Below are 60,948 nucleotides of genomic sequence, written 5' to 3' on the forward strand. Positions count from 1 at the left end.
AAAGTATTTTTCAGGTATCGGTATTGTAAACCAAGTAGTGGTATCGATAAACACATAATGGTACAGCCTAGTGGCATATTGTGTTGTTTTGAGTGATACCATAAAATATTTATAATATTACAACATCATATAACTTGTTTTGATAAGATTAGGGGTAATGATGATTTACATTTACTCAGTTGCATTACTCAACTATTTTGTTCTACTGACTGATTTTTAAGTGACAATACTGAATCAAAAACAATTATTACTTTCAGACACTCTCACTTTTTCACAAATTGAACAATGTATTTATGAATGAATTAATTGTTTGTTTTATGCATGGTTACTGTTTTATTTGTCTGTTAAAATTCACACTGGCTCTTAAAGCAGAACTAAGTAAGTTGTTTACCTTAATAAATCCTTTTCGTAGTCCCTCTGGGGGTAATACAAGTGTTGATGGGATGATTGGGGGGTCTTTCATCTCCCCCGGTGTCTCTGGCCAGTAAACCACACTTGCAACTTTCTATGCTCCAGCTCGGAGGCCCCACAACACACCAATAGAATCACAAAGAAGAAGCAAGCAGGCTAACGGGCAGAGCTAACTGTGGGCTAGTGCAACATAAACAGTATTTACAGCCAAGTTTGAGTAAAAAAAATATCCCCATTGTGGTATTGGATGTACAATATCCCTCTCTCCCTTTGTCTTTTCTGTCAGCGTAGTATTTACTCTCACAGCAATTACTGAGTAAAAAAACGTAACATGTTAGTGGTGCTTATGGCCTCTAGGGGCCTGTGTTACTTAGTACTGCTTTAATGGTCGGTGTCCGACTCGGCATAAAACAGATGCTACTGAGGCTAAGGACAATGACTACAACTTTAAGTTTAGATTTCTTAAACCATTTCCTTACTTATCGTGCAAAATTTCAATCGCCACAAATAACTTTTAAATGGAACCAAGCAAAAACTTGATGAAGTGGAGTCAAGTGGTACCATTGTTCATCATGCTGCCCGCGCTGTCCTGCTGCCTTCATAAATTTTGAGGTGTTCCAGACCTCTCTAATATCCTGCCCTAAGGAGGCACTGGGCACTGAGCCACACACACTATTCTTGTTAGCCCCACACTCTTTCTCCACACACATACACTCACAGTGTGTTTTATTACTGGCCTGTCAGGCAGATAAGACGTCCCAGGCTGAGGAGCAGGAGAGGTGAGTCAAGGGGGAGAGTGCAGCACATTAGGATGTATGCTAATAAAGATGTTTATGAGCGGCCGGGCTGCGTGTCCGGTGATGGATTATGCAGGAATGTTCAGTCGTTTGACTAAAAAAAGCAAATAGTGGATGAATAATCAACAAAAAAGACATTGGCTTTCCCTTCAAAACACCTCTGCTATGTTTCAGCTGGACCCCAACAAAGGCCTGTTGTAAATGAGGTTCATCGGCTCTCCAGTAGGAACGTACTTCATAAAGACACAACCTTTTATTATTAAACGCAAATTTAACCTTTCAAAAATTTACTTTCATGCCGTTCTAACGGTAAAACGGTATGTCAGTTGGGACCAGAAGAGTAGATAATTGCATTGAATTCATTATATATTACACATATATATATTATGTGCATTATGTGCATTGGGATCAAGTCTTACATTCCCGCAAATGAACTAGAAAATTCAGCACATCCACTTATTAGCGCCACTGCTGACTGGCACCAGGCGACGGGAGCACATCATGCCTGTGTTCGCCCGTCTGCTCTGGCTCCCTGTCTGCCGCAGAATCGACTTGAAGATTCTTTTTTATTGTTTTAAATGTTTAAATGACATGACACCTTTGTATCTGTCTGAGCTCCATGTCTGTGCTCCATTCCCTGTCCAGAGAACTTTGCTGGATGTGTCCAAAACGTACATGAAAACCAGAGACAGAGCCTTTGCTGCTGCTGCTCCCCGGCTGTGGAACGGACTGCCCCTAAGAACAAATTCCTCACTTAAAACCTGTTTGCACGTTCTTTTCGCTGCCTCTGCATGTATTCTCTAGATTTTTGTTGTTGTTGTCATCTATGCAGCTGTGGTTGGTAAATGTGCTATGGAAATAAACCTTAAGTTGACCTTAGACCTTGGTTACTTCGAGTTAGTGGCTATCTGTATAGGTACCCAGAAACACAAGCCCATGAGTTTACACACATGCCAATTAGACGGACACTTGATCTTTCTCGATTGAAGAAGCAGAACCGATTAAGTAGAGCTCTTTTTAGTGGACACTCTAACTACTACATTTGCAGATTGTGATAACTTTTGAGTCAATTGTAAACATGCGTGTCAGCTACTTCCCTGGAGAAAAGGGAACGGACTGAAAATGTCAACTAATTCCTTTCTGTTTGACGCAAAACAAATGCGGTGCGTGTGACTGTCCACTTTTGGTGCATGTGTGTGCCATTCAAATCCCATAAAGCGTGTCACTGTGTCCCAGTCATCCGTCTGCATCCTCTCTGCAGCCTGACCTCCTTCAATGCGAGGAGACAGCAGGAAGCTCTCGGAGTGATCGTCGGCGCTGCAGCGTTCATGAGAGCGAGTGAACTTAAGGGTGGTGTCGTGAGATGGCTAAACCCTCATTGGCACTGTGCTCTCTTCTGCTCAGTGTTCTCCGTTAGGCGGTGTGATTGTTATTCATCCAGGGCTTGGCCACCGCAGTGATGACAGCAGAAGCCACAAAATGGATAAGTAATCCCAGGCCACTTGAACCATGCACACACAGACATATTAGCGTGTTACGGTACCCGAAAAACACCCCAAAGTCCAACGCACAAACACAAGTACAACCAACGCCAACCATTTTTGACCATCATCCCTAATCAGCAACACTCAAGTCCATACGCCCAGAGCTCTTCAGATTCTCCTACAACACTACAGCAAAAATCTATTGACTCCAAGCATCAAATTTCACAATAACAGGGACATTGGACACATCGCACTCTTCATAGAACAGAAATCCAACCCCAACCCACCCCTCTTCCCTCAGGACAGAGGTCCAGTGCTCTCAGATCCAGGAGGGCTCGTTTTGGAAGAAGCCTGATCCCTTCAGACATCACATTTTAACTCAGGCCCTGTTGTTCTGTCTGTTAAGTCAAACATTCACTGTGTACGTGAAAATGAATTTCCCATTGGGGACAGTAACGTCTAAAGTTGAAAAGTCTCAACAGCTTCTCACAGAGGGTTGCCTGTCAAAGCTCTCCATTGTTACAAACAGTCAAATGTGCTAAATGTCCTGCAGCCAATTGAATGACATTGGCTGCAGGAACGGTGGCCACCATTTTTCCGTACTGAGATATGTTCTTACCTGAGCTTAGACGAGTTGATGCGTACCTGTCTGGGCTTTGTGCGTGCGCTCAGTTACGCAAAAAGACCATAGATGTTTTTAGCATTTAGGCTCTCCCAGCATTCCTATGGACCAGGGGTGAAGTTAGAAGCGACCAAGCTCTTCCACGTTTTTCCAATTTAAATACGGTTACGTGTGTAGTTACACGATCCAAGTATAGTTTCACGGCGGATAAAAAGGGGCACTATATTGTAAGGCGCAATAACACTGCATGGGCGTCAAAGTGCTCCAAAGGTGTTATTAGGCCTTAAAATATAGAAGCTTGGTCGCTTCAAACTTCACCCCCGTTTTGCCCCATAGAGGAAGAAGAGGCTAAATGCTAACAACATCTTTGGTCTTTTTTTCCAACTCGTCTAAGCTCAGGTAAGAACATCATCTCAGTATGGCCTGTTCTTTTTTTGCTGCACATATGGACAAACACTGTTCTGTCTTTGGCATTGTAAGAGTCCCGCCTCCAAGAATTTACTGAATGTCTTTCCCCATTTTTCACCACCTTTCACCCTGAATGTCTAAAAAAGCCACCAGACCAACAAACTATTCAAATCACGTTTCAGCGGTCTGAAGTTTATCCATTTTGTCCCGCTGTTTTTAATGTATTTATTCATCAACTTCTGTGTTACTTTCGTGTTATGTTGTGTGGCCCACCGAGCATGTCTGCTACGCCACGTTTCTGTGTTTGTGACAAAAGCTGTTCTACTCACTCAGTGTGAAAGCTAGATCTTGCCTTAATATGATAGGCCCTATTCATTTATTCTGTATTTTCAACATACTTCAGATATTATAAAGTGTAGATATCCTCCAGCAGAGGCAGCGAATACTACGTACAGCCGCTCCGATTGATAGTGAAATCAAACAACAGTAGAGGAGGGTTTGACCACAAACTGAATTAAAACAACTTTGGTGAGGGTGTCTAGAAAACTCAGAGAAACTTCATAGAAATCTCGCAAATGACGCTCGACAGTACCTCGTGACATGACTAATTCGTCCACAAAATTGCCATCCATCCATATTCGGGGCCAGGTCACAGAGGCAGCAGTCCCAGCAGGGATGCTCAGACTTCCCGATCCACACACATGAGGCCTCCTCACAATAGGACATGCCCGGAACACCTCCCAAGGGAGACGACCAGGAGACATCTGGAACAGATGCCCAAGCCACCTCACTCGACGTGAAGGAGCAGCGACTCTACTCCGAACTCCCAGGTAACTGAGCTCCTCACCCGATCTCTAAGGGTGTGCTCAACCACAAACTCATTTCAGCCACTTGTATCCGTGATCTCGTCCTTTCAGCCATTACCCAAAGCTCATGACCATAGATGAGGGTGGGAACATAGATTGATAGGTAAATCGAGAGCTTTGCCCCCTGACTCAGCTCCCTCTTCACCACGTCAGACTGGGGACCGCTGAGGCCGCACTGATCCGTCTGTCAATCTCACGCTCCAGCCGTCCCTAACTCGTGAACACAACCCCAAGACACTTGAACTCTTCCACTTGAGGCAAGGACTCTCCACCGACCTGAAGAGGGGAAGCCACCTTTTTCCGATGGAGAACCATGGCCTCGGATTTGGAGGTGCTGATCCTCAAAAATGCAAGTTAAATAACAGGAAATGCAGAAGCCAGATTGTCCCTGATCCTGAGAGTTTTTCAAAGACCACTAGCACTTCCTGTGGAGCTCTACTCCCATGTGACTCAGCTGCAGACCATTCTCGGTGTTAGGTTCTTGGCCCTCCATGATGACTACTGATACCGCTCCAGATGGTGGGTGAAATGTTTAATAAACTATAATGCACTTATCTGGGTCATCTGCTGTTCTGCTGCTGGTTTCATGCAACAGTTCCTCTGGCTGCACACGCTATGCCACCTGTGGGCCACGCTTCAGCACCTGCCTTATCACTGATGCACTTTCACTGCCACCCCTCTCTCCTGGTGGGACAGAATAAATGGGCTCAAGACAAGCTAGTGACTTAAAGTCTTTTTCTTTTTTTTCAGATACACTGCATGTAAGGAGGATTTTCATGTTTGTTTTTTTTAGCTTGCTTTTACTAATGAGAAAGTGGATCCATGCTGTATGCAAAGAAATGATTTATTCTTTGGCTCTTATGGTCGGATTGAAAAGTATAGTTATGAGAGCAGTGACTGCATGATTACACCTATCAGATCTCGATGATTTGTAGAGATGAAGCAGAGGGTTCACACTGCCCTCATGGTGAATATCACCTTACTGTAAACTAAGTGATAAGTGCCCCAAAAAGTCCAGAGAGCAGATGTCCATGCAGACAAATGACAAGCAAATCAAATCATCAGCCTAATATTTTTGCTTAAGTAAGTGATTTCTTCACATAATGAATCTGTTTGCCTTCACAGCAGTTATTCAGACTATTTTATGTGCTAATTCTGCTATGTCACTGTTAAAGGAATAGGCCACCGTTTTTATATACTAAGATATGTTCTTACCTCACTTTAGTCGAGTTAATATATCCCCGTCTGGTCATTGTCCGCGCGCTCTGTCACGCAAACGGAGCACATACGCAGCCTCTCCCATATGTGACATAGCTCCGAAAAAGCTCACGATAGAAGCTACCAAGCTCTTCCACGTGTTCCCTATTTAAATAAAGTTACGTGAAGTGTTTTCATGCGAAGTATATTTACACAGAAATGTAACGTGTCGATTTTATAAGCAAATAAAAAGGGGGACTATATTGTGAGGCGTAATGATACGAGGAGCACAGCGTCCGCGTAGTAACTCCTAAAGACTTCCCCCGCTCACTTCCGTCAATAACCTTTAGGAGTTACTGCGCGGACGTTTTACTCCTCGTATCATTACGCCTCACAATATAGTCCCCCTTTTTATTTGCTTATAAAATCGACACGTTACATTTCTGTGTAAATATACTTCGCATGAAAACACTTCACGTAACTTTATTTAAATAGGGAACACGTGGAAGAGCTTGGTAGCTTCTATCGTGAGCTTTTTCGGAGCTATGTCACATATGGGAGAGGCTGCGTATGTGCTCCGTTTGCGTGACAGAGCGCGCGGACAATGACCAGACGGGGATATATTAACTCGACTAAAGTGAGGTAAGAACATATCTTAGTATATAAAAACGGTGGCCTATTCCTTTAATACTGTTCACACAGAGTGCATATAGAGAACCACCTTTATATCAACATAATTATGTCTTTAAGTGAACCGCTGAGCTGTATGCAACACTTTTTCTCTCACAAACCCAGTAATCTGCTTTTACAGGTGAACATGGTAATTTGCGAATGCTGATAGACACAGACATCTAGCCCTGAAGTCCAGCTGCATCACTCTGGGGCACAAACATAAGTGCTCGGTGCAGATCTAATAAAAATATTATCTTTAGCAGCCAGAGCATAGAACTAGGGGCTAAGGGCACATTTGTGCCATCTTTCAAATGTAGTCTGCATGTGAGGCTTGGCAGTCTCACCTGCAGGACTCCTGAGGGCCTGGTTTACTCCTGAGGCCTGATTTACACCAGTCCCTTTGCTAACAGACATAAGTCAATATATATAGTCCCATATATAGTCCATTCAACTAGGCTTCCTGGTGTCTCCCATCCAAGTACCAGCCAGACCCTTCCCTGCTTAGCTTCTGAGGTCTGACAGGATGGGGCAGGGCAAAGGCAGTATGGCCAAGTATGCTTGTGTGGCAGTGAAAGCATATGTTGAGTTCATGTATAAGTTGAGTCCAGAACTGACTGCTGCAGTGAAGAAGCCGTGACTAACACAAACCATCATCAGCTGCACTTCCAGACTTCACTGCAGCAGGAAATCACCACAGCTGGACCAGACCTGAACATCCCAGCTCCCAGGTCAACCTCCACAGACCATCTGTAAACCCACCATCAGGACTCAGCAGGGGCGTCAGTAAAAATGACAATGCATACTCATATGACAGAGCATAAACACTTCTCCATTCATATATGATATGAATGGAGAAGTGCAATGAACCCCTTGTTCAAAAGCCGAATGTCTTGGGTTTAGCATTTGGCACATTTATTGTCAGGATATGACCACAGGGGAATGTACAGAATCTGTATATTGTTAATAAAATAAATAATAAAGCTGGAAGAATGAGTGACACCTTCAGACTGGCAGGTCCTCATGTTGTCATCAATTCACAGCACACATTTTTCCAACACACAAGTGCAAATCTATGACAGGTCATATGCAGTGAGAGCTTGTGGTGGATCATATCTTGTAATGCATGGCTCATTTGCACTGCTGTATGCATGTGCAGCCTGGGCCTGTGGAGCTGAGGGCCAGGTACAACCCCATGTGCCATCCTCTAGAAGCGTTCCAGCAGCTGTCACACTGCCATCTCTAAGTAAACGCTGCAATCCATAGACAGCAGCAGCAGACCGGTAGAAACGCTGGAATCATGCTCTCACTCCACAGAGCCCGCATTGAGAGGATGCAGCACCTGCACCAGGCTCCCCGGTCTGCAGCAGCGCGTTCATGCTAGGAGCGACACGGCTGAGCACAGAGAAAACATGAACTCACTCCTCAGGTCGTCACCTCTGAACAAGTTTTATTTGGCGATGCACCACGACCTTGCTGACATGTGGTACATCAATAAGGAAATGGATGCTGTTTGAATGGTTAAATTGACTGTACTCTTTGAGCAAACAGAGATTTAGCACCTGGGTTATTTCTCTAATATCGTCAAATATCATCTTGTTTACCAGTTTGGTCATGAGGCCATGAGGATTTTTGTAAGGAAGTAAGACCAAAGATCAAATGTTACACATGTTTCGATCATTTGTTAAAAGAGTTTAACACTTTTATTGCAGTAGGTTCACATACTTACCTAAACAAAGTTGATAAGTAAGTGTGGATTCTTTCACAACCTACTTAACTAAGTTTTTCAAAGCTTTCAATTTTTCAGCCTCTTTTTTGCCCAAAAAGAGGCTGGAGCCAATGCTCACTTGATATTGATGAATGTCAAAGTATTTGACTGTCTTTGTCTGTTTCTAAACCGTCTATATCAATGCTGTGCATATATTAATGATATATTTATTAATAATTTCATTTCAGAGTAATTTGGAGTGGCAGCAAAGAGGATACATTCATGTTTTTCAATTACTCTTAGATGATTTTACATTGTTTAAACTCTCCACCCTGCTCTCTCCCCCTTTCCCTCGCTCCCTTTCTCTCCCTCCCTTGCTCCCTCTCTCTCTCCACCTTTCTCTCTCACATTCTCTCACTTTCTCTCTCTCCCTCTCCCTCCCTCTCTCTCTCTCTCTCTCTCTCACTCTGTCTCCCCCTCTCTCTCTCTCTCTCCCTCTCCCTCTCTCTCTCTCTCTCCCTCTCCCTCTCTCTCTCTCTCTCTCTCTCTCTCTCTCTCTCTCTCTCTCTCTCTCTCTCTCCCCCCTCTCTCTCTCACACACACACACACACACACACAGACAGAGGCGGCCCTGTGTGCGTCCTGCTCAATTAGCCATGTTTAGTTTTAACAGTGCGCCGGCGTCTGCTAAACCACAGCTCTCCAGAGACCCAGCTGCCAATCTTGCAAAGTCAACACATGCATACAGTAGGGCTATCCTGAATGCACCACAAAATCACAGTGTATATGAGGTAGACATGCAAATGCTAAACTCTGACCTATTTTACTGCCATCTCACCAACAGCACCATTACAGTTCATGTTTACAATCATAATATGGTAATAGAACAATCTAGGTTCATATTTGACTATATTCTCCCATGCAATATTAAAAAAAGAAAAGTAATTTACCCTGATAAAAGGCTGATCAACCAGAGCGAAACATGCAGTGCCTAAACAAGTGGCATCATGGTCCTGGTGCACACAAGGTTTCTTCATTTAGGGAGAATAGTTTCCGTAAATAAGAAAGGCACAGAGTACACCGGATCAAAAAAGAGTAAGAGATGCGATCTGTACAAACACAGGTTGACTCAGCTCTGATGAAGACTCTTTGAGTCGAAATGCACTGGCCTACAATAAAAGTTATTTCAAATACAGTGTTACTGCTCCTGTCTCACAGCAGCGAATCCTGGATTTGACTATGGGTTAGTATATATTTTTCATCAACCTAAAACATGACATGTATAATAGGCCAAATCTACTGCTGGGCAGTCCTGTCCAAACCTATAGGGCTCAGCAGCAGTCGCCCACTGTTTGTGGCAGTTTGGCTCAGTTCTAACTGAAGGATGGGTCAATTGCAGAGGACAAATTTAACTAAAAATCAACAAACCAAAATATGGCGTATGTGAATAGCAGAGGTGGGCATATGAGTCTATATGCAGTATATATGGTTGAAAAAGCATGGATATGTCCATCAGTTTATGCCTTGTATGTGTAAGAAGTATACAGGAGAATTTGCAGACCTAGGTTAGTGTCTTGGCTCCCTCTCGTGCTCCTATGAAGATCGTGAACAGGTGTTCACTTCACACTGCAGTCATTCATACAAACACATCTGGTTAAGTATGCGTTTGGACAGCTGAGTCTGGCTGAAACGTCTATGTCCTCAGACGTCCCATACAAGCTTTGACCCTCTGACCTAGCACCTCACCGCTCAACGCTACCAGGAGCTTACCACACCAATCAATGCAGTGATTCAACCACAGTCGTTGTCACAAGCAGCCTTCCCAAAAAACAACAACAGTTTCAGTCTTTGCCATTGGCTAAGGTAAATGTGCTAATTATACATAAAGGCAGAGACCCTGTTGATGCAGCATTGTTGTGATTTCTTATTAGTCAGTTAGTGTTATGCTTGATAAGATGAAAACAAATGCATAAACCATTGCTGGAAAAGGCTCCATTGGTGTGCCCTTGCAACACAGTGTTCGATTGAGGATTCCCTCACTTTACTTATTTATCAATGGCACCAATCATTTCTGTTCAGTTTCAATCCCAGTTGCAGGTGTGAGGCTGAATGCAGAACACATTTGGAAAGCAAATTCACTTTTACGTTACATGCAAAAATATAAAAATGTCTGTGTTGCTTCTACATGTCTTTCCTAGTCAAACCTTGCCTTACCACAGCCCATTTCATACATCACGTTTTATTAAATATTATCTGTCAAAACTGTGTCTGTAAATGTAAATGTTTATGATGTTGACAGGTTTACTGTCACAGAGGCAAACTGTTTCACCTCTGAATGTCTGTCCATTATTTTTCATATAGGATTAATGTCAGGCTGTAAATGTTCCTATGTGCCCCACTGCCCTGTAATTTGGAAGGTTTTGGCCTATGGGGTGTTTTGAGGCAGTAATGTTGCTTAAGAGTTCCACATTTTTCCAAAGAAAAGAGTAACTGTTGGACATAATCCCAGATGGTTAGCGTTCTGACCACAGGGCTGCAGTGTGCGCGGACCCTCTGTGGTCTGCCTGTGTTACTATAGACCCATTAACTCGTGTACAACAGTTTTTATGACCACTGGAGACTGCACCTATCTGCACTGTGGAGGTGTGTGTGCCTGCCAGAGCCGAAGCGTATACAATTTTGTTTATCACATTCTTGTTCTATGTATGTAGTAAATCCTAAATCTACACTTGATGCACTGCTCTGAACTCTGCTCTTCTCCTTCACACACTCCAAAAGACAAAAGACAAAGACAACTTCATTGTTTAATAATATACGTAATTAAAATCACATAATGAAGCTAAATATGAACCTGTGTTGCCTGCTAATAAGTGAGGTAAATGTCTCCAATCGGTCAAATGAAACCACGTGATTAAGTGACCATTGTATCTGCAGTCACTTCACGCTGATCTTAGCCTATCAATGCACACGATTGATCCAGCTTGGCGTTTTTTACCGATTGCAAGTGAATGTTGAGCTAAAATGTTTAGCAAACAAAGCTATCTTATTAGCTAACTACCAACCATAGCACGGTTATCTTATAAGAAAGAAAACATTGAATACCAAGAGTTTGCACATCGCTGATTAGCCAGAGTCGTGCTTTTAAACAAAATATTTTAATTGTTCAAAATTTCACTGCTTGAAATGAAAGAGATATTTTTTTCTTTCACGCACCACATGACCTGAAGTGGTCAGGACCACTGAGCTCTATTCAACAAAGCTCTGAAACTAATTTGCAGGGGAAGCTCCCAATAACTTAAACATGTAAATGTAAAGAATGTTGTGCTCATCACATAGTCAAGAAAGCTGCAAAAAGCCAACAAGAAGGAAGAGTTTGTTCATCGGTTAAACATCATTCTGGGATTTTGTGTGTTTTATGTTTATACCAAATTGCATTTCCTTTAAACCAATTCCCATATTGCATGTTCACATTCATGTTAATTTCCTTGTCCTTTAATAGACACCGGTCACTGACAGAGAAGTTAGAGCACGATCTTATGCTACTTTAGGTGGTGTGATGATTGATGAAAGTTCGTTATATATATAAGTGTGTATGAAAATGGACAATGATGTGCTTCTGAAATTCCTTCTATGGGGTGAGAGTTCATTACAAACACATTCTGTAAAGAAATATATCCTGACAAGATTATGATTGCTCTTTTGTTCAGAGCTTCGTTTGTTTCAGAGGTAAGCTCTCATAGCTCCAACTGTAGTGAATTCAGTCCTTTTTTGTCCAACTTCAGCATGGAGATCTCCCTATAATAGATTTCACCATGGGGACAATAAAGTACACCTCACACCATAACGCTTTATAACAATGCCTCATGTTATCCTTTTATTCAGTTTCTTCACACTCCCCTTTACATGGATGACAGTACAACATATTTTTTGTCTGTAGCATGATCACAAGTGCAAGTAAAACTGAGTTTCCAAATCAGTGATTTTCAATTTCAAATTGTCACATGACCGGAGCCCAAATAAAAATATTTGTTTCTACCTAATTATGATTATTTTGGAATTCATTACAAAATAATCCGGTCTTTTTATCCGCTTAGAAAATCAACATGTTTAATTTTGTGTAACTATTATTACTATTGTAACTTAAATAGGGAAAACGTGGAAGAGCTTGGTCGCTTCAAACTTAACCACCGTTTTTCCATACTGTTATATGTTCTACCTGAGCTTAGACGAGTTGATACGTACCTGTCTGTTTTTTGTGCGTGCCCATGGAAGAGCGTGGTAGCTTCCAACTTCACCCCCGTTTGAAGCTATAGGAATATGCTGGGAGAGGCCAAATGCTAACAAGGTCTGAGGTACGCATCAACTCGTCTAAGCTCAGGTAAGAACCTGTCTCAGTATGCAAAAAATGATGGCCTATTCCTTTAACATTAACTATAGCAGTGAAAAAAAAACCTTTCCCTTAGATCCCCCAAAGAAGTACAGTGTGGTGTCTTTCCGCTCTGATTTAGACATGTCTGACCCAAGGAACTACAGAATGCTATTTCAAAAGGTATGTATCTATTATTGACCTTGCCAATCCTTGTTCTTGTAATGGTCTATTCGACTCTGGGCAACAGATGGAAGAGAAGATCAACCAAACAGGCATCATGACGGTGACATGGAAGACTTCACCCAAAAAGAAAGACGAAAAACAATGTTGCAAACTGTCCCAAAGCCATTAGTTTATTTCAATTGAAAATGTATTGTAGTTGTAGTTATCACTGCTTGTACTTGTACTATATTATAATCAGAAAATAATCAGTGAATATGTGCATAAGACTGAGTGTTTCTATTGCCATTGTGCTTATGCAGAGCAACTGAGCAAATCAAACGGACTCATATCTCAGCTTACAAAAAAAAAGGACAGAAGATGTGAGTTAGTAGTGCTATACCTCTGACTCGCTGCCACCTCTGTACCACATGTTGCAGTGTTTACAATCACATGAAAGAAAGGCCCATCTCTCAGTCACAGTATTGTGCTGCAGAGCTAAGAGGCAGAAAATCTCCAAACCGCTCTTGGCTTGAGGAAAGGAAGCTCAAACACGGGTTGACAGAGTGGAGAGTGTGTGTGCATCTCTCACTCTGACCCTCACTTGTCAGGTCACTTCCTGCATATCTGCTGTTTTCTGCTGCCCGCTGCGCGCTGTTTACGTTGGAGGCTGCAAGTCTTCCGGGAAATGGGTGTGAAATAAGCAACACACCAAGTCCACATGTGTGCATCTGAAGTGTGCACATGCGTATAGGAGTAGACTACTAATGTGTTTAGTTATTTCAGGCAGCGTCACTATGGTTGTTCATTTTTAGTCCTGAATGGGCCGGTGTGTATGCGCAGTTGTGTGATGCGCACGTGTGTGTCTTGGCAGTGGTCTGGAAGACGGGTTGCAAGGTTGTGGTAAGTTTGTGTGTTCAGGGCCGCCAGTGCGAGGAGAGCAGTCAGAGAGAGGGAGAGAGAGTGTGTCATCCAGGCACACCTCATCCTTCTCTCTGCAGTCAGCTCTGTAAAGATAGGCCTATGGTCATAATCACCTGGCTGGAGGATTCTCCTCCTGTACATGTTTTTGATGGATAGGGGAAACTGGAGCACCCGGCGGAAACCCATCCAAGCGCGGAAAGCACAGAAAGACCCACACTTCCCAGGAATCGAACTCGGGACCCTCTTGCTAGGAGGCAAGAGCACTAACCGCTCAGCACCACACACAGAAGCGAAAGTTAAACATACATTCTATCCAGTGTTGGGCAAGTTACTTAAAAAATGTAATATATTCTATATGTGATTCCAGCTCTAAACATTTTATATGTTTGGATTACATATTACTGTTTCAAAAATGTAGCTGAGTTACACTACTTTGAATTACTTTTGAGTTACTTCTGGCAAAATCTAAACTGAAAATAGTAATAATGCCACTGAGCAAAGTGCAGTCAAAGATTTCCTTTTCCTTCACTTTCCCCACACTCTTGTGTTTTGTTTAGTGGACATAACGGCACGTAAACTGCAGATCTTATACACCAGTGTCCAACTTGATCTGGCATGCTGCATTTTATTTGGGAGGAGTTTGTCAGTTTTTTGTTCATGCATTTAAATTGTAACTCTAGTTGCAATGTAATGATGAATATATTTCCAAATTTTGTGTAAGTAATGTGTTATATTCCTTCCTTACTAAAAAAAAGTAATATATTTTTGTAACTCGTTTACCCCCAACACTGATTCTATCAATAACACTGATATTTGGATTCTTTCAAGCTCCTCAAGTTTCATTTCTTTTCAGAAAACAGAGCAATTTTTGGCAACATCAACAAAATTGTTGCCATTGTTGTTTGCACAGTTTGCCAATATTAGTTGTTATGAACTTGAATTGGGCATATTTACCATAATTATAGATCCAGTGATGTGTTCTGATAAATGTGTGTTACTTGGTTGCAGTGAAGGAGGGAAGTAGCTCTTGGAGAGTCTTGCTGAAGCTCATATCCAGGTGTTTTGCTTTATGCTGTTGTGCTGCATATGGAGCAGGCCAGTGTGGACGCAGTGCTGTGCAGGAGTGCTTCTTGGCAGGATATTATTCTGAGAGAGAGCTCTCTGCAGTAGTTGCAGGATAAATCCAGGTAAACCATTGGTATGCTGTGATAAAGCTCTGGGTAGCACAGCCAGAGGGCACACATGAACACAACTGAAGTTCACAACACCAATAGCAGCGCTATCAGGCTGACAATTTCAATATATTTGATAGATTCATGATGAAGATACATAAACAAATACTTTAAGTGTAATTTCTATTTCAGTATTTGTTCCTGCCAACTCATTTAAGCACTTAAAGTATTTAAGCACTTAAAGTATTATTAATACTTCAATTTTAATAATGTTAATATTATTACTATTAGAACTTAATAATACTGAAGTTATAAGTTAAAATACAGGTAAACTAAAGCAGGGTAAGTATTCACTTTCAAAATGCACTTTAAGTGAGAGTGCATTTTCAGACAGAATTCCTATATTAGACTTAAACGTGCATTTGGCTGTTATCAGGCCAGGCAGAAGACACCAAATATGCCATGTGTTTTGTCTTTAATAGTCATTGTTTACAACATGGGTTATGTTGACATGTAGGTAATTATATCTTTACAACTGGTTTAAAAAAAAAAAAAAAAAGTAAAAAGTAGGCTATTGCATTTTGTGATATTGGGCCATTATTCATCTGTTCTCTGTGTAAGAATAGGCCAATAGCCAGAGCTGCCCTAGGGCTGTTCAAAAGAAACATCTGAGACAAGGGTCTCCACCAGCAAAGTTTACGAAGATTTCTAGTAAAGTATAGCCCAGTACTATAGTACAATGGCGCCATCTTGTGGTCAAATGTGGCCAACCTCTATTAAGAAGTTGAGTTCCTAAAAAAAACAAAAAACACACAAACAAACCCTGATAATTATTTTTTTTCAAACAGCATACATTTGTGTAACATCGTTTTTTGTGTATTTGAATAATAATATAGTAATAATAATGCAATTCATATGGTAATAAAAATGCTAGAAACAACTCGCAGCGGAACTACTTTGCACTGACAACGTTTCAGGTCGGATTTGTTTACGATGAGCGCCGGGCTGACCGCCTCTGGAAGCGTTTAGTGATTTTGACGTTTCCCAAGAATTACTTTCATACCGCGTTTCTGGTAAACTCTAGGATATATTTTGATATTGACACTGTAAGTGAATCGTGTAATTACTTTTAGAATACATTTTGTTTTTGTTTATAGCTTAAAACAGTGGTGTCTTACGAGGTGTACAGTAGGAGGTCTTGCTAACATTTTTAACCTGCTCACTGCTCACTGTGGACACAGCATGTTGTGAAAATAGTAAATTGAATATAGGTGTAGAGTTTTAGATATGGAAGAATAATATTTGTTTCGTTACTTGTCTGTTGTGTAGTTTGGTATGGAGCCTGCTTGTCGAAAAGACAAACCTAAGCTGAACACCACACCCACCAGAGGAGACAGAGCCAGACAGAAATCAGCTCAGCAGGAGCTCAAACAGCGCCAGAGAGCTGAGGTAATGTCAGTCTGTGCAACCTTGAACACGACGACTATAGATTGTAAACTAATCTGATTTTCTCTGTCATTCTACAGATTTATGCCCTGAATAAAGTGATGACAGAGCTGGAGCAGCAGCAGTTTGAGGCGTTTTGTAAACAGATGCAATCGCAAGGAGAATGAGATAATATATTTTATTATTTCTACTTTCTACACCTTGTACGCAGCCATCGCCACCGTGATGACACGCATCCTGTGTGTCTGGTCCATCCATCCAACTCTGACTGAACTGAAAATTGTTATTTTTAGACCAACGTGTTGACTGTTATGAAACAATAAGATTTAAATTAACCCATCCATGGGATTAATGGATCGGACCTGCTTGTTTGTTAAATGCTGATATGAGGTCATATCTGTGCTGGCATGATTAAACGTGTGTTTGATTTCAGCAGCAAAAATATACTTATTGGTAAAAAAAAAAAAATAAAGTCATTGACCTGGCTTATATGTATAATATACTTATTGGTAAAAATAAGTCATAGGAGGTCAATGGTAGGAGTGAAGCCCTTACTTATAATGGTCAAATAAAATTATGTTGTGTATTGATTAAGTTTTTTTTTTTAAATATCAAGCACATTCAGTAATAATGAAAAATATATTTTTGGGATAATTTCTGTTAGTCCAGAAACTGAAAAGTAGCACAATAGTATTCAGCTCATTTACTTCCAAATACAAGATTTAGTTACTTTTTCAGATTTGCATAGTGTAGGCCTTAATAGTATTTGTAGCAATATTCCTAATGTAAGGCAAACTGTTTGTGGCATTAACTAGACATTTCAGTGGTGTTACTACATTTAGCTAGTTCTCAATGCTAACGCAGCTGGCAGTGACTCGAACCCCAAACCAGCCATCCCAGTAGTTGGTGTCCTGTCCACCATGTTCAAAGGTGATAAAGCGCAGACCAGGTCCATAATCAGTAAAACTATGGGTGATCTACGGAGAAAACAAACATTGAGAATCAAATCGTTTCTGTGAGACTTTTTGTCTTGTTTACCTCTTTCCAGGTGCAATCGTCATTTTCTGGATCAAGGGTCACAGATTCTGGTTTATACTCTTGGATCACCTCTTGATTTTCATCCAGTAGACACACTGTCATTTGGTAGGTGCAGCCACAGTCAGTCCTTGCACAGTACCTGCACAGCACTGGTTATTGTTATTATTGTATCCCAATCCACTTGAAATTTGGCATGAGTAAAGGGTGTGCTAAAATATACCAGTCAGTAATTTTGACTAGAGGCTGATCATCCAGAACTTCAGCAGGGTACCCTTCATCCAGCAGGTTTATGACCTGTCTCTTCAGACACAGTCTAGGACACAATAAAAACATATCACATGTACACCTAATATTGGCAATGAAATAGGAATTTATTAAAATGTAATTTGCGTCAACATGATGATACCACACCAGCTTAGTTGAATGCATGGAAAATATTGTACATGGGAAAGTATAAATTTGATGAATAAATGTATCAAATTGTATGCAAGATGTGTGTTTATGGAGCAGCTTTCGTTTGTTTGCTTGTTCAAAGATGCCTTTTGTGTAAGCTCATGCTTATGTGATAAAACATACTCAAAAGATGTTGCAAAGTATTTGCTAACTCCATCTTGGCCGGTAAAGTCATGGCCACAGTCTCCAGGCAGGTCCTCCACCTTCCACTGGCTTCCACCATTTTCTGTCAGCTCCCAGAACTCCAGGTCCTCTGTGAGACAAGAACCATAGTGGCATCAATAAAAGGATATTTAGTTTTCACAACTGATGTCAAGTGGTGGGATGGACATTCATGTTTTGACATGTGATTGCAACTTACCATCCCCATTTGGATTCTTCAACAGGTTTCTGCTCATGTTAGCCTTTTGTTGGTATGTGGGCTGCACAAATACAAAAAGCCATGGTTGTAAGCTTACTAATGAACTGTCATGGACAATGTGGGCATAGATTAAACACAAGATGTTTGGAAACATGCCCAGTAGTCCCAAAGCTTTCACTAGTCTCCTGTGTGCTGACTCATGGTCCAGTTTGGTCTTTGCACTTTGAAAGGGAATATTATCAAGCCAGCCACAACACCACACTGCAGTAAGACAGTTAAACCGATGTTGTCCAATAAGGGTCACCTTCACGTGAGAATACATTTAGATTGCTACAGTGCAACGCATGCCTCCATTTTTTAATTGCACTGCATCTGCACATTATATTAAACCTTGACCACAAGTCAGATACCACATCAACAAACAAGAGTACAGCTACAATAACAAAGTCATGCTCTCTTCCCAGTCAGTTCTTGTAGCTATACATAAAAGTAGCCGGCATAAAGATATAGATTTTTGACCAAAGGTGTTACTCACAGTTTGGACAGGGACTGCAGTTCACACTAGAGCTCCACTGCAGAGACACTGAATGACTGTGTGAGCCAGCTCTGAGCCCACAGAGGCAGCACACTGGGGGCGGGGTTCTGTAGATGCTCATTACAGTCAGCAAAATAACATGCACAAACTCAGCACAGGAGTCAGTTACGTCAATACAGGACACAAGTACAGTATACTGTCGCTGCGCTATCACATCCAGTGTAAGCATTAGTTGATTTTGCAACTCCGACTCTGTCCTGCATGTTTCCGGACTAGCAATTAACCAGACATAGGTGAGTTAAGTCAAAACAACAACAAAAAAAGCAGGTTTACAGTTATTTTGATGCTTGGCTAACTCAGGGTCAGTGTTGAGAGCCACCAAGGGAAACACTGAAGCGCACAATAAATAGATATATGAAGCTGTAACTTTTGCCACCAAACCTTAAATTGGAAATTATAGGCTTACCGAGGCAGAGCTAGAGGTTCAATACTGAGCTTTCTTCATTGTCCCTCATTAGGATTGTTGATTGCCAATCAGTATTTCCTCTTTTCACTTGTGTGGAAAAAAACAACAAAAACAGCCACCTCAGGCTGTTCCAGCAGCTCTTCTGAGGGGATCCATTCTCAGCCTGCCAGGAAATCCATGCTCCAAGGCCTCCACCCAGTTGAATACATTTTCCAGGTCCCTTCATAGCTGAACACCTTCCTGATCTTGAAAAGGGAGAGGCATGTCTTGTAGTTGCAGGAAAGCAAACCTCTGTCTACTTCGGTGGACAGCAGAAGGGCTGAGCATGGGAACTACAAGTGACCCACTGTCTCTGTGTACAGCCCTTCTCAAGGACTTTGATTTTAATACAGGCTGTCAAAGGAGGCTAGCCAAACTATTTTTAGCTGCAACCTCTCATCCTCTCCTTCATAGAGGGTCAAATTTCGTCTGTAAAAATGTCCCATCATACCACTGCATTATATTCACAGGTTTCCATTTATTTAATGTTTACTCAATTACCTAAAAACATCGAAATAAGTTTTTACAAAAGAATAGTTTAATCTGGGTCATACCACCAATTAGTCATAACAAATGAATACAATACATCACAATGCAGAAAATACAGACCTCCCAATATGGGAGAAGATTCAAGTTAAACATTGCATTTTTTTGGTCAGGATTGTCCTGCAAAGCAGCACAGTAACATTCAAGGCATCCACACAAGACACTGCCATAAATAAGGAGTACAGTCAAAATGACTGAGGAATTATTTTCATGTAACACAGAGGCAATGGCTTACAATACACAGGTCCAAATCAGTGCCTTTGGTTGGAAAGCAAAAGTTTGTTGAAGATTTATAGTCCGACTATGACAGTTAGTAGTGCAGCACCAGATTATAAATATTCCAGTGATTGAGCACCGATTTTATCCATCAATACGATCGCCAATCATTAACCACGTCAGACATGATGAAGGAATTCCAGTTTTGATCAAGTTAGGGGCTCTTTTTCCTGCAGACCTAGGCTTCAGATGATGCTTGTGGTTTGAGATGGGCTTTTTCCATTGTTGTACCATATGGATCAGACCTCTTAAAGAAGCCCATCTGCAACAAAAAAACAAAACAAAAATGACTTTTGTTTTAAATTTTAGACAGTAATTTAAAGCAGCATTTTTGGCTGATTTTTTCCCCTTTTTACAACAACGATACACCATTTCATCGGCCTGGGATGTCAGTCACTTTAGCGTGAAAAGGTTTTTGATCAGGAAGAAAAACTGACAAATGTTTAGTAAATGTGTGTAAATGTTACCTTGTACAGCAGATATATGAGCAGACTGAGTAACAACAGCCCCGCCAGCACTGACAAAATGATGATCCACACAGGGACAAAGTATAGACTGTCTGGTTTGTTCCACAAAACTACAGCAACCACCTAATGAACGAGAAACACACAGCAGAATATTAGAGACATTTTGTTATCTAAATGCTTGTCGTTTTTTAACACTGGGCAAGAAATAGGTAGCGTTCACGATTTAGAATGTGATGATGTCATAATGTCAGATGGAGGGCAGGGCCAATACAACTCTATGGGAGAAATGCAGTTTTTGGAAGAAATCTCTAAAACGAAAATTGACAAATGTTTTTCCTCGTCAGTATTTGATCGGGATTGGATTCACAAACTGTGATATTATTTTTATGTCTGAAAGTCTTTTCTATTGGACAATATCATGGTCATGTTTTCGCATATTGTCACCACTTTTTGACATTTTTCAGAGATAATAACTGGACATTAGCTCATATGTGCCGACAGAGGAGACGATGAACTTTGTGACAGTTTTTGTTTCATGTGGATTCCTCAAGTAATGACTGAGATATGAGCCAAAAAACAAAGACATAAAAATATGCATTTTGTCAGTTACCACCGTTACCATAGTTACCGTCAGTTGACCTCCACCTCAATGTTAAACTATAGGCTCTTTAGAATGTTGTGATGTCACGTGAACGCCACCTATTGTTGTAATGTTTTGTATCCCATTCCCTGTCCCTTTAAGTGCACTTCAAGCACTTGCAGAGGAGGAAGTATTTGCTAAGTACTGTATCATTCGATGGACTAACATGTAAGAGGAACAACACAACAGGTCATTTTATGTACTGACATAAAAAGCATGGCATAATAATCAAATAAAAATGGTGGAATATGAAGTTACCTTTTTTGAGGCAGATGCTGTGAATAGTGGGGGAATGGAGTAAGGCATCTTGTCTGCCTTATAATGAACTGAGCACTCAAGAAGGTACTGTTTGTAGATCCTCTATGAGAGACAAGACCAACATTAATCACTCTGGCTCAGCTGAAAGTGTTGGTTGTTGCATGATACATAGACATGTGGCTCTGATTCAGTGTGAGAAGACAATTACATTATTACATATATTATGTCACATTCCCGTAAATTAGTGTATAAATGCTGATACTGACACATGTACCACTAGAGCATAAAATAAAATGTGTTCTATCAGTGAACTGCACTTGGTACCCTGTTGCCAGCAGAGGGCAGCATTTTATCACACTCATATAACTGCATTTACTAGAAACCTAACGTTGGCGGTAGATTCCAGACAGATGTGGATTTATGTTTGTGTTGAGTCTTACATCTTGTTGGTTAAATTTAGTCAACAAATTCATTCTATGAAAGCAAAATCCTTGTAGTTAAATTAATAAAATGATGAGACATAAAATAGAATTGCAATGCACTCTTTGACCTTCCCGTTGAACCTGCCTACCCCATAAATCTCACCTCGATAAAGGTTTCGGCCCACAGTCTGGAGCGGACGGTGAGGATAACGCTGTCCCCTCGCCCCAGCTGTCCCACAGTGCACTGCAGCCTCCAACACTCCACCGTGCTACAAGTCTGCGGAGTCACATACAACACTCAATGTACATATATACGCTGGCTTACTACTTTTTGAGACATATTGCTACAGGGGGAAAAGGAAAACAAAAAATAACAAAAAATGGTATGATTCGTTTCAAGTTGTTGGAAGGTGGCATAGCTGTGAATTGTATCCATAAATTCTGATGGGAGGATGCATTCTGCTTCCATGGAATCCATAACATTGCAACATCAGTGACGCAAGTCCCGGGAGTCGGTCAGTAAATCACAGTCATAATTAACTTCACATCACAAACAATTACTGCAACTGGAGAAGATCCCATCCAGATCCAGTTTACTTCCACTTCCTTTGTTGACAGTGTAGTTTTGTTCAAAGGCAGGATCATATGCTCTGTCCTCTGACAGAGGGATTACAGTAAGTGCGAATGCCAGCATGTTTGACAGTGCCGCAGGAGAGCAATAATTGGGGGGTTTAAGGACACTTAAGAAAGAGCCAACTAATGAAAACAGAGGCAGAAGTGAATGGGTGTTTTCAAGTGGCTCTGTTGTGGTCCGTTTGGAGTGAACACAAACAAACAGCGTGACTCCTTCCCCACGCTGAGAGGAGGAGGAAAAAAAACATCTACGGTACACTACAAGTGTCAGGTAGTCCATCCAAGTTTAAGGATTGACAAGTTGTAAAGTAAAGCTAAAACAGTTAATAAGTAATAATGCATAAACTACTAACTAGGCTGGGCGATATTGACAAAAATGAATATCTCAATATTTTTGGGGACTTTCTCAGTAACGATGATGATACAATATTTTTGACAGGATATACTCTTATTGTAAATTTGCCTATCTTCCAAAAAGCAATTTTGATATTATCTTGTAGACTCTAAATCACAAACTTAAAAAAATATAAATAAATAAAAATGCTTGAAATTGAAAAGTGTGCGCTGTCTCACCAGGTTTCCGTGTTCAACTAAAGGGTGCACGTCTCTTCTCTGGATGCGGTGCTCTTTGCTGGATTTGAGTTGAGTGGCTCCCTGCGTCGGCAGAGGCTGCAGCTGCAAAAAAACACAAACAAAAAGTGTTTATGAGTTTAATGTTAGCAAGAATGAAAACAGTTGTGAGCAGAACAAGAGGAGCCGAATACATGGTATATCTACAATAGTTAACAGGTTGTGTTCACGTGACGCCACAACATTTAAAATGGAGTTGGTGCAGCAAATAAATCCGTTGTGGTAACAATGGTAACAGTCAAAATGCTGAATTTTTCGACTTGGTTTATGGTTGATATCGCTGTAATGGCTGGATCTGCCTGAAATAAAAACGGTCACAAAATGTAACATTTTCTCTCTCAGCACATATGAACTAAGGTAAACCTGTCCAAAAGTGCTTGATGTTGGTCAGATGAAAAGACTTTCAGCCATATAATAACTAGGTTCAACATTGGAAGATTTTCTGTTTGGAAATGTCTTTTTGAAACTGTCTTATAGAACTCAAACTATTGTTTTTAGGTAGCAAAATATGGCTCATATCAATAAAATTACGATTTTGCGAGCGGTGAGACGTTGTTACGTCTTACTGACCAATCAAATGCCATGGCTGCAGCCAAGGCAGGAGGATGTGCAATGGTGGAACTGTAAAACTGATCCAGGGACAGTCTCTCCTTCTGACAGCCTATGTGAATACGGAGGCTAAGTCTGACTCCAGGTCAGAGCGAAAGCAAAGCGCTGCTGAGAGGGGACAGTGCATTTAACCAGACTTTATCTGGCGCTCTGAAATTATCGTACATCTAGGGCTTTTTTGAATTATTGATCGTACAGGGGTCAAAATGATGGCGAGTTTCTTGTGGAAATAGGAACCCATGTATGAAACAGCTGAAGATGTAACAACTCTCTTACCATCGACTACATTATTGCCAGAAGTGGGGCAAAGCAACACATTCTCAATACAATAAACAGTTACACCTTGTACATCTTGACTGAAAATTTAGGTGAAAGGGTGGTCACCTTGAGTTTCAGTGCATTGAAGGTGTTCTGGGAAGAACAGGTCAGGGGCCCTTCAGTAACCAGCTCCACTGGGTACAGCAGCCCCTGGCCCTGAGCCCTCAGGGGACACCTCACCTCCAAAGTGGACTGGCTGATCACACTGGGACCAATGTTCACCAACTGGAAGGGCAAACCACACATATTACAAAAAACCTTCAATGAAATATTTTGAAAGGGGACATTATTTTGCAGGGCTTAAATACAGTAGGTTTTGTGGAGTGGAGTTTTGAGTAGAACGATGAGTTTGGTGAACTTATAGACTAGATTACTGATAACTCACACGTGAATAAATATAACTAAAACAATAGAAGTGCAGACAACACCTTTGTTAATGGTGGAAAATGTTGATTTAGTTATAAAACACTCAGTGACCTCAAAGACGTGTTGAAGCTCCGGTCCCACGTCCTGCTCCTCTCGCAGCCCCTGACTCATCCTCCAGTTGGGCGGCGGGAACAGGACTTTATCTGGCCGAGAGACACTGGCCCCCACACCCAAACGCACACACACATTAGGGCTTACTAAGAAACAGACCAATGTCATAATTGATAAAGTATGGTCTGAGCTGTGGCCTCACCCTTGCAAGAGGACGTCAGCCAGGGCCGCCACCTCCAGTTCATAAACCACCACTTCACTCTCGGAGTTGTTTGCGTTTTTGCTAGAAAGTGGAACAAGGTTAATATAAATCCCCCAAAAGATAGATGTGTGTTGAGCATTTTTACACTAACCTTCGTATTTGCAGCTCAAACTGTACAACTTTGTAGGTGTCTTTTAGTCTGGGGATTGTGAAGCGAAGGCCTGCCCATATCTAGATGACAAAAAAAGACAATATTATATAGGCAAAACTGCACAGAACAGTATATTCAGGGCTAAATGATTCATCAAATTGTCCCACTCTCATTAGATAAGCACCAGACATGTTCAAGCAGCTAAATGTTTATCCTAAACGGCTCTGGATAATAAAGTTTTAACATGGAACAGACTAGAGATGATTCAAAGTTTAGAAAGCGCACTGGTGTGGTGATGACTAAGTTTGCGTGATCCTGTGGGACAGATGTTTTGAGCTGACAGCCTTTCAGCACAATAACAAGGCCCAAAGTCAGAAGGTGGATAAGTGCAGGTTCTTACGCTGCTCCCAGACTTCATGGGGTTTCCCAGGTCACACATGAGATGACGCGTGTCGTTCTGCGCCTCGTAGCTGCACGTCAGCTGAGTCAGACTCTGCAAAACAACCAAACATATGACATGAGGAAAACCTCCATTCATGAACTGGCTGCTACTTGCACAATTGCATAGTATCATATTTCAGTTGAAAGTTTGAGGGATTGAAGGCACATTCTCACATCGTTGTTTCGTGCGATCCCACTGTAGTCAGCATCAGGCGGAAGGAGCACATACAGCTCAGCCTCATACGCTCCTCCTTCCCCTTCATTCACTGCATTAAAGATCAGGGTCAAGGAGTTTTCATCCCCGAGGTATGCAATAATCTTGTCACTGGAGGGGAAAAAAAGGAATAAAGATGTGTAAAAGCTATGAATAACATTATCATAAGCAATCTTAAAGGAACAGGGCCACCGTTTTCACATACTGAAATATGTTCTTACCTGAGCTTAGATGAGTTGATGTGTACCTGTCTGGTCTTTGTGCGTGCCCTCAGTCACGCAAAACAACCAAAGATGTTGTTAGCTCTCCCAATGTATTCCTATAGCTCCAAACGGGGGTGAAGTTGGAAGCTACCACGCTCTTCCACGGGCACACACAAAGACCGGACAGGTACGTATCAACTCGTCTAAGCTCAGGTGAGAACATATCACAGTATGGAAGAACTGTGTGCCCTCAGTCACGCAAAAAGACCAAAGATGTTGTTGGCATTTGGCCTCTCCCAGTATATTCCTATAGCTCCAAACGGGGCGAAGCTAAAAGCGACCAAGCTCTTCCACGGGCACAAAGACCAGACAGGTACGTATCAACTCGTCTAAGCTCAGGTAAGAGCATATCACAGTAAGGAAAAATGGTGGCCTGTTCCTTTAATGACGGTTGGGTTATTTTCTTTATGGTAAATGGAAGGCTTTTCCGCCTACATTAGTCACTCAAAGCGCTTTACAGCAAGGAACCAGTCACCCATTCACACTCTCATTTACACACCAATGTACGCAGACACTGGAGGCAAGCAGGGTGACGTGTCTTGCCCAAGGACACGACGACAGTGCACACCTTCAGGAGGCGGGATTCGCACCCCCGACCTTCCAATCATGAGACAACCCACTTACCACGGTTAACTAACAGCCAATTTTTTCATCTGTGGCATAAACTGATTCCGTTAAAAAGGGAACAACAGAGCAGCATTCATCAACCCTCAGCCTCGGCATTTTAGTTGTATTTTCTTTTCATTCTGAACATTTTTAACTGAATCTGTAGCAATTATGCAAATAAAGTAAAGGATAGGGACAAATTTCAAGTCATATTGGTTACTTCTGTTAAAATATCTTGTAGCTACAAACTCTCCGGGGTGAACTCCTCCTAAGTCGCATAGTTGATCTCTGATGGTTTTGGTATGTAAAAGTAGCTGTTTGTGCAAAAAAGGTCGGAGTTGCCAATCCTGCTCAAAAACATCTGAGAAATCACAAAGACGTTGCATGGCATGGCGGTGGCCGATGTATTGAAGTACCTTTTATTACCTCCTCCGGTGATCCAGACCTACCCCTTTCTCCCTCTAAAGAACGGCCCTGATGGTCTTGGATTTGACATTAGAAATACCGCATTTGCTTCTGATCCCGTCAGATTTCAGAAGCTAAGCAGGTAGGGCCTGGTCGGTACTTGGATGGGAGATCGCTTGGGAACAACAGCCTGAGTGAATGTAGCGAGTGGTGGTCGGAGGGGCCGATGGCACAGACTGGTAACCTCGCTTCTGTCAGCCTGCCCCAATAGCAGCGATAGTACAGTAGTAGCTTACCACGACTAAGTATGGACTGATTCGGATTAGGCTATAAAAAAGGCTAGGCAGGAACGCTCATAAAGTCAGTCAAGTTTATAGTTATACTGTGGACCCAGCAAACTTGATTAGTGCTGTATCAATTGTACCATTTCAAACAGTTCACTGAAAGACTACAAGCATACACATGGCTAACCTAGTTTTGGACTCTTGGAAGTCAATTTAAAGCTGCCTGTGATCACTCTGGTCACTGTGGCCCAAGAAGCATTGTAAAACCTAATGAGAAGCAGGTATGTACACTGAGATGCCTTCAGACAATGCACGTCTGTTTTTGGCAGTCCCTATGGACCATTTTCTGCCACATATCTGTGCGCTAGAACCCAAGCCAGTGAACCCAAACTGATCACCATGATTTGTTTCAGGAAACCAACCCCCCCCCACCCCACCTTCTACATTCTGCACGTTCACAGCACTGTCCCTTGCGAGCGCGCACACTTTCAGACTTGTGATAAATCCTGCGGGTCCCTGCCGACTCCAACACCCCCACCCCACCAGCTCAGCCACATCCACTTCACATCATGGCAGTGTCTGCATGTTTCTATTGAGCAGAACGGGGCGGGCATTGGATATTTTCCTCACAGGGTTCCCTTCCCCCCCGTTTTCGGAGGGGGTCTGGACGCAGTGACCCCGCACTAGGTAAAACAACCAGATGAATTTAATTAGGCCACTTTAGTCAATGCAGAGAAAGCTAGAATAGTGGACCCAAACACCAGCATGGTTTCTAAAGGGACACAACTTTATACTGACACACTATAATAACAACACTCTATTGAGTATTTGTTACACGTTTGTAAATGCTTCATCATCAATTATTAAGACATTTCAAAGCTTTCAATAAGATATGAAGTTGTATAGTTGTCTTGAATTTTGTGATAACAATATTATTTTGTAGTATTTAGTAATATTGCAAAAAAAAAAAAAAAAAGTTCTTGCATCAGATGTCAAAACAACCAAAACAAAAAAGCATTCGGTTATAATGCATTTTTGTTCATGCCCCTAGAGGCCATAAGTGCCACTGCAGGTATCGTAGCATCTTATGGTAGCCTGCTAGCTTCTTCTTTGTGATTCCATTAGTGTGTATTGCGCCTCCAACCCGGAGGCAGGGACGTTGTAATTGTGGTTTTCTGGCCAGAGACACCGGGAGAGATGAAAGACCCCCCAATCATCCTGTCAACACTTGGGACTAGGAAAAAGATTTATTAAGGTAAATAAGTTACGTAGTACTGCTTTAAGTGCTTTAAACAAAATGTGTAAATCCCAGGTGGTAAAAAACATCAGTGGTTTTGTCATATGTTGTGGCTTAGTGTGATATGAAAAAATCTGCGATATATTATTAGCTTATTCTGCCGACCCTCAGCTCCCTTTGTGCAGCTTTCAAACATTTCTTTATCATTTATCAGCACCTACGTCTAAATTGTAACACTGCGCACAATCCCTGAGTCTGGTTTAAGTCAGGCACGAGGAATGGATAGAGTTGGTAAAAGGGTTTGAGTTGAGTCTTAGCGGATCTTAACACATTTAAGGTCTGAGCAATTGAGTTATTCGTTAGTCTGTGCCTATAAATGATAAACAAATGATGAGGAATGCTTTGTAAATGGTTTAGAAATTATGAAAAAGTGTCTACCAATGAAGTTATTTAAAAATGTTTAATTATCTTATTAGAAATTGTTACTTTTTATTTTATTTCATGCTAAAATGCAATGCTGACCCAAAGCTTGGCGAGTAGAATCCATGCTACACATCAGAAGACGTGCATTGAACCGTGCCAAAGGTTTGAATGTGCAATCTTTGTGTCTTTGTGGGAATATTTCCAGTAGTCAAAGTGCTGAATCATTTTGCCGTGTCTTGTGGCTAAACTCATATGCAAATGCTTGGATGAGAAACTTTCAGAACTGATTGTGTTACTGCAGCGAAGGGAAATCACATGGCCATGCAATGCAAAACATTTCTCATGAGAAACACTGGGCTGAGAGTGAGACACATGCCAGCGAATCTGAGAGCTGGCTTTGTCCTCGGAGAGAACTAGCAACAATTTAATGAGCAGACAGGCGAACTCTAAGTGACTTTCACGGCCAAGGCTCTGTTTCCAAACTCCGACATTTTTGCTTCATAACATGTAGGCGAACATTCTCAACATTGACATTGAGGTGTACCGTATTTTCCGGACAATAAGTCACACTTCTTTTTATCGTTTGCCTGGATATGCGACTTAGACCCAGGTGCGACTTGTATATCAAAGTATATCATTTCACATGTCTGTTATTTTAACACTGACGGCTGCTACAGGGCTCTCGAGGCTTGTGTATCAGAATCTGCTCCTCCTGTACTAAACATTTACAAAACGGTAATTGAGCAAAGTTTGGAGTGAGTGAGAAACTTGTGAGGGACTCTTACCGCAATGAATAAAACAAAAAAGGTAATCACGGGCTACCAGCTAGATGGCCACAGCTAGAGGAACGAGTTCACAAATGGGTGCTTGAACAACGTGCTGCCGGGAGAGGCTTGTCAACGTTGCAGTTACGCCTCCATGACCAGGTAGTTGCCAAGGCTGGTGTGACTTATACTCCGAAGTGACATATAGTCCGGAAAATACGGTAATGTAATTTTGCATAAGTTTTGATTCTCCCTCATAAATAAATGTTTTAGCAGAACTAAGTAACCCCTTTTTTACTGAGAGAGTAAATACTACGCTGACAGAAAAGACAGAGGGAGAGAGGGATATCGTGCATCCAATTACACAATGGAGATTTTTTTTCTGTAAATACTGTTTATGTGGTGCTAGCCCACGGTTAACTTTGGCTCTGACCTGGTGGCAGGAAAGTTGCAATTGTGGTTTTCTGGCCAGAATGAAAGACCCCCATTCATCCCATTAACCATTGTATTACCTACAGAGGAACTATGAAAAGGATTTATTAAGGTCAACAAGTTCCTTAGTACTGCTTTATTTGTTGAGCATAAATTGAGCGTAAATTCAACCAGGACGACTGTGCTTCCCCTGGTTCAGCCAGTCTCGGAGGCTGGCAGCAACAGTAGCATGGAAGCCTTTGTCTTTCAACCTATCACCTTTAATAACTTTCATATAAACGTACTCTTCTCTGTCCCGCACTCTCTAATGCCACTGCAACAGCAGAACATTCAGCCACCTCAGCCTCTCCATGACCATAAGCTAACACTTACGGACTGACAATTTCCTGAACTTGTACTTGAACCAGCTAAAATATTGTTCTTTATTTATTTATTTACCTAAGTGTTGCTTGTTGTTGCTTCTTTCTTTGTGAAACAATGCAGCAAGTGTCAAGTTATTGTTTCGTCTACGAGCTCATTAATTTATGCTTATTTTAGGCCGCTGACACCAACTGGTTTGAGTAAAACATTTAAGAAATGAAAGAGGCGGCAGAAATGTCAGTAATGCGACCTGTGTCATAACTCAAAGCACAGATTATTAACGCCAAAGTTCGAAGTGAACTCTAAAGACACCCAGAGAGGGTCAAGGCCCAGCTGACCTCTGACCCTGTGATGTTTTGATGCCTGTGGACACATTTCTCATATTGATCCGTGTCAAGGCACACATCAGGATTCATGTGTGTGGAATTTGAAACTGTTGAGTCAGAGGTGTTCTTCCTCTGGGTATTTTGGGGGGACTATGTTAGTGTTACTATGATGGGAGGAAGACACAAGCTAGCAACATTGCCTGAGACATATCTTAAGGTTTTCCAGAAAATTAGAAAGAGTTTTATTGGTTGTAACTAGCCTTCTGACTGACTGACGATAAAAGATGGAGAAGTGTTTGGAGACTTGAGTGAAAAACAGCCAAAAACATTGGAATAATAAAGTATAAAACTAAAATTGATCTAAATAAGAAGTTAAACCAGGCATAAATCTCATGTTTTATGTTACTTAACAAAAGCAACGAATCTGCAGTCAAAAGTCAAAGAAACAAAACATGATCCTAATGTTTATTTACATACCAGATATCCCGTTTTTGCAGTGGGTTATCAAAATAAGGCATTCATTTAAAAAAAAAAACTGTGTACCATTAAATTTTTTGCGATATCAACACCTGAATGATCGTTTTTTCAATACCTATACTAAAATATTTGTCATCTAGAACCAGAATCAACAGAAAAATAGTTTTATAATGTTATAATTTATTCCATAAAATACTATTTCTGTTCACCTTATTCTGCCCCGCCCACATTTGCCTCTTTTTGCGTTGGATCGGCACTTCCTTCGTATTGACATGTCTGGTTGAGCGCGAAGTCCGTTCATTAAGCAGAGAACAAGGGGAAATGTTTGAAGCTAAAATCTGATGTTTAGTAGAGTGATTTGTGCAAAATGTCCGATGTTCATTTGCACCAACAAGTCAACGCTGCAACATTTCTCTGAGCAACTTCAAAACGGCCTTATGTTTGTGTTGTAACCGATTTAACATAGGACTTTAACATAGGACTTCTCCAGTCCTATGTTAACTAATAGGAGAGAAGGGGCGGGCACAACTTCCGGAATAAGTGAATTAAATTTGTATAATTTGAGCTGAAACAACAAATTAACTTCCTTCCTGTGGTAATACTGCCTTAGCTCTGCCCGATCCCGTCAGACCTCGGAAGCTAAGCAGGAAAGGGCCTGGTCGTTACTTGGATGGGAGACCGCTTGGGAACGCCAAGAAGCCAGAGGGGCCGATGGCGCAGACTGGTTGCCTCGCTTCCGTCAGTCTACCCCAGGGCAGCCGTGGCTACAATAGTAAAAACCGATGCGACCAACAGGCATAAAAACTTGGTCTCAAATATAGAATATTGTTTCAGATACATCTACTTTTTCGAATCCAGTAGTATCTTTTTTTTGGATACCATACTTATATCGCTTAATGGTCCCCAGCGACATCTTTGGCTACCAGTATTTTAAAAACTGCAACATTTCCATGGAAACAGGCAGTCCCATCTCCCAGTGAAGTTACAAGTCTGGTGTGAGGAGAGGCAAGCACTCTGAATGTAAAGACGCACGCTTTTTTGAAATAAATGCTTGTATTTTACTCTATTTGTTAGAATACAATGTTGTGTGGTATGGCTTTAAAAAAACCTCAATAACTCTTATATTTATATTCTATAACTTTTTCCTCTTTATGAAAAAATCTCTGTAAGTGGACAGACTATATCTTGAATTCTGTAAATGCATAATATTTTGCCATACAAATACTGCATGTGCATGTTGACAAAATGACTGATATGTGGTGCAGCTCTAAACAGAAGAACTCGTGTGGAAAGATGTGGAATGTGAGAAACGAACACGGGACCAGGTAGGGGGTATGGGTGTAAATCACTATTATCATCACACGTCCCAAAGGTTCACGGGTCACTCTGGGGTTATCAAATCACACTCTTTCAAATGGTCAAGACACTTAATACTGCTCGTGTTTTTGTTTCAAAGTACGGGGCAGTTTATTTGGCTACAAAGGGTTTTGTCGTGGAAGATGTAACTTCCTCTTACCCGTAAACAGCCAACTTCAGGTCAGGGACACAGATGTTGTCTTCTCCACAATCCAGCTGAATGTGGGCCTGAAAAAAGACAGAACTCAGATAAACCAGGGCAGAGGGAAGAGCCGCGGACAGATATGATGAAGAGTGAAACGGGGAGAGCGAGGGAACAAAGCCCAGAGGTATGGAGGGCAGGCCATGCAGGAAGTGCATGTTTACAGAAGGCCAAGCATGAGATTTGTGCTATAATGAAAGGATCCCACAGCACATATGCTCCCAACATAGAGTACAAGGTTTTTCATAATAGGCTTGTTCTCTTTCATGTTTTCATCGCATTTGTCTGATCATTCTAAACATGTTTTGTGGAGACGCGTGATCAAAAAGAGTGCAAAGGTTACAATTTTAGAGCCTTTTGTTAAACGTGACAGATGACTAGACGTCTAATTTGTCATTGTTGTCTTTGGAAGATTAGTTGTTGTAACTGTTCAACATGTACATTACAGAGCGGTGAAGGGGAACACACTGTCACTATTGCTGAAACCTCATCTCTCAAAACATATGGGAAACATTAGGACAAAAAAGAATGCTTCAAAATGCTACAGAGAGTTTGGGTTCAGGCTGGCAAAGAGTCCTCGTGCTGTTGAGCTTCTATAGCTGCTCTGCTCATACCACCCAAAGGACGGTCTCTTCACTTTGATCTTAGATCCATGTGACCGAGGACAAGTGTATTCAGTTTAAGCCTGGGGGCCAGATGCTGCCCTCCAAATAATCTGTCAGTCTGGAACTCCCGGTTATTTGTTTATTTACTTATTTACAAAACGTGATCATTTTATATTGTTCATTTTTGTTGATATTAGAGTTTGTTTTGTAAAAGGGGAATGAACAGAAGCGTAAAGCTTATGGATAGGGCCCCAGAGTTAAAATACACATCCATACAACATACAATACAGAATTACAAAAGAAAACAAAAACTGCAAAATCTACCAACCCAGTACCCGTTTACAATCACCTACCAACAGGATTACATTTGCAGAAAAGGAAGCTTTGAATTCACGCATTCAGTCTCTACATCATATTATTCAAAGCAGTTCATCTTCCCATAATTGCATTTCCTCACACCAAGCCAAAAGAAGACACCACTTTGATCAATTATTTCTCCAAGCATGGTGAATATTATGTGTAGTGGTAAAGGCAAAGAAAAGAAAAAGTATTACAGCAATAAGTGCTGATGTTTAGTGAGTTGTATGTCCAAGCAATAGCATAACCAAAATATGTCCCCCACAAAAAATCATTTTAATAGAATGTATGAGTTACAGTTTATTGTAGAGTATCTAAACAGACACGTTTTTGAAATCCTCAGTCATAGGGCCATTAACCATCCACTGACACGAGTCAGAGTACAGTCATATTCCAACATCAATGAAAGTCAGAGTGGCAGTGTGGCCTGCAATATACATATGTCAAATTATATGAAAACTGCTGGCATAGGACAATTAAAGAACGCTTTTACTTTAGGATATTATACAAATAAAGCTCCGTAGTACAGATGGTTAAATTGAGTCGAACTGGAAGCAATGGAACATTTACTCGACTGTAGAAGAGATTAATTTACAACTAGAGCTTCAAAAGGGGCTACATTTTGTGCAAAAACATGGATGTAACATTGTGACAAGGGGAAATTAAAAGCAAACTGAATGTGTAAAATAATGTCATTCATTCATAAAGACACTTTGCCAATGGACTCCCCTGAGCAGTTTATAAAATGTGTTGCATCCAAAGAAACGTGACGTATCTTGCGGAGGGAGCATTGCCGTAACATGCACAGTTACAGCCACATGGCGTGTGCGCTGAGAGCTATCACCTCATATCAGTCGCATAAATGTGCTTCCACCCTGCGGCTCTTGCCTGGTGCACAAGACCGTGGGCAACACACATAAACAAACCACGACCAGATGTCCTGAGAGGCGCACCGACACACCCAGTGGAGCTGTCAGTCCTGCCTTGTGTTTTTGCACAGCCATGACTTGCCAGTGCTCCATAAACGCTCCGTATGGAACCAAAAAAAGCCCAGAGCACAGTAATCACCATTTGGTCTAGGAGGCCTGACCTACAACCTCTTACCATATGGGATTAACACTTTAAAGAGCCTCCACATTTGATGTCAATTTGAAAATGGCTGTAACCTCATACATTTCAGTCCAAATCTCCTACTGAAAATGTTAATGATTAAAATTGCAAAATGAACAAAAGTACTTTATTGGTTAAGTTCATATGTAAATAACGAGTGAAGTGTTCCATCTGGAGTCCTGTCTCTCCAGCAGTAATTGCAGTGGTGAACATCTGCTTGCGACAGACACGCAATACAAGAGGAGGCCCTGTAAACGGTGTGGTCATGTTTGGTGTGGCATTGTAATATATAGGCAGCAGGCTTCACAAGTTTGCGCACTGATAAACTCTGCGCTTTTGATACAGCTCACAAAAGAGGAAAATAAAAGGAGAGTCCTCAAGTGAAGCCTCAGATCTGTTAAAAGATGTGGAGGCTGAGGATTTTGTTTGTAATACGCTGTCAAAATGCACTGTTTCATTCATTTTGTTTTGATCAAATAAAGGGAAAGTCCGGACATTCTCTGAAGGATCATATGGGCACAGCGAACGCATCAACTCAACTTTTAAGCATACATAATTAGAAAAAACACTCATGACCAAATACTACTCCACCCCATCCCAACACTGACCTGCTGCTGTATGAGCGGTTCCGTGTGGTAGCCCAGGATTGGTCTGAGCCCGTGCTCGTCCACTGGGGCCTGAGGGTCCAGGCTGAAGTTCAGGCTGATGTAAATGGGAGAGAGCTTGTCCCGAAACTCACCCTCATTCTGAAAATACAAGAAAAAAGTAAAATTTAGGTTTGCACACGGACTATGGTGGGCACTTCACGGACTTTTACAAGGTCACCAGTGATCAAAGAGTATTAGTCGGTGTTTGGTCAGAGGTGCCACTCAAAGCAGCACATCAAAGAGCAACTTTAACCCATGTCCATTAGGAAAGGACCGTGGACCTCTGTCATTTTGACTGGATAATTGACTTCATCTGGCGAAGAAGACAGCAGGTGCACAAGGCAACATGCAGAGCTTTTTTTTCACACTATTGTACTCATTTGTGTGTGTAATAGAGATATTACCAAGACATCTTTGCAAATGCCCATATATGGTCATGTTTGAAGCAGCCAGAGTGGGAACACAAAGAAGGAAAAATAATAATAACTTCTCCCATTTCTTTACCATTACTTCAACCAATGCTGAAAGTGGTTCAACAGCCCCTAAATACAAAAAAAAAGGGACAATGCTAATCAGGAAGTATGCCAACGTCTGCTAACGTTAGCCGAGCGATGCTAACGTGTGCCGTTTTTCGCTTCTACTGAACAATTTACTGTGAAAAAGCATCCATAAGGACACAATTTGGCTTGACGTTATTGGTATGTGAAAAAAAAGTTTATAGTCATTTATATATGACATGTTGCCGTCCATATTCTCTATTGGGGTGCGCCCCAAGGCAGGTATGTTGTCCCCCTTTCCTCCACAACACAAAGACTAGTGGATTAGTATGACAACATTTAGACTGACCAGGAGGAAGAGCTTTGACTCGTAGCACACGCCGTCTCCATTGGTCTCCAGGCTGACGTTCTTCACTAAACTTGGCTGATGACTGTCCAGAAACAGTGTTCTCCGGATTGTTTCTTTCTTGCTAAGCTTCACGTTGTCCAGCTGAATCTCCACAAGAAATCCTTCAAATGGATAGAAACAAGAATTAAGTCATTAACACACTCACGCCTCACAAAGTCTTGAATTTGATTCCCCTTGTAGAGCTTGCAAAAAATGCCCTATGGTGCCAAGACGTTAAACTATTTAATAACAATATTGCTTGTATGCTTGTTATAATATTATATATGCCACATGTCAAAACACTTGTGAAATCTCTCAGTTATACTGGAGTTTATCATCGTACACAAGTTCTCAATCAAGGTTGTTTTAATGTTAAGATCAGCAAATAATGATCTTTTAGCAACAGACTGTATATACTACACCTATCTTGTGGGGTTTACCTTGTTAACATTCTTCTACAAAGCCACTCTAAACTGACCTTGTATCTGCTTTTTAACTGAAAACTCTAAAAAATGGCAGCTCTTTCACATGTCTCTGAAACCATCTTTTTGCCATCAGACTCTTCGAAACAAAGTTATTGCCTAGATAATCACTATATAATTGAGAGTAGCTTTTTAGAATAAATATGGGTTTCTCTAAGGCCGATGCCGATTTTTGGGGGATTTTTTTGGCCAATGCCGGCATGCTCGGTCAATATTTTTTTTGTTTTCCAAATCTCTGGTCTATAGTCCTATAAAAAACAAATACATGTACTTGACTACTCCAGCAGTAGCCAATTTTATTTTATTACTTTAGGTGATTCAATCATAGTTTCTGTCCCAGCCTTGATTAGTTTCCGTTAGCATTAGCAGACTGTTGCTAGCCGCAGCATTTTGCGCGGTGACAAGAAACAATTGTGGAGGTTTTGAAGCACAGGTTCTGTGATTCAAAATGACATGCAGCCTGACCATATTGACTGAGGTTTAACTAACCAATCTAACCAATTTTCATTGCGATGTTTTCCCTTGCGGCCTCGGGAGTTGTGGGAGGACTCGTTTTAAAGTCCTGACTTTGCTCTTTACAATGCAAAAAAACAGTCCCAGAGTTATATCGGTCCAGGAGATATCAGTTTTTTTCGGCGCTAGATCAGCAAATAACCGATGTTGTAAAATCCCCAAATATCGGCCCGATATATTGGCCCGCCGATACGTCAACTTCTAGAATAAACCCATCCCTCCTAGATTTGTATATAGTCAGCGTGCTGTCAAAAAAAAAGATCATTAGCTGTTGACGAAGCCCCTTGAGGTAAAACATCCTCAACATTAAAACAACCCAGTACAGACGACGCCTAAAAAAAACAGTAAATCCAAGACATGCATGGGCTTTTTCAACTCAAGTGAACTACTGCAGCACGTTAGCCTCTATTTACACAATTGCTCTTTTATCTTGATCGGAGCCTCCAAATTGACCACAGTAAAGTCCAACATACTTGTGGCCACACAAAGAAAGCAAGGTAATGGGGACCATGTGTGCGTGAGTGATTGTGTGTGCGTCTCACCTAGACGAGAGGGGAGGTGCTTCCCGCGAGCCAGCAGGCAGAAACTGATGCTCACACTGTAGACAGAAAGATCAATTGTTTCTTACAAGTCACTACTTTACACATTATGGGGTTTTACGCAAACAAGTTAGACGTTTTTTTCATCAATTGTAAGCACAAGTTTTAAAAAGTGCATGGTCCTGAAGGCAATTATAAAATCTGGATTCACATTTATATGTCAAATAAAGGCTTTCTCTTTCTCTTTCTCTTTCTCTCACAATGTGTAGCTCTGTCCATGGAAACCAACTTGGGATTTTCCCTTTTTACATGGCAGGATAGAGTGTAAAGGTCTCACAGAGGGGAAAAAATATGACAGACATGACATGTGGGACTTACCAGGGTTTTTGCCGGTAGCAGCAAGAAGGTTTTTTTTTAAATATTCTTATGAAATAAATTGGACAGGCAACATCTGAGCAAAAAATTGAAAAGCTGACTAAGACTTTTCCGTTTAAAGTCTGTTCAAATGCTTTCTCATGACATTTAAGTCTTTACTTTTGGCAACGACATGTAAAGCCCCGTGGAAACCGTGTTTAAAAGCGAAGGGTAAAGGGCATACATTTCAATCCTTCCTTTAAAACACACTTTGCCCAGGCATCTGTACACACACCGCCCCCAAACAGAACCTCCAAAACCCAAGTCTTTAATAAATGCCATGAGGGCCACTACACCTCAAAGTGCGTCAGCCCTGCGTGAAGCCACAGACGACGGCATCAACTCAAGAGAGTGACCACCATTTTCCAACCTTTCGGGGAGAATCTACGTTCCCATGTACAACGCTTTTTTCCAGATACATCCTTCCTATTTCTTCTTTGTTTCCACGGCAGCCAGAGCACCAATAAACCTCAAAAACAGGACCTCCTTGTTTAAATTTAGGTGCACTCTAAATCAGCAAACTTTTTACAACAGGGGAAAAGAGGGATGGGATGAGTTCAACATGGAATAATAATTTTCCTTTATCCGTTTCATCAGATGGAACTCATTATGTCTATTTATACGGTTTTGAAAGAATATGGTGCTGTATTTTCGGTCAATGCTCAGTGAATTTACTTACTTAAAATGTCTCTTTACAGTAATAATGTAACATGTTGGATTACAATCTAAACTAACAATTTTGTAGTACAATTTATTATCTTTATGACGTTTGAAGCAAATACCATGACACGGGAACAGTCTTGTCTCCACTGATCAGCACACAGGCCTTCTCCTCCGGGATGAACATGCTCGGGTGCACTGTCAGAGTAGCATTGGCGCTCACAATGGGACGGGCTCTGAGTGGAAACGATAAAAAAGAAGATACATTGCAGATATACAAAGGCTGCACGGTTTGAGGAAAAAAGTTGCAATATTCAGTAGTCTTGAATAATGTGATAACTGTAATATTGCTATAAAACAGTATGTTGCAATATATTTATTTCCCCACCTGAACAGACCAAATTTTCTCCAGTTTGGCTTTACTCAAATCTAAAAGCTTCTGGAAAAAAGCGTCAAAATAGCGACAAATCGAGAAGAAAACGCAATAAAAATTTGAAGAAAAATTGACAAAAATGTGATGAAAAAATGTCAAAAATGTGACGAAAAAGAGACAAAAATGTGATGAAAAACTGACAAAAATGTGCTGAAAAAAATTACAAAAAAGAGACAAAAATGTGACGAAGAAGTGGCAAAAATGTGACGAAAAACGGACAAAAAAGTGAGAAGAAAAATGTGAAGAAAAAGAACATCTAATGAGTGACAATGAAAACAACACAAGGAAAAAGATTCATTTACATCAGTGTTGTAGGTCTTAGCTTTCAAATGAGACATTACATGGGTAAAGCCGAACTGGAGAAAATGCATCAGTTGGGGGTAAGAGAAGAACCCCCACATGAACGGGGCACATTTTCTCCAGTATGGCATTAGCCAAATCAAAAAGCAAAAAAGTGTCAAAAGAGCGACAAAAACGTAATGGAAAAGCAACAATAACACAATAAAAAAGCAACAATAACACAATGAAAAAGCAACAATAACACAAAAATGACGCAAAACCGCAGCAAAAAAGTGATTCAAAAGACGAGAACACAACAAAAAACACTTCCAAAATGTGACCAAAAATGGCAAAAGATAACACAAGATAACATAAATGTGACAAAAAAGTTAGAATCAGCTGTAGGTCTTAGCTTTCAAATGAGGCATTACACTGTTTTCTCTCCAGTCCAGAAGCTTTTAGATTTGAGTAAAGCCAAACAGGAGAAAATGCACTTGGTTAAGGTGGGGGTTAAGAGGTTAAACAAAACTTATAAGCAGTTAGTTTGTTTTCTCATCAAATTCTGTCAAAATAAGATTCGCCAAATAATAAATCAGGTCCAAAACAAGGCTAAAATAGAACTCATTGGGAAAATCTGGACTAAAAAATTACTTTGGCACAGTTTTTGTGAATACATTCGATACATTGTGGTTTCTATCTTCTTACCTGTATAACACGGCTCTGTCAACCCCGAAAGCACCAACAAGCAAGTCTGTGCAAGAGTAAAGAGAACGGTCACAAAGGACATAAGAGCCACAGGGATTTAGGTCATTGTACGATGGGGAGTGCTTCAAACCTGGGTAGCCATTTTGATCCAGGTCTTTGTTACTGCGAAGTGCAAAGCCGAAGCCCGCTGGAAATGAGCTGGATGCCCATTGGCCTGAGAGAATCTGAGTAGGCGTGTCCTCCAAGCCTTCCTCATAACCGTTATAGATAAAAACTTGTCCCTGTTGGTCTTCTCCGCCGAACGGACAGCCGACAGCAATATCTGATTGAGAATGATAAGCCCGTAAGTCCAAAGCAAAATACTCAAAAGTAAGACAAGCGTATATTTATACCATGGCCAGGGAGAACTCTAATGCTAAACTGATGTGCATTAAAACTGTTTGTTAAGTTGTGACGTCACAGCTCTACTTCCGGGTCCGCAGATGTGCGATAAACTACAAAAAAACTCTTTAATACTACAATCAATATTTCTGAAACACAACAGAGAGTTACTTTACATACTTATTTATCAGGCCCATTAGCCAAAAATGCTGTACCTACTGCTATAAAAGTAATACGCTACGCTAACCCCGGAAGTAGTGACTTTAGTAAATATTACTTTTTCAGCAGTAGGTGCAGAATTTTTGACTAATCTGAGAAATAAGTAGGTTCAGTAACTCTCCATTGAGTTTCATAAATATTGATGGTTGTTTTTAAGAGTTTTTTTCCTTGCATAATTGCCGGTCTGCTAGTACCCAGAAGCGGAAGTCGTGACGTCACACTGTATAACGCACAGTTAGTCCGGCAACACTTAAATCCCGTTCTGTATCACTCCACTGCAGCTGTTTCCATAGTAACAATAAACAATTAAGCTGGAACGACCCTAGGGTAAAACAGCATAAAAAGTAAAATAACTCCTGTCCAGTACTTCAAAAAAAAAAAAAAAAAAAAAAAAAACGGCCCCAAAAAAAAGGCCCAAATTAACAGTTTCAGTTTGGGGGACCATGGTATAAGCGGATTAAACAACTCAGAGCAATGCGTTAGACAGTTTTAATGCACTTCACTGCTCTGAGTTGTTTAATCCTTGTACCTACCATTGAATCCATCTTGGTTCAGGTCACCCAGTGGAGCTAAGGACGTGCCAAAGCGGCTGAAGGCCTGAGATCCGACGGGATTGGTGCCACTGGGCTCCAATCGGAGGGGTCCTTTCTGAAGATACACATAGACTTTGCCCAGTTCCTCCAACTGCCCGGCAGGCCCCCGGCGCATGAACAGCGGGGCCCCGACAACCACGTCATCCAGGCTATAGAGAACAGAGATAAATTCTGCATTTTTTTTTTTTTCAATAGATCGCTACAGCTAAATTCACATAAAGTTTAAATTGTGGGATTCACTTTCTACACGTCAAGCACTTCTATTGTATCTATTGTGTCCAAACCAAATCCAAAACAAAAAGTCATCTGCAGTAGTCTAAGGGGGTTTTCACCACAGCGTAATACAATATCAGAGAAGTGCATACGTGACAGGGCTCTGATGTCCGTTGTTATGGGAATACGTTTGGCGAACAGCTGATTGTCGTCACGTAGCTGGTGATGCGGTTTTTGGAGCGAAACCATGTGAACTGATCAAACTTTGAAGTAAATACAGCAGAAACTATTAAGAGTGGTCTCGGGTCAGCTCCAACTCTGCTGCAGATGACTTACAAAGAGCTTCCTTGTTTTTATTTGAATTTACATTAACCTCTTGCCTTAACCGAGCACATTTTCTCCAGTTCAACATTATCCAATTCCAGAAGCTTCTTGACTGGAGCTGCTCATTTGAAAGCTAAGACCTACAAAACGGATCTTTTTCCTCGCGTTGTTGCCGTGTTGTTGTCACTTTTTATCTACTTTTTACCTGTTTCTTGATGCTCTTTTGTTGCTTTTTTTGTGGCGTTTTCGTCACAATTCTGCCACTTTTTTGTTGTTTTTGTTACTTTACTGACTTACTTTCATTGCTTTTTTATCACATTTTATTGCTTTTTTTGTTGCTCTTTTGTCACTTGCTCTTCAGTGGCTTTTTGTCCATTTTTTGTCGTATTTTCATCTCTTTTTTGTTCTATTTTGTTACTTTTCTTTGCTCTTTTGTGGCTTTTTTTTAAATGCGTTTTCATCTTTGTTTTCTTCTCATTTCCGTCGCTATTTTGAAGGAGCTTTTAGATTACGGTAATGCCAAACTGGAGATATTGTGCTCGGTTCAGGTGGTGATTAAAAGGTTCACTAACTCTGTCATGGAATAAAAGAGCCTGAGAACATTTAGTAACTACAGGGAAGTGAAAGTAAATTTAGCATAGAGAAACTGTAATTCTGTCCCGAGCATCATCATTTGACTAGGGGGGGGAATTTTAAGAACTTTCTGGTGAATGACAAATCCTAGTGTGAGAAACTTCCACGTCTCCTCCCCGATGACCTCCTCCCTTCTAAGGTCATCATTCATGCACTTTCTGTTTTCATTGGCCTCCGCTCAAAGTTTCACCTCCCTTCTTGCTCTTATCTCTCTGTAAGCTGCCGTCCCCATCCGTCTCTCACTCACCCGTCGTTGTTGATGTCTGTGACTGCCACCGTGTAGCCAAAGTAGGAGCCCATCTGGAACACATTACCCAGTCAGCCAGTAATCACACTACAGAGCATGGATCGCTTTGGTGCGCCTTCCCTGTCCATATTGTACCATTTCTTTGAGCTTTTCTTTCAATATCCCGCATTGCCCCTGGAGCCCGGCCTATCTCTCCTTCATGGAGCTTAACATTTCGGCCTTTACGAGCTTTGACAAATGTAGGGGGTCCGCACATATGGCGCTTTAACCCCTTCATAACTTACTGAAAGGTTTCCGCTTCAATTTCATACCATGTTTGATAAATTAGGGTCAGGTTACATGCTTTGGTGGCGAGTTCAAAGTCATTTGTAGTGTTTCGAGTGTCTGGGGACCTTAGTGAAAAACAAGACCGGGCTCTTTTTTTCCCGGTTGCCCCCGCATTCAAAACAACTCAATCATCATAAATCAAAGCGAGACTAAGGACAAAGTTCGTTTCCTGCGCTGACACTTAAGAACCACTGTTTTGCGCCACATCAAACTGAGGTATTATTCATTTGAAGTTTACAAGGACAACACGAAAAAGGCAGCGAAAAACAAGCTTTAAAATAGACCACACGCATCTACTACTTCTGATCAAGCAAACCTTTATTTCTGTGGCCCGATACTACTACATCATTGAATTGAAGGCCTCAGATGTACAGAAATAAAGCAAACAGCATGTACTATAAAGCCTCAAAACCTATCAAGTCAAGACAAACAGTTATGGGAAACTGAGACCTTAAAGGGAACAATGATCCTTGACATATTCCATTGTAAATCATATAAAAAATGCCTGGCCATGAATTCAAAAGAGAGTGAGGCTATAAACATCCACAATGGTCTTTAGATGGATGAGAGGAGCCGTCACTCTTATATCACTCACACAATGTAATAGCATGTTATAGTTGCCATAAAAAGTGCAGTGAAACTCAATTGAGCAAGGATACTGCATTAAGTAGTTGTAAAGTATAAGTAGTACCACTACTGGTATTGGTGCAGTATTGTATAGAGCATAAGAATACTTGTCATTGCCAGTGCAAGGTTTCACAAACTGTTCTTCAGTGCAATGTTGCAACATGAAACATAAGACCAGCGAAAATAATAAACAATAAAAATAAGATAGAAAAAAGAGATAAATGTTGTTTTTTGTATTTATGGGGAAAGTGATAGGGCTGTTATGTGTGACATCGCACACAATAATAAGCTACTTCCGGGACCAAACTGTTGAGAGTTCCACAGATAAACGCAGCAAAAAATCTGAATCTCCTGCTGAAATAACAACAGATAAAAGGCCCAAAACTGTTTTACACCTGATTATAATAATATACACTACCACTCAAAAGTTTGAGGTCGCCAGTTCTATAGCTTCTCTAATCACGATAAGCTAACACAATGTACCACTAGAACACTGGAGCAATGGTTGCTAGAAATGCGCCTCTGCTCACCTATGTAGGTACCATTAAAAATCACCCGTCTCCAGCCAGGATAGGCATTCACAACAATAAAAATATCTAGACTGTATTTCTGATTAACTTAATGTTATCCTCATTGAAAAATGTTTGTCTTTTCTTTAAAAAATAAGGACATCTTAAGTGACCCCAAACTTTTGAGTGGTAGTGTAGCTCGCCATTTCTCCAGGCAAAATTAAGCTATTTATAGATTGAAAATTAGCCTAGTCGGAAAAGCATTACAAAAGAAAGTCCAGCGTAAATGATCTTTCTTTGTGATCAGATATTTATGAATAGCATTGACGTCAGCTCTATAGCAGGTTAAAATCAGTAAATCCCATTATAGTGAATAGGCTTAAAGTTCCATTGGATATATTTTTTCATCCTACTTGTAGGACACTTTTGCAGCATCTATAAAACTTAGGTTGCAACCAATTCAAGATTCTGGAGCTCTGCAAAATTCACTACTTTATATGTAAATAGATAATGACATATTTATATTATTTATTTATATATTTGTTGTTGTTTTTTATTTACTTATTCGTTTAACTGTCTCATGGTGATTTAGCAGTTCGTCCTTTAGATGCGCTACCTCTGGTCACCAATTGTGGGTACAGGGATCAATACATATAGTCAGAACATAAGGTTTGCCAGCAGCAGCGAAGCTTTGCAGGTAAGTTTACATCAGATCCGGGTAATTATTCTTTTTGGGACGTAGTACAACATCCACACACACACAGTACTGTCTATGTGTGCACTAACCAAAAGAGCTAATAATGTAATCTGGGTGAAAAGCCTGATATAATAGATCTTTGTGAGTTTCTGTTTTGAGGGTGTTTTTGCAGCTGACTCTGAACAATCCTCACCAGTGTACAACGTGCGTTTCTTCAGCGTGTTCAGCACCCTCAGGCCACAGAGGGACCTGACTGAAGACCCCACACACATGAAAGCACACACACAGCCAGCGTCCCAAGTGCACACGCTTTGTCAACTGCACACAGAGGAGGTAAAGAAACACAAGACACGGCTGTAGCTCGTCTCTAAGTGCCAACAATAACATTTGCTGACTTTATTTTAGCGCTGCTCAAAGTGGCACTGTGTGAGCTAAAGTTCCCAGCTTCATATGACTCATTGGTACTAATACTGTAAAGGAACTACGTGGGTGGAGTGAGCTTGTGGTAAATATAGATTTTGAAGTTAAAAAGCAGAAGTTCTCAAAAAGCACGTACTCAAGCAAAGGTAGAGTCACTTCAAATCAGAAATAAACATGGATATGTTGTGTGGTGTGTGATGTGCCGTTACAACGATTACTTCTTAATACTGCTGCTAATGCTACATCTAGAACTACAGTGGACTCAACTTATACTTAAGGTTATGAGTTGACACTATTACATACATTGACAAAAAAGACAACTCAATTTAATAAATGTGATTTAGTGATATGTGTCAAAATAGCAAAGCATATTTATAGGCCTGTCACGACACCAAAACCTGCAGTTCGATATATTGAAATTGAAACAATATTATTGAAGACCTAATTATGCCACAGAAACTAACTCAAGCTTAAAGGAATAGGCCACCGTTTTTACATACTAAGATATGTTCTTAGCTCACTTTAGTCGAGTTAATATATCCCCGTCTGGTCTTTGTCCGCGCGCTCTGTCACGCAAACGGAGCACATACGCAGCCTCTCCCACATGTCACATAGCTCCGAAAAAGCTCACGATAGAAGCTACCAAGCTCTTCCACGTGTTCCCTATTTAAATAAAGTTACGTGAAGTGTTTTCATGCGAAGTATATTTACCCAGAAATGTAGCATGTCGATTTTATAAGCAAATAAAAAGGGGGACTATATTGTGAGGCGTAATGATACGAGGAGCACAGCGTCCGCGTAGTAACTCCTAAAGACTTCCCCCGCTCACTTCCGTCAATAACCTTTAGGAGTTACTGCGCGGACGTTTTACTCCTCGTATCATTACGCCTCACAATATAGTCCCCCTTTTTATTTGCTTATAAAATCGACATGCTACATTTCTGTGTAAATATACTTCGCATGAAAACACTTCACGTAACTTTATTTAAATAGGGAACACGTGGAAGAGCTTGGTAGCTTCTATCGTGAGCTTTTTTGGAGCTATGTAACATGTGGGAGAGGCTGCGTATGTGCTCCGTTTGCCTGGCAGAGCGCACGGACAAAGACCAGACGGGGATGTATTAACACGTCTAAAGTGAGGTAAGAACATATCTTAGTATGTAAAAACGGTGGCCTATTCCTTTAAAAATGTCAGTAAAGCTTTGTTCGAAAAGGACTTAATCGTACAATATCCCTTATAAAATCTAAATATACTACTAAGTGTAGTATACTAAGTGAAGGTTCCAGAGTCATCTTCTGTACTCTGTAGCTGTATTAGATTTACTTAAGAGGACGCTAAGGAGAACTTGCCTTTTTAGACTGTGTGGTGATCATAGGGGGAAAACTGACAGAAAGGCCACTCACACTGACAAATACCTGCTGTTTGATTCCAACCATCCGCTCCAGCACAAACTCGGGGTCATCAGGACGCTCCAACACAGAGCTAAACAGGTGCCTATAAGTGCAGAGGGAGACCAAAGAGGAGCAACAAGTCCACAGAGCCCTCTCAGGCTGTGGCTATCCTAACTGGTCTTTCACTAAAGCATGAAGACCTAAAGAACAGGACAGACAGACTTTAAAGCCCAGAAGAAAGGGAGTCTCCTTGCACTATGTAGCTGGAGTCTCAGAGAAATTTCAGATATTTTTTAGGCGATACAGAATTCCAGTGTACCACAAACCAGTGAACAACACACTGAGACAAAAAATTAGTTCAAACCAAACAACAGCTACAGAAGAGGCTTTATCAACACCGAAGGGAAAGCAGAAGCGGCCCTCAGTCGGCTCTTCACCTCCTCCTCAAAGCCACCAACCACTCCTTTGAGGACAGAGAGGTTAACTTGGAACTACAAAGGTGTTTACCCACAGGTGAGAGTAGCTGTCAATAGATGGGAGGGGCTTAGCCAAAATAAACTACTCCCAGTGGTCTATACCCAGTCTGCGGGCTGAGCTTAAACTTTATTGTCGCTGACGAAACCTTTTGGATGAGAGGGGAAACGTTCTACACTTTCTACAGAGTACAGAAGATGACTCAAGAATCTTCATTGAAGATGGATAACTCCTGTAGGACTGAGAGCCTACACAGACACAACCTACTAAAGATAAAAATATATATTTTTTACATTAAAAAAATGGAATAAATCACAAAACTGACGATAACTGTTGACCCGTAAAATGTGTTGTTTATCTGTCATTTACTTTTCATCACATTTTTAAATACAGTTATAATCTAAAGGCATCCAGGGCATCCATGATTCATCGGTTTTGAAACAAGTTGAATCCATACAATATACAGCCGTTTCTAAGTTCAATCTACAGCCTCCAGGAGTCGAGGGTGCTGTCAGCTGACCTCTGACCTCCACATGTGTCTGAACTCTACTGGGCAAATTCTTTCATCTTCTGCTTGTCTTTACACACGTCATGTAACATCAGGACCCCACACATGCACATACCTGCTCTCCTGTCAAGTTCACCAGGTACGAAAGATCCTTTCCGTCTAATATAGACACCTGAAGTGATGAGCGAATATTTGTTTAAGCTTTGACTTACATAGAGAATGTTATGAATGTCTGAGTAAAAGACATCCTTACAAGACCATACAGCATGAGTCCTTTGGGAACCCCAGTGACAAGATCTGTAGAGAAGAGAGTAAGAGACAAGGATATACATTAAAGACTCTCGCCTTTGTTCCAAACAAGTCAATTCAAAGCTTGAGCAAACAACATTAGAACTTGTCCGAAAAAATTCAAAACATTTATCTAAATTTGGAAAACTTTTAAATCAAGTCACAATGAGAATGTTATGAAACGTGTGAAAGAGCTGAGTTATTGCTCGTCAGTAGTTCAGGAATTTGAGAGTTTCTTAATCCAGGGAAACTGTGCAAGAATAAAACAATCTGCAAAGGTTTCAACAAAGACTTATGATGAAAAGAACAATGAAGACTGGAGCAAGATTTACTGTAAACCTCACCTTCCTCACCATCCCCACTGAATTCACCACCAGCCACAGAATATCCTGTAGAACAAATGTGATTTTGTACAAAAAATTAAAATGCACAATAATCTAAAGGCTATTGCTCGAGTAATGTCGTGATTTTTCAAAACACATATGAAGGCATTATTTGTTTCCTCACCGAGATAACTGTCGTCGTAGCTGCTCTGAACTTGTCTAGTTTGTTTCTGCCCGCTCACAAACAGCAGGAAGTAAGAGGGATAATAAGCCTTGACGATTTCCTCAGAGGTGGCAGAGATCAGCTGGCCTACAGAATAACAAGGTCACACTGGGGTCAGACAGGTCAGAGGTCAGGCAGATACAGAGAGTGTTACGCAGGCTTTAAAGACAGTGGAGTATGCTAAAAACAGGGTAAATTGACCGTGTTCCTCTGTTATCACATCCAAATCCATTGGAGTGTGTCTGCTAATGATCCTGACTATTGGACATTCCTGTGCGCTCACCTTGCCAGTAAAAGCTGCCTGGTCCTCCAAGCAGAACCCTCCCATCCTGAAATACAACAGCAGCCACAGATGAGGAGCTTGTCTCTTCAGCTCTGAGCCGCTCAGTCCAAATATTGACTATAACTATGTGATTAGCACAGCAAATGTTTCTCTTACCTTGGTGAAGTCTGCACTAAATCCACCCTGACAGTAGCCCTGTCCAGCAGGTCCATGTCTTTCTGCAAAACATGGGATAATGTCCAATATTTACAGATACAACAATGTTTCTAAAATAACTAATTATTTGTTTCAATGCAATTGTTTTTTAGTGGCTTCCTCAGCAAGAATCAGAGGCAGGAAGAGTAGCCAAATCAAGTACCAGAAACATTAGCATTACTTTAAAAAGATTTTACTCACGTAGAAGTAAAAAGTAGTAGCCCAAATATTAACACTAAGAGTAAAACAGTACTTGGAGAAACATGAGTACTGTGAGTAACTGAGTAGCTGTTTGTTTCATGTTTCAGTAAAGACATGACTTGGAGTAAAACCATGAAATCATATGAAAATTATAATATTTTCAGGCAAGGCATTGAAACAATGGAGCACAGGGGAGACAAAAACTTCACATGGTTCACATGGTCATATCAAAATGCATTCAACACAAAAAGAAGCAAGGAAGAAAACACATTTAATCCCACCAAATCACTTAACGATTTACAGTGGTATGAGTAAAGTAAGAGTACAGATACTTCATTATAATGTTGCTCAAGTAGAAGTAAAAAGTACTGTATGAAAAAAAACTAGTTGCAAAACCCCCACTCTGGCAACAATGACTTTTATGTGATGGTTAGTCAAAGTGCAGTCACTTTTTTTATGAGAAATACACAAATGTATGTATACCGGCCATTTTTTTTTTTGCCTAAGCAGAAAACCAGAGAAAACCCACTCTACAACTTTTTTTTTAAACTTCTTATGTCATTTTTAAATGAACATGACCCATCTGTTCCACCAGATATAGGGTAAACACAATCAAATTTGATTTGAATTGACTTCATTGGAAACAATTATAATGTTGATTTATTTACAATTACAAAAACATTTACATGATCCAGAAGTTTGGAATGAACATTAAAGGGCTCTCCCTAATCTTGCTGTAATTAGTGCAAGCACAAACTTCCTGTAGTTAAAGCTCTGAGACTTAACTCTTGAGATTCTGAGGTAGAGTACTGTATGTCGACAACCGTTGTGTCCATGCAGCTTAAAGCACACAGGTTGAGCTTTATAAACCATTTAAAGTGCACGCTATATACACTGCCTTTAAGTAAATCAAAGATGTCCAGTCAGAAACATGCACAGACCAAGCAGAGTGATTTTCCCAGGTTCTCCACAAACGGGGGGGGAAAAAAGAAGGAATGATTTATTAGTCCACTGTAAATACCTTGTTCTGAAGGGATTACACAGTGCTTCTTATCCAGTTACAGCTTCATGAACGACCTACTCACCTGTTCTGCAGGGGGCATACTCCACGAATGATCGGAGGCTGTCTACAGAGAGGTAGCAGGTTCCTGTAACATCTGCAAAAGGAATGTCGTGTTCGGTTCTCCAGTAATACCTGGGCGCACAGGCCTGAAACAGAGACACCTCATGAGACAATATCTGAGCCTTTTGTAAACTTCTGCTCTCCCCTGATCAAGGACAGATGAGTCAGAAAAATATGACTAGAGTTGGCACACACAGCTGGACAATCATCTGTTGCTGACAAGAGCTGTTTGGGGACATAAATGTGTCATGATTTGTCAGTAAAATGCATACTAAAAATGTGCTTTAACACAGATGCTTTATTGTTTTGTTTTACGGTAAAATCTCAAGATCACATTTGTAAAACTGTCTTGTACTTTACGTCTATTATTTTCTAGCTTGACTATCTAATGAAAACTGCAGAGATTTCCTTGCACATGCCATAAATAATAAACCAACAGTCTAGGTTTTAAAATGTTAAATTATGGACTTTTATGATTAGGACACAATATGTAAGGTTAAGAATATTGTTGTGTTCTTTACATGTGATGCTGATGATGGTGATGATGAGGATGATGAGGATGATGAGGATGAGGATGAAATGTAATAAGAGACTGAGTGATCTGTTATGAATGTGATGCTGATGAATGACCCCTGACTGCACTGTATATTTATGACACTTTCCCCCAAGGACTACAGATGGAAATTAGCTTGTGAAGCTACAGTCTGGTACGGTCATCTTTGCTCTCGAGCATAATGTAATTGTACACTGTTGATAAATAAATAAACAAACAAACAAACAAATACTGGGGTCATCGTTCAGATAAAAGTATTTGGATACATCAGTGTTTTAGATGCATTAATCAGTAGTGATCCCGCAGCTAATGGGAGTCGTTCCACAACTGTTTTCTTTACTTTTTATAGTTTCTTGCCAATATTGGTCTATGGACAATGTTTGCAAATTTTCCCAAAACTTCTGGAATTCGGACAGTGTTCAGTCCATACGGTGCGATTTTGTGGATAAAGATAGTCCGGGCATTCAGATGATCAAACATGGTTTCCAGTGATGTCAAAATACAGTAGAATCGATGCCATAGCAATAAACGATTTAAAACATTGATGTGCTATACAGTAGTGGTTAAAGTTTGGACACTTTTCATGTATTGGCTTTTCTTTATTTTCAACACAATTTATCAGTCAATATTTATCGATTAGTTTCAGGAGCAGGACCACGCCTCAACCTATCACACTTTGCACACCAACCACGCTTGCTTTCACCTAACCACGCCTCTAATTACCCATGAGCCATTATAAACCAAGCCAAGCCTCGTCATCTCAGTTTGTTTGAAACTGTCGACGCCACCGTCCCTTCATGTCTGTTCTATTTCAGCAATGATTCTTCTGCTTAGAGGCGGGGTCCCGAGGAGCTGGGTTCATCTGAGACGGAGTCCCCACCCACAGTCTCGCCCAGTTTCACACTATAACCTGGTGAATTAAATCTTAATTGCACTTTGTTGTGGCGTGGTCCTTGCTAGTGAAACATTATGTGATTCTCAGGCATTAAATTATGAATGAACACGACACAGAAAAGGGTGAAATAACTGAACATACGTGTTATGTTTTAAATTCTCCTTACTTCATAAGGTGGTCATCTGAAATGGGTTTCAACAGTGTGTGCAAAGCAGTAATCAATGCCAAATTTTGAAGAATCTATTTCAACTTCTTTTGTTTAAAAACATAGTTCCATATGTGAACAGAGAAGAAAGTTGTGAGTGCTCGCTAGATCACCACTGTAGGCAGGAGGAAAAAAAGAAACAGGTTCTCATCGAGCTCTGAGGGCCAGAATGTACTTGAATAAAAGACAGGATCCAGGCACTCTGTATTCCTTTTTTTTTCTTTTTTTCTTTTTTTAAATGTACAATGGTTTTATCTTTCTGTGAAGCACTTTGGTCCTCCTGGTGTTGTTGTAAAGTGCTATAGAAATAAACTTTGATTGACTGAATGGTCTTGAAATTAAAAAAAAAGCAATACTTAAAAAAAAAAGAATTTCCAAACTTTTGACCGATACTGTATTTTTAAAAGGTCAAAAAGCCATAGTAACTCATGAATATACTGTAGGCTGGGCTCGAGACAAGGATTAGTCTTACCAGTATGTTGTTGCCATGGGAACGTAGGGTAGCTCCAAACCACTGGTGGGACTTGAATTCGACCTGAGTTAGCTCATCGTTTATATAAAAATAGCGATCCCCTGGGGAAGCAAAGCAAAGGTTAATTGGTCTCTGTACTTTTACATGCTATTTTGGGTTTGGATTTAAAAAGAGACGTTGACTCTAAGCCATAAGTGTGATTTTTGGATCCGTCTATCATTAGTACAGATCTCCATGTGCGATGAACACGCAGTCCCCACGTGTCCTGGGTGTTTAACATAGGGATTTTATTGCCATGTCGCCTGGGCCTGCACTCTTAATCCATCCTCAATGCTACGGCCGACTTCAAAGAGCTCAAACATGGGCTGTGTTGCTAATGTAACCCACATACCCCGACTGAGCGCGCCCCACTGTGGGCCAACCTGAGCAGCGTGTTTTTGGAGGTAAGAGAAACCGGAGGAAATGTGGCTGTTCTCCTCGAAAACCGCCTCCTGGGTTTCTCCCTGTTTCAGAGCGTGGTGTCCTGCACTGGTCAGCTCCTCCACCTCCACCTGAACAGCTCCCTCCGCTCCACAGCAGTCTTTCACCATCTTCTGAATCTTCCTCCTCGATTGTCCCTTTTTTTCTTTCCTATAGCGCTACTTGTGACACCTCTACTGTGCTCCACTGTACTCAATGTTGCTGTAATTGCTTTATACCTTCTATTTATTTTAACTTAAAGATGTCTATGCAACTTTTTTGTGAAAAAAAAACCCTTCATATTTGTGCATATTCTACCGTTTAGTGATTCAGTGGCGTTATAGGTGCTGCATGGCACCTTTGCTTTCTCTCACAGTGGCCTTTATAACGCTACAGGATCAATTGTTTTTCGGGGTTCATACCAGAAACTGTCCAAAAACGTCAAAACAATTGATTCTGGAGCATAGAGGCCACTGTGAGGGAAAGCAAAGGTGCCATGCTGCACCTATAACACCACTGAGTCACCAAAAGGTCAAATATGCACGTTTTTTTCACACAAAAAGTTACATAGTGCACCTTTAACTATGGGTCATGTTCCTGCACTTGTGTCATAAACAAAGTTTTAAAGAATGAATTAACCTTCATTTCTTAAATGCTAAATGCAAATGGATCAGTGAAAAAAGGAAGAACAAATCCAGTATTCAGCAATAATTTGTAATCCTATGTATTCATGTTCACATCTTTATATGTAAAAAAAAAAAAAAACATTTTCTTTGCATGCCACAACTAATCCCTGGGAGAATTCATTACACACATAAATCATGAAGACAGTAGTTTTATTACAATGGGATCTTTTCACACTCTCTCTTGGGAGTCTTTGACACAGTGCAGCGCTAACTTGGTTTTACGTTGTTCCATGTCACTGATGTATGTAGCAGACTTCAGCTGAGTTTGGCGAGTGTCCTTAGGTACACCACGCTATTAGGAAGTGCACCAGTGAATGCAAAAACAAGCACTGTGAGTGAGTATATTTACCTTCCTGTTGCCTTTGAAAGCTCTAAATCACACTTCATGGTCAGAGAAAGTTTGTAAATACCTCTGCCATGTGTATTTATGTATGTAGGTCTGCGCCTATATCCCCAGTTTATGCACAATCTGATAAGTGGAAGCGAGAGCGCCATGGTAAGGCCAGGCCTCTGATCTATAAACAGTGTGTCCTTATCACTTCCTGCATGTTTGATGGAGATGATTATTTTTGAACCATTTTCAGGCTGTTCCTCCCCTAATGACCCTAACCTTTAATTTAACAGTGGCTACTACAGCGGGCCCAAGTCCAGCAGGAAATCAAAGTTTGGAGTGAAAACACGGCCCGCTCCCCCAAAATAAGAGCTTCAGTAGACGAGCGGGCGGAGGAGAGGGAAAGCTGCCACTAAAACATAATGAGGACTTCAAAGAGAACGTTTAAGCATGACGCATTACCGCAGATTAGCAGCGGCAAGAAAGACGGGAGCCACACTTCTAACCTGCAGGTCAGCGCAGTGGTGCTTAGTGTGAGATGCTCAAAGTAAGTTTTATGGCTGGCTAGACATAGGTTTTTGCTGAAAAGCATTAAAAGTCCAATGTCGCTAAATAGCATTAAAGTGGCTAACCAAATAATATGACATTGCTCAACATTTTTTTCTGTACAACTTCATAAAAAATACCAAAATTATGGTCTAGAACATATTCAGCTGCAGCTTTGGATGAAATTCACCCAATGCTTTTCCAATTTTGCTCAATTCTGTTACCCCTGTTTTATGACATGTTTGTAAATCTAAAGAAATAAAATCACCAATTTGCCATCTCCTGTTTATGACATTAAAACATAGTGTTTGTGCATTAAAATGGCATTAAAAAGGATTAAATTTGACACGCTTCAGCCTGTGCTCAGGGCGTGCGTTGTGTTCGACGGGTCCAGGTAGTTACCGCTCGCTCCTCTCCTCATTCTTAAGTGTCTGTGTTGTCACTAACTCGGGTTTAACCTGGGGTCTGAATAAACCAAGGGAAGCTAGATGTGGGCGTGCGATGGTAGGATTGCCTTGTCTTGTGGTTTACCCTTTGTTTTAAAAGAAATGCTCCTAAACTAACCCTTTATCTGTATTTAGATGGACCTGGTCTCCATGCTGCTGTCTTGTTTCTGTTTTGCTTTGATGTGCCTGAAGATCAATGTGTACAAACTGTCCACTGAACGTCAACTGAAAGCTAATGTGAAATGTGCAATGTAAACAAGAACCGAAAGATAAACGTACAGCATAGAAATAAATTATATGTAAAAGGAACATGTTGCCTCTGTCCTTTTGGGTAGAACCTGTGTGCCACTTATACTGGATGACGTTGTCCTGGCTTTTTAATTTAGAAAATACAACCACCACTCGTAATGCCACATAAGCCCTGAATAAAGATTTGTTAAAAGAAAATGACTAAATGATGAACTATATTTCCACCTAACACAGTTGTTATATCTTTTTTTTTTTTTTAACATGGAGTTACATTTACCCCGACACATCTACTTTATCACTTATTAAATAATGTGCTTATTGAGTACAATATTATCAGCTTTGTGATGTTGTGACTTTTTCCAGCCGGACTTTTGGCTCTATTTGTTTGGTGACAAAGACGCAGAATGACTTCCCCTGAATCTCGATATAACGAGGCTGCCTACCGTGCTTGTCGAAGTCGATAATTGTGCAGTTGGACTTGTTCCAGGGACACACGTAGACGGCTCCTCCTTCAGTGACGTGGGGCTGACTGGTGTTGGCTTTTGGGGCTCCAACCAAGACACTGAAACTGAAACAAGAGTAAAAACACAACTCAAATCAAAGTACATTTGGGACATTATGACTGAAACTGAACTTTGTTTATTATTTAGAGGCTATATTTTTCTGTTTTCACTTCGTAAAGGATTTCTGAAAGATTTTTACGATTTATTGTGGCTTCTTGCAATACATTGTGTTGTCTAATATTGCAGTTTGATAGTATACAGTATTGTGCATATTATAGTTCAATCTTTTTGAACAGTATTAGGGCTTGTTTTTTAGTGTTTTGTACATTGTATAACATATCTGTATGTGTCTCATCCAATCAGAAAGCAGAATTGGCACCACGAGCCCCCAACAAAGTCCGTCAACAGGTCCTCAACTTTCACAGCCAAGCGATAAATTGATTAATTGTAAAAAAAAAAATAATAATAATAATACCTGAAACCCTGAAACTGTGGACACCAAATTACTCTGTAGACAGTGACACCATATTACTCAGCCTTAAATTTAGTATAACAATTTTCATGCCAATCTTTATCTTTATCCATCAATATCTAAGAACTAAAGCACTGTGCATCTATAACATGCAAAGAGACTGAATCCAGTACAAAATATAAAGTAAAAAACACATTTCACATCACTTTTGTCTAACAACCACATAAACATCATCATTACTTTATGGCCGTCATTTTTCTGAATCGTGCCTGTAGACTTCCACAATAAATACCAATGTGTTTATCTTGGCATGCGTGTAAGTCTCAAAATGAACTGCGCTTTCAGGCTGTCTGCTGAAAGCATCTGGCTGAGTGTGGACAGTGACTGATGACATTTGCAGAGATTAGACGGACTGCTTCCACATTGTCTAGAGAGATCACAGTTATAGGCCAATCTACATGATGGGTGCATGCATGGCCTTTAATAAATAGCCCTCAAAACAAACTCACATTTAGAGCTATTACGTGGAAGGAAGTCCACTGCAGTAATGGTAAAATAAAGTCAAAAATCTCAATTTGCCAAAAACAGAACACAATAGCGGTCTTGCAACACACACAGAAAATGAGATGATGTGAAATAAATTCATCCAGATAATGAGCAATGCTAATGCCTGATGTTCACTTATTTAAGAGGGCAAAACACAATTTCATTAAGTGATGCTCCAGTTAGTAGGATTAATTTATTGAAATTGAATGAGCCAGTATTCTTGACTCAAACATGTTAGACTATATAAGACTATATAGGAAGCTACAGTCATTTCCTGTGCCCAAGACCGTCGAGTCTTGCTCACCCATAGCTAGACAGGGCTAAATTGTCTTGCTAACTCAACAGTCAGTGATGCACGTACTTGAGGTAGTGAAAATAAAGAGCAACTCGTCACAGCCAGACAGTGCAGCAACTGTTCCGAATGCATGACAAACTCAAGAAATAGTTTGTGGAGGAAAACACAATCTCTCACCAACAAGTCAATTTGTCAGCTGTTTACGCACAATACGAGTAAAAAGTAGTCATATGAACAGGCCACGGATTGATTCATAATATCAATAATAATGAGTTGCCTGATCCCCAAAGCACTGCAGAGATAAAGTAGGGTTTAAGACAAATTTAAAATCAGTATCGAAGTGATCAACAGTTACCACAGTGTTTCTTAATCAGGGGTATGAACATCTCCGGGGGAAAGAGTGCATTGAGCTTGGTGAGGGGGAAAAACATATATTCTATTAGCACGTTTTTATTATTAGCAACATTCTTTTGATTATTGATTTTATTGATTGATTTTATGATGATTTGAAAGTGCCTTTAGTAATTTCTACTCTTGAGAAAGTGCCCATGCTTTCTCAGGAATCAATGACACATGATCTGGTGATAGGCGGAAAGCACAAATAAAATGTAGGAATTTGTAGAATGAAAGAGAATAGCAGCGGTTGTTGCTGCTCTTCAATTGGTGAAAAGGTAATGTGGACGTTTATCTAATCTATGTATAGAATATCAGTACAAATCATTTCTAATCTGCACCCGCCACGGGCAATTACCACACAAAATGACCCACTCTTTCGTCACAACAGGCCTTGACAATTTCCACACAGGAAATCTGCGCCTTTATTAAAACTAACACGGACAAACCCTGGTGGGAAAAGGAGCTGTACTCTACATGGTGAAAGTAAAGGGCTTAACCTCTTCAAGACACGCATAATATTGCAGCGCATTTTTGTGTGTGTCACCAGGAGGCTGCCATTATTTACACTGAGGTTAATAGTGATGTAACAATCAGGGGAACTCCCAGATGTTAAGCAAGAGCTGCTGAGAACAGCTGGCTGAGTGACTGCTCTCTCATATTTGACTGCCCAAACACGCCGAGGCCCTGGACTCAGATGTAGTGATGTAGCAATGGAATAAGAACCTCACTAGTATGTTCTGATTTGAGAAACTACAAGGGGAGAATATTAAGACTAACACATTGGGAATCTTGCAGGACAGAGACAAACTTCTCATTGCATAACAGAAACAACAAGTAAACATAAAAGCATTACAGCCATATATCACTGAACAATACAACGCAGTAAGTAAGCAAAGTAAGGAAAAGGCATGACACCTAAAAGTGTAATACTATGATAATTATAGCAGTTAGTAGCTACATGTGAATGAGAAGAACACACGCAATTCATTTCAGGTAAAATGACAAATTCTAACCTAAGACGGTCAAGGAAATGCTACTATTTTCTTGGTAACAGTATGAGCTGCATTCTCTCCAGTTTCCCATAATTCTGTTATTTCCATCCGATTACCATGTTATTGTTGTGCTGTAAAGAAAAGTGCAACCCAGCCCTCAAATGTGAGGTGAAAATGCGTCATTGTGTCTATGTCTTTACAAATGTATCTAAGGCAACTTTCAGTATACTCTTACAGCATCTGTAGCCAGCCAAACAAATGACTATACCAACCGCAACAGTTATATACAGTATTTTTGATGTGCCTGTAAAAATCCTATATACTTTACATCCCATGTTTCTTGTAAATGTGGACATACATGAAATGTGTGTGTTCCACATCACAGCCCGGAGTAAGCTGAAACAGGTGACATTACATGCTGTTTCCATAAAGACAGTGTTTGATCTCTGACTGTGTCTCATTCAGCAGTTTCTCGTCTGTCAACAGAAAAGCTGCACTCCAACATCCCACCATCCATACCATTCACAGCATTAGCCTATTTTGACTTGAGTTAACCCCCTTTTCTTCATTACCCTGCTCCAAGTCTGTTTTCAATCACTGCAGCGTGCAAGCCTGGAGTCCTGCAGTAGCAGAAGAGAAAGCTTGCTACATCTGCAAGTTCAACTAGTCAAAAGTTACTGCATGGCTTCAGAAAATGCTTTATAAACTTCTTCTAAAGTCGTGGAAGAATCTGAGAGCCAGACTAATCTATAATAATGAACCAAGTCAAGAAGATCGATTGCATTTGTAATTTCTGCAAGTCTTGAAGCAATCATTCTGATGGCAACAAGAGGAACTGGTGCAAAGAGTGTAAGATCAAGCAGATGTAGTTGTAGGTCTCCCTTCTACAGCTGCAGTTCCAACAGATGCCCAAACATTTCTGTTCAATTGTTAACTTTCAGCCCTCGCGTTGTGCCTTACCTGGATGCGTTGCCGTAAAACTCTACAGAATACCCAAAATAACTTCCCGGGGGTCCAGAGAAGACTACGCGTTGTTCCGTATCCAAATTGAAAGAACTACAAAAGTGGAGCAGCAGCAGCAGCACCACGGGCACTAACGGGACGAGGTCATGTCTCCTCGGCAGAACACAGCAAAGTCCAGAAGCGCTGACCATCTCTTCTTCTCTGCGGCGACTCTGTCATTGAAGAGCGGGCGCGCTAAAGACATCATCCGGGCTGCCCTTTGCGCATGGGTTTCCTAGTTCTTTTCATGAGTCGTTCTGCACTGGTCCCTTGACAAAGTGGGATGAGAGCGGCAAAAGAGAAGGAGGGGATTAAATGTAGCCTTACTATTGGGGTGGAGGCGGAGCCATGGATTTATTGCCTGCCCTGGGCAGTTTGGAAAGAATATGATTCCCCTTCAATCATGATAGATCAAATAAATAAATAAATAGCCTAAATAAAGGCTAGGAATAAGAATAGGGTGAACATGGGTATGGGACACTTTTTGAAAATTCAGTTTCCACCTCATTTTTGGTTTGGAATTAAATGGCAAAGTCTTTAATGTTACATATTTTTAAAAAGCTTTAGATGTCTATTTTACACCAGTGGAGGAAAAAAAGTCAAATGTTTAACACAGAAGTTATAACTTCGCCTCAAACACAGGTTGGTCCAATGATAAATTTTCGAGGTGCTATTGGTAAAGTGGGACACTTGTAATTGGTAAAGTGGGACACTACTAAAATGGTCTTTTTTGTATTCAAAAACATTAATATTATTGTAGCAACTACTTTTTTGAATATGTGAAGAGGTTGTGAATAATAATAACAAAGAATGGTTGTAATGGTTATTGTAACTGTTGTGTGAGACATAGGCCCATCATAGACCTGTGTCTGATGTGCAGCCTGTGCTGTCAGACATGTTCCAGTGTGGAATAACTAACAGGGAGCTTTGGTATAAACTGAAAACAAGAGTGACAGAACAATGGAAGAATCATACTGTAAAGTGCCTTCATCAGATTTACTTTTGTTTATAATTATGAGTGCGGTGAAGGACATGCCCAAAAAAACACATGTTAATCTGTGAACTCAAGCCGCCTTTGATTGGTGAAGTAGGAACAAACATGTTTTAAAGATTTGCAAAGAAATATATATAGCTGATATTTAAAAAAATAAATTAAATTAAAGAACTAAGAAACTACAAAGAACACCTTAATGTTGAAATGTTGCTAAATGGCGATCAAGGGTTCATAGTGAACAAGAGCTACAGTTAAAACTTCAATCAGAAATGTGATCATCAGAAAACTTGAGCAAAACAAGAAATATAGAGTTAAATTGATCTAATTTGAAGATGTGTAAATAAAGAAACACCTAATACCCAGGATTTTCCACAAAAATACACTGTCCCACTTTGCCGATATGAGGCTGTCCCACTTTACCAATAGCACAGTGGTAAAGTGGGACAGTGATAAAATCTCTTATAAAAATAAAAGTACAAAGAATTAACATGTGATTTTGAGATGTTTTGTTTGCAGATGCATTCCCTTATATTA

The 60,948-nt window shown here is 40.6% G+C and overlaps 3 protein-coding genes across 3 annotated transcripts; 1 reads left to right on the forward strand and 2 right to left on the reverse strand.

The window, feature by feature from the left end:
* The first annotated feature begins 16,031 nt into the window (after positions 1-16,031).
* Positions 16,032-17,063, forward strand: svbp (small vasohibin binding protein). The gene is made up of 3 exons (XM_079578381.1): positions 16,032-16,235; positions 16,313-16,685; positions 16,959-17,063. The coding sequence occupies exons 1-2, from the start codon at positions 16,122-16,124 to the stop codon at positions 16,397-16,399; spliced, it is 201 nt and encodes a 66-aa protein (XP_079434507.1). The 5' UTR covers positions 16,032-16,121; the 3' UTR covers positions 16,400-16,685; positions 16,959-17,063.
* fbxo2 (F-box protein 2) lies at positions 16,966-18,745 on the reverse strand. Its single transcript, XM_079578380.1, has 6 exons — positions 18,620-18,745; positions 18,085-18,145; positions 17,847-17,976; positions 17,491-17,583; positions 17,271-17,409; positions 16,966-17,209 (listed from the first exon to the last, which is right to left on the reverse strand). The coding sequence occupies exons 2-6, from the start codon at positions 18,119-18,121 to the stop codon at positions 17,075-17,077; spliced, it is 534 nt and encodes a 177-aa protein (XP_079434506.1). The 5' UTR covers positions 18,122-18,145; positions 18,620-18,745; the 3' UTR covers positions 16,966-17,074.
* Positions 18,746-19,843: 1,098 nt separating this feature from the next.
* On the reverse strand, positions 19,844-59,768 carry LOC306979724 (integrin alpha-5-like). Its single transcript, XM_079578821.1, has 31 exons — positions 59,379-59,768; positions 58,991-59,038; positions 55,658-55,782; positions 52,498-52,598; positions 50,335-50,458; positions 49,010-49,071; positions 48,854-48,899; positions 48,532-48,657; positions 48,369-48,413; positions 47,990-48,033; positions 47,852-47,908; positions 42,783-42,835; positions 41,306-41,514; positions 40,303-40,494; positions 40,173-40,218; positions 38,878-38,991; positions 37,685-37,740; positions 36,109-36,269; positions 35,224-35,361; positions 32,502-32,569; positions 25,369-25,519; positions 25,154-25,246; positions 24,754-24,833; positions 24,603-24,683; positions 24,401-24,506; positions 23,990-24,148; positions 22,940-23,041; positions 21,897-22,010; positions 21,312-21,413; positions 20,414-20,536; positions 19,844-20,208 (listed from the first exon to the last, which is right to left on the reverse strand). Exons 1-31 carry the CDS (start codon positions 59,570-59,572, stop codon positions 20,125-20,127), a joined length of 3,204 nt encoding a protein of 1,067 aa, XP_079434947.1. The 5' UTR covers positions 59,573-59,768; the 3' UTR covers positions 19,844-20,124.
* Positions 59,769-60,948: the final 1,180 nt, after the last annotated feature.

This window comes from Gobius niger (genome assembly GCF_951799975.1).
Source record: "Gobius niger genome assembly, chromosome: 20".
Classification (NCBI taxonomy): Eukaryota; Metazoa; Chordata; class Actinopteri; order Gobiiformes; family Gobiidae; genus Gobius; species Gobius niger.

Bases quoted from the DNA above. Each gene is read 5' to 3' on its own strand.
- fbxo2 (XM_079578380.1), bottom strand. From the start codon at position 18,121: ATGAGCAGAAACCTGTTGAAGAATCCAAATGGGGATG. The intron at 17,977-18,084 runs GTAAGTTGCAAT...CTTGTCTCACAG, and splicing joins GAAGAATCCAAATGGGGATG to AGGACCTGGAGTTCTGGGAG. The intron at 17,210-17,270 runs GTAAACAAGACA...TTTTCTCCGTAG, and splicing joins ACGATTGCACCTGGAAAGAG to ATCACCCATAGTTTTACTGA.
- LOC306979724 (XM_079578821.1), bottom strand. From the start codon at position 59,572: ATGGTCAGCGCTTCTGGACTTTGCTGTGTTCTGCCGAGGAGACATGAC. The intron at 48,658-48,853 runs GTGAGCGCACAG...GTTATTCTGTAG, and splicing joins AGGCAGCTTTTACTGGCAAG to GCCAGCTGATCTCTGCCACC. The intron at 20,209-20,413 runs GTAACATTTACA...TTTTTGTTGCAG, and splicing joins TCATATATCTGCTGTACAAG to ATGGGCTTCTTTAAGAGGTC.
- svbp (XM_079578381.1), top strand. From the start codon at position 16,122: ATGGAGCCTGCTTGTCGAAAAGACAAACCTAAGCTGAACACCACACCC. The intron at 16,236-16,312 runs GTAATGTCAGTC...GTCATTCTACAG, and splicing joins AACAGCGCCAGAGAGCTGAG to ATTTATGCCCTGAATAAAGT.